The sequence below is a fragment of the Zea mays genome, chromosome 2 (genome assembly GCF_902167145.1).
Source record: "Zea mays cultivar B73 chromosome 2, Zm-B73-REFERENCE-NAM-5.0, whole genome shotgun sequence".
Taxonomy (NCBI): domain Eukaryota; kingdom Viridiplantae; phylum Streptophyta; class Magnoliopsida; order Poales; family Poaceae; genus Zea; species Zea mays.
The window spans coordinates 146,239,556-146,311,644 of NC_050097.1; the positions used below are offsets into that span (position 1 = coordinate 146,239,556).

Sequence of the window (72,089 nt, forward strand, 5' to 3'; positions counted from 1 at the left end):
CTCGGCAGATCACAGTTCTTGAAGAAAAACACTCTCAAGATCAAGCTGAAATGGCTCGACGATGCGCTGACTTCGAGGAGAAGTATTCTCAAAGTCAGATCGAGTTGAGTCAGGTCTCTGCGGCTTTGGATGATGCCAACGCTCTGAGTTCTTCTCTTCATGCTCAGCTTGACTCTGAGAAGGTAGCTTACGAACCTGTGCTTCGCCTTATCATGCTCTTGGATTCTGAATGAGTTTGATTTTTGCTTGTAGGAAGAAAAACGCATCCTTGCTGCTTCTCGCGACAACTTGGACAGATTGTACCGAGATTCCAGTAACTCGCTGACCATCTTGGAGAGGAGCCACCGTTTTACGATGGAGGAGCTTGACAATCAGCGCCGTCAACTGCAAGAATCCTCGGACGAAGTGGCCCGCCTTACACAGTTGCTATCGGCAAAGGACGCCACCATCAAGGGACTCCGAGCTTCTAAGAAATCCATTGCTCAGGAGTTAGAAACTTCTCAGCAGGCTGTTAAAGTTGCTGAAGAGGCTGCTGTCACTTTCAAAGCTCAGCGCGATAAGGCCCTGGACAAGGCCATTCGGGCGGGACGAATCTTGATGAGAAGACCCGGCGTGGTTGTCCCCGAAGATATAAGAGCCGATGTGATTGCTGCCCCTGATTCCTCGAATCGCCCTTCTTCGTCAGTCGTTCCTGAGAGAGACATTGGAAAATAAAGAAACAGTTCGCGTGCTCTGAGCGCGCAGTTAGCATGATCAAGTATTCGTTAGAGGTTATCGGCTTATCATTCGAATGACGTGATTACTCCCTTATTGTATCAGAATTTATTAGTTTGCAAGTTTGTGGTAACGCTGCATGATGATTATGAAGTTTGTTTGTGGGATATGGAGATCATCCCTTGAACTGCATAAGCGCGAGTATGCTATACTGGTTTAAGCCGTCAATGACTTTTAGCCGGTAACTTCCGTTAGTAGGGTTTAGTGGTCACCCTAGGTAAAGTAAGCGTAAGCATGTTGCACCGCCTTAAGTCGTTGCCGACTTAAGTCGATTGCTCCGTTTGTAGGGCATAGTGGTCACCCCGAGTTAAGTAAGCGTGAGCATGTTGCACCGCCTTAAGTCGTTGCCGACTTAAGTCGATTGCTCCGTTTGTAGGGCATAGTGGTCACCCCGAGTTAAGTAAGCGTGAGCATGTTGCACCGCCTTAAGTCGTTGCCGACTTAAGTCGATTGCTCCGTTTGTAGGGCATAGTGGTCACCCCGAGTTAAGTAAGCGTGAGCATGTTGCACCGCCTTAAGTCGTTGCCGACTTAAGCCGATTGCTCCGTTTGTAGGGCATAGTGGTCACCCCGAGTTAAGTAAGCGTGAGCATGTTGCACCGCCTTAAGTCGTTGCCGACTTAAGTCGATTGCTCCGTTTGTAGGGCATAGTGGTCACCCCGAGTTAAGTAAGCGTGAGCATGTTGCACCGCCTTAAGTCGGTGCCGACTTAAGTCGATTGCTCCGTTCGTAGGGCATAGTGGTCACCCCGAGTTAAGTAAGAATGCAAGTCAATCATAAATGAGCCAAGTATCTTTGAAATCTCTCTTTATTGATGACGTATTTCCATTATACAGAATACATGGTCGCTTTGGCTGTTTTGAAATACAGCTAGGGGTAGAACTTTCGGAGGTGCTCTATGTTCCAGGAGTTCCCAACTTCCGTGCCATCCATTTGGGTGAGGCGATATGATCCGGGACGAGTGACTTCTGCTACTACGAAAGGTCCTTCCCATAAAGGTGATAACTTGTGCCGTCCCTCCCTCGTTAGAATTCGGCGGAGGACGAGGTCTCCCATCGAAAAGAAACGTTGCCGCACAGCTTTGTCGTGGTAGCGCCTTAGAGTCTGCTGGTATCGTGCTGATTGAATCACTGCATTCAGTCGTTCTTCCTCAAGTACGTCAATATCCTCCAGCCTAGTGGCTTCGGCTTCTGCTATGCTTTCGAAGATCAATCTTGGCGCCCCAAACTTGAGATCAGCAGGTAGCACTGCCTCCGACCCATAGACCATGAAGAAAGGAGTGTTTCCATGCAGGGCCCGGCTAGGTTGGGTTCTCAAGCTCCAAACAACATAAGGCAATTCTCTTATCCATTTTCCTGCGAATTTTTCATTTTTATCAAAGACCCTTTTTCTAAGTGCCTCCAATATCATTCCGTTGGCTCACTCAACCTGCCCGTTGGCTCTTGGATGGGCTACAGATGCGTACTTGATCTGAATGCTTTTTTGCTCGCAGAAGTCAAAGAATTCTGAACTGGTAAAGTTGGATCCCAAGTCAGTGATGATACTGTTCGGTATCCCAAATCTGAATATTATGCTTTGTATGAATTCCACGGCTTTAGCAGAGGTCAAAGAGGCAATGGGCTGGAACTCTATCCACTTAGTGAATTTGTCAATTGCCACCAATACATGGGTGTACCCTCCTTGAGCTTTCTTGAAAGGTCCAATCATATCCAATCCCCAGCATGCGAAAGGCCAAGTTATTGGTATGGTTTGTAGCTGCTGCGCTGGCATGTGCTGTTGCTTTGACAGGTATTGGCAAGCTTCGCATCTCCGAACTAACTCGGCTGCATCATTCTTCGCCGTTGGCCAATAGAATCCTGACCTGAAAACTTTTCCGACTAACGTTCTGGATGCTGCGTGTACTCCACACTGCCCTGCATGGACTTCCTCCAGAAGTTGCTTCCCGGTGGACGGGAGAACGCACTTCATGAGGACGCCTGACGCGCCCCTCCTGTATAATACCTCCCCAATGAATGTATAGTGAGCTGATTGTCTGGCAATGCGTTCTGCCGAGTTCTTGTCATCTGGCTCTTCTTCATTCTTTATATACTTGATAATCGGTTGCCTCCAGTCATCAGAGTCTGACTCGGGTTGATCTATGATAATGCACTCTTCTATTTGATCCGTCGAGATGCTGGGCTGGAGAATTTCTTGCACGAAGACCCCGGGCGGGACCTGAGTCCGACCGGATCCAAGCTTGGACAGTACATCAGCCGCCGTGTTCCGATCTCTTTCTATATGATGAAACTCCAGACCTTCGAATTTATCTTCTAGCTTTCGGACGGCGGCGCAGTATTTTCCCATTGAATCACTTGAACAATCCCATTCCTTGTTTATCTGACTGATGACTACCAGAGAATCTCCGTACACCATCAGTCTCTTGACACCCAGTGATATAGCGATGTTTAATCCATGTATCAAAGCTTCATACTCGGCTGCATTGTTAGAGGCCGGGAATAGCAATTGGAGTGTATACTTGAGGTGCTCGCCTCCAGGTGCAGTGAAGAGAATTCCTGCTCCTGCTCCCTGCAGCTTCAGCGAGCCATCAAAATACATTTGCCATACTTCTGCGGTTTCTGGATTATCCGGCACTTGCTGTTCTGTCCACTCTGATACGAAATCGACCAGTGCTTGAGTTTTGATGGCAGTGCGAGGCCGGAACTCGATATCATGGGATCCCAACTCGCAAGCCCACTTGGCTATTCGGCCAATGGCTTCCTTGTTGTGAAGAATGTCCCCTATTGGAAAACCAGTAACTACTATGACTTTGTGGTCGTCAAAGTAGTGGCGCAGCTTGCGGGCAGTTAGAAGTACTGCATATAATAGCTTCTGAACTTGAGGATACTTTTTCTTCGATGGGCCTAGAACTTCACTGATGAAGTAGACAGGATGTTGTACCGGGTAGGCATGCCCCTCTTCCACTCGCTCGACTACCAACGCAGTGCTTACCACGTGAGTCGTGCAAGAGATATATAGCAGCAAATCTTCAGCCGGCTGAGTCGGCGTAGCTCGCCGGGGCGGTTTCAATACTGGCGGTGTTGTCAGGAATTTCTTCAGTGCGTCTAGAGCTTCTTGTGCCTCTGAAGTCCATTGAAACTTATCCACCTTCTTCAGCAGTTTATAAAATGGCAGACCTTTTTCTCCCAGCCTGGATATGAATCTGCTCAGGGCTGCCATACATCCAGTGAGTCGCTGAACCTTCTTTTGCGATCGAGGAGCTTCCATCTTCATGATAGCTTCAATCTTATCTGGATTAGCTTCAATTCCCCGGTGGCTGACAATAAATCCGAGTAACTTTCCTGCTGGTACCCCGAAGATGCATTTCTCAGGATTGAGCTTCCATCTATATCTTCTCAGGCTGTTGAAAACCAGCTGTAAGTCTTCGATGAAGTTTTCCGGATTCTCCGTCTTAATCACCACGTCGTCTACGTAAGCCTCCACACGCTTGCCCCAGTGATCGGCTAAGCATGTTTGAATAGCTCTCTGATAAGTCGCTCCAGCATTTTTGAGGCCGAACGGCATGGAGGTATAACAGAAAGCACCAAACGGGGTGATGAACGCCGTCTTTTCCTCGTCTTCTTTTGCCAAACTAATCTGATGATACCCGGAATAGCAATCTAAGAAAGACAGCATCGAACATCCAGCGGTGGAATCCACCACCTGATCTATCCTTGGGAGCCCGAAGGGATCCTTCGGACAGTGTTTGTTGAGATCAGTATAGTCGACGCACATGCGCCAATCCACTTTATTCTTTTTGAGTACAAGAACAGGGTTGGCTAACCACTCGGGGTGTAATACTTCTCTAATAAATCCGGCCGCGACCAAGCGAGCTAACTCGGCACGAATGGCCTCTCTCTTGTCGGGCGTGAAACGATGCAGCTTTTGCCGGATCGGCCTCGCCTGAGGATAGACTTTCAATTTGTGCTCGGCCAGTTCCCTCGGGACTCTCGGCATATCCGCAGGTTGCCATGCGAATACGTCTCGGTTATCTTGCAGGAACTGGACGAGCGCGCTTTCCTATTTGTCATTTAGATTGGAGCTGATGATGGCTGCCTTGCGCTCATCAGCAAACCCCAGGTTGATCCGCTTGGTGTCTTCAGTCGGCCGCATAGAGGTCACGGCCTGAGCTTCGTTTGCCGGCACGGCGAGGTCTTCTTCAGGCTTAGAGTTCGCCGGTGTAGAAGGAATCGTTGACGGCTTGGTGGTGAGGGCTGCTTGGATGGCCACTCGGAAACATTCTGCGGCGCCTTGGAAGTCGGCGCGCACAGTTATGATTCCTTGTGGCCCTGGCATCTTCAGTATCATGTACGTATAGTGTGGGATGGCCATGAACTTGGCCAGCCCTGGCCTCCCGATGATGGCGTTGTACCCGCAGTCGAAGTTCGCCACCTCGAACCTCAGGAACTCGGTTCTGTAGTTATCCGGAGTCCCGAAGGTGACCGGCATGTAGATGTGGCCCAGCGGGTATTCCCCTTCCGTCGGCACGATGCCGAAGAAAGGAGTGTCTGACTCGTGGAGCTCTTTGAGGTGAACTCCCAAGCCTTGGAGCGTACGGGGGAAGGTGACGTTGATGCTGCTCCCCCCGTCCACTAGCACCTTCTTCACCCGGCTCTCTCGGATCACCGGATCGACGAGGAGCGGATATTTGCCCGGGTGGTCGAAGTTGAGCCATTGATCCTCCCGAGTGAACGTGATTGGGTGCTCCGACCACCGGTACGGGGCGGGAGGGCCGGTGGTCGCCACCAGTATCTGGCGATCGTTGAGCTTTTGTTGTCTCTTGTTCTCCTGCGACCCATGTCCACCGAAGATGACGTTGACCTCCCTGTCAACACGCGGGAATGCTCCTCCTCCCCCCTCCTCCGGCTGATGGGGCTGTCGTGGTTCATCTGGTCCTCCCCTCGGCGGAGGAGGTGGTAGAGGTTGGAAGGGTCGGCCATGTCCGACGGAGTGCTTGAAATCCCGGCAGTTGCGGAGAGTGTGGCGCATATCCTTGTGGTACGGGCACTGGGCGTCGAGGATGTCGTCCAGCGTGCGTTCGCCTCCACGAGGTCCTCCTCGGGCGCGAGAGGCGGGTGGTCCGGCGGCGTGTACTTCTTCGCGAGGCCTCTTCTCCCAGCGCTTGTCGGGCGGCTGGTTCGCGTCGCGTCGTGGTGCTGCTGGTGCGGGCTTTGCTCCTCCGATGAGGTCCTGGGCCCGCTCGTCAGCGGTGATGTAGAGGTCGGCTTCCCGGAACAGCTCCTCGGAGGTAGTCGGCGCCTTTTGCAGTATGGCTCGGACGAAAACCGAGTCGTTAGATCCTCTGTAGAAGTCCTCGATCACGGCCGCCTCCGTGACCTCGGGGATGCGGTTTCTCATGGTCTGGAACCTTTTAAGGTATGACCGGAGAGTCTCATCCCCCCGGCGCTTGATGGATTTGAGGTCCCATGGTTGCGCTGGCTTGTCGGAGAGAGATTGGAAGTTGGCGGTGAAACGTCGACTGAAGTCTCCCCAGTCGTCGATGCAGTGTCGGGGTAGATGTCGTAGCCACTGCAGCGCGTCTTGCCCGAGGACGATGGGCAGATACGCAGTCATGACGTCTTCGGATGCCCCGGCAGCCCGAGCAGCGGTGGTGTAGACGGCTAACCAGCCCCCTGGATCCTGCTTAGGTTCATATTTGTCGACATTGGATACCTTGAAGTTGGGAGGCCATTGGATGGCCCTAAGGCGCGGAGTAAGGGCAGATACTCCGCACGTGTCCTCCTGTCGTCGAGGATGTCGTCTGTCCCGGGGAGGGGAGTGGCGGTGGTGGTTCCTCGACCGTCCCCGGGTGGTTCCACCAGTTGAAGCTGTTGCCGACTCAGTTCGGGTGGCCTGGCTTTGAGTCGGGAAGCCATGATCTCGATCATACTCCTCCCGACGGCGAATTTTGTTCTCGTGCCGCCGTTCGCGCGAAGCATTGATAGAGCTTCGCGCGTCTCGGCGACTGTTGATGGCGTGTCGCAGATCGTTCGGCGGGTGAGCGAGCGGTAGAAGATGGTTGGCTGCCTGAGTGAACAGGCGCCGGTATCCCTCGGCGTTGGGGGTCCGAGGAAGTCCGTCAGCTATCCGGGCTAGAACGCCTCCGACTTCGCTCGGCGTATTCATAGCTCGGGCGAAGTCGGGGTTCAGGTTGCGCCCGAAGAGCGGATTCTCGCGTCGTTGCCTTGCATCTTGCTCGGCTTGCTCCTGAGTCCGACGGCGATCTCGTCGTCGGGAGTTCCTTCGTTCCCTGAAGACGCGTTCTTCCGGAGTTTCTCCTATCTCTGAGACCTCGTCTCGCGAGACAGGCTGCTCCGGATCCCGTTCTCCAGCTGCGTGATGTCGTCGAACGTTCCTGCGTCGATTCCTTCGTCGGCGGGATTCTCGCTGAGGCGGTTCTTCTCCAGGCGCGGTCGGTTCATCGTCGGAGACGGCGGGCGACTCTGCTCTCCCTATGAAGAGGACGTCGGGGTAGAACGGTATTGCTGTCGCGGCGACTTTCTTTCCGTTCTCCTTTGAGGTCGGAGGAACGGGAAGAACGACTGGCCTCTCCCTGGTCTCCTTCTTTCTCACGACCCGTGTCCATTCTTTCGTCGGAGAAGTAGACGGCGGAGTCTTCCGGGTCAGCGAGCTTCTCGCTCCAGCCTCCCCGGAGACGATCTTTTTCCGAAGAGCCGGAGGTAGCATCTTTCCAGCATTTTCGGAGTTTGTTGGAGGAGACTTCTGTTCCGGCAGATCCGCGAGGTGGTGTAGAATTCCTTCTTCGTCCGCCACGGACGAGATTGTCCCGAAGCAGAATGTGGATCCGGGACGCATGGTGATCTTGTTGTGGAAGGTGACGGCCATTGAGCTAGCTTGGATCGTCGACACACCCCCTACCTGGCGCGCCAGCTGTCGGTGTTTTGGGTCCGACCGCACACCCGGGGTTGCCCCTCAAGGTGTTTTTAGGAGTAGGACGGTGTCGACAACTGTAGCAAAATGGTTCGTGCCGATCGCACGAGGGACAACGGACAAGATTTACAGGTTCGGGCCGCTTAGAAGTGCGTAACACCCTACGTCCTGGTGAGTATATGAGCGTGGTTACAAGAGGATTCTCTGGATAGAGGGCGCAGAGAGTTTTTGTGGGTGGCTAAGTAGAACAGGGTCGATCGATCTGAAGGGGTGCCCCCTAGGCCTTATATACTCGGCCGTGGAGCAATACATGTAATATGATAACAACAAGTAGCTAAAAGATAGTGAACCTCTTGAGTTTATCCCTACGTAACCTTCGCCGACTTATCCTCGCATGGCTCTTGTTGCATGGGGGCTTCAGCGCGGGAAAGTCGGGTCTTTGTTGTGATTCATTCGTTCGTTGTTGTGGGCCGCCTGTGTTTGCACTAATCAGTCTTACGTCTTCTTTGTTGGTTGCCTTTCCCTAGGCCCACGAAAGAATGACCTTACGAATTATTGGGCCCTTGGGCCTTTCGTGAGGCCTTTTACTTCTTTAGTGGACCCAGGGGATATCTATCCCCCACAGGTCCCGCATGTCATGCAAGCCGGCTCAGGGCAAAAGAAGCCGAACCGCCGCGCGTGGTGCGCCCGACCGTCCAGCGGTTACAAGCGACCCCCCATTTCCGCCCAGACCAACGGGCAGAAGGGGCGGGCAGCCATGCAGGCGGCATGCAACCGCGCCAGATGGACGCGCTTCTCCAACTTCTGACACGCCAGCTTGGGAACCCAAGCCCACGCGTCGAGCAACCGGCGCGCCAGTTGCTGCATGCAAGCAACCGCACCGCCACTTGTGCCACCATCGCGCCTCTTCGATTGCGGAGCCAATGCCGCGACTCGAGGCGACCCAACAGCGCCAGCCTGGCGCGTCGGTCAAAGCGACCGAAAGAGGGCCGGCAGTAATAGCGGTGGCAGGCGGGCGGGCGCAGCGGTCACGTCGTCAGCCAGGCTCACGTCCCATCCTGGGACAGCAAGAGAGCCTCCTCTCACGGCGTGGAGACGGTGCACCCGTGACCCGTTCCTCGAACGGATCGCACGCGCGCAACGGCCGCCCCGCCAACCACTCGCCCCGTCGCATTAACTCCACGGCGGGACACGCGGCGCCTCTGGCAGGAGGAGCGCGCGACGCTTCACCTTCGCCGTAATAATCGCGTCAGAAAAGGTACGCCACGTCGTCCGATTTCGTATCCTTTTCCGTTTTCCTCTTTCTCTATCTCTTGCAACAGGGACCGGGAAAGGGGGATACCCCGAAAGGGATCCTTCTCCGCGAAGGAACTGGGCTCCGAGCCCCCCACTACTGATCAGGGGTTCGAAGGCTGGCCCTCCGAAGGGTTCAACAGCCGCCTCAGATCGCGTGGGCCCGACACCCACTACTGGTCAGGGGTTCGAAGGCCAGCCCCCCGAAGGGTTCCATGGCCGCCTCAGGCTACTCGGGCTCCGCGCCCATTACTGATCAGGGGTTCGAAGGCTGGCCCCCGAAGGGTTCACAGTCGCCTCAGACACCGAGCGAGGGATGACCAGGGGTACGTTCGATACATAACCAAGGCTCGGGCTGCGCTCCCGAGGTACCCTAGGACATTTCCGAGACCAGCGGGAACGATCTTGTAACGGAATCCCATCGGAGGGAGGCATCGAGCCCTCGGACCCCGTCGCCAGGGGACCGGGTCCGGCAAATCACCCGCAGGTACTTTTGGGTGTGCCTCTGGGCCCCTAGCCGACCCCCAACGAACGGGGCACGGACGTCCACTCGGATTACCCGCTTGCAGCTCACCGGAGACACCATGTTCGGTGCCCATCGAGGGTAACATGGCGCACTCCCCCCCTCCTCCTTGCGGAAAGGCGACGTAGGGGCGTATGTAAAAAGTCGAGTCTATCCCTGATCGCCCTCTCGCCCTGTGCAGAGGCTCGGGGGCTGCTCTCGCAAAAACCGGCTCCGGCCAAATCGTTGACAGCGTCAACATACCAGCCCGAGAGCTTGGACCCCGACCGTGCACCCGGGCTACGGCCAGTTCGCATGAGGGAACGACCAGACCAGCCGAAGCATTGCGCGAGGTATTAAGACCTCGAAGGAGTGTAACCACTCCTCCGAGGCCTCGGGGGCTACACCCGGCGGGTGCGCTCGCGTGCACCCACCGGAACGAAATGCAACCGAGAAAGGCTGGTCCCCTTGCAAAAAAGTGCGACAAAAGCCTCCAAGCAAGTGCTAACACTCCCTTCGAGGCTCGGGGGCTACTGTCGGGGACCATAATTAGGGGTACCCTCAAGACGCCTAATTCTCAGCTGGTAACCCCCATCAGCATAAAGCTGCAAAGGCCTGATGGGTACGATTAAGTCAGGGATCAGTCCACACGAGTGACTCGATCACGCTTCACCCGAGCCTAGCCTCGGCCAAGGGCAGCCGACCTCGAGAGACTTCCGTCTCGCCCGAGGCCCCCTTTTTATGGCGGACACATCACCGGCTCGCCCGAGGCCTTGGCTTCGCTCAGAAGCAACCCTGACTAAATCGCCACACCGACTGACCAAATTGCAGGGGCATTTAACGCAAAGGTGGCCTGACACCTTCATCCTGACACGCGCCCCCGGCAGAACCGAAGTGACCGCCGTCACTCCACCGCTCCACTGGCCAGTCTGACAGAAGGACAGCGCCGCCTGCGCCACTCCGACTGCAGTGCCACTCGACAGAGTGAGTCTGACAGGCAGTCAGGCCTTGCCAAAGGCGCCACGACGAACTCCGCTCCGCCCGACCCCAGGGCTCGGACTCGGGCTAAGACCCGGAAGACGGCGAACTCCGCTCCGCCCGACCCCAGGGCTCGGACTCGGGCTAAGACCCGGAAGACGGCGAACTCCGCTCCGCCCGACCCCAGGGCTCGGACTCGGGCTAAGACCCGGAAGACGGTGAACTCCGCTCCGCCCGACCCCAGGGCTCGGACTCGGGCTAAGACCCGGAAGACGGCGAACTCCGCTCCGCCCGACCCCAGGGCTCGGACTCGGGCTAAGACCCGGAAGACGGCGAACTCCGCTCCGCCTGACCCCAGGGCTCGGACTCGGGCTAAGACCCGGAAGACGGCGAACTCCGCTCCGCCCGACCCCAGGGCTCGGACTCGGGCTAAGACCCGGAAGACGGCGAACTCCGCTCCGCCCGACCCCAGGGCTCGGACTCGGGCTAAGACCCGGAAGACGACGAAACTCCGCTTTGCCCGACCCCAGGGCTCGGACTCGGGCTAAGACCCGGAAGACGACGAAACTCCGCCTCACCCGACCCTAGGGCTCGGACTCCGCCCTGGCCTCGGCCGAACGACTTCCGCCTCGCCCGACCCCATGGCTCGGGCTCGGCCACGGCAACGGAAGGCAGACTCAGCCTCGGCTTCGGAGGAACCCCCACGTCGCCCTGCCTAGGGCACAGACCGCCACGTCAACAGGAAGCGCCATCATCATCCTACCCCGAATCGACTCGGGTCACGGAGAACAAGACCGGCGTCCCATCCGGCCAGCTCCGCCGGAGGGGCAATGATGGCGCTCCACAAGCTCTATGACGACGGCGGCCCCCAGCTCTCTTACGGAAGCAGGACGACGTCAGCAGGGACTCGACCGCTCCAACAGCTGTCCCTCCACCAGGCTCCGCCGCACCTCCGACAGCCACGACATCACGCCAGCAGGGTGCCCAGATCTCTCCGGCTGCCACATTGGCATGTACCTAGGGCGCTAGCTCTCCCTCCGCTAGACACGTAGCACTCTGCTACACCCCCCATTGTACACCTGGATCCTCTCCTTACGACTATAAAAGGGAGGACCAGGGCCTTCTTAGAGAAGGTTGGCCGCGCGGGACCGAGGACGGGACAGGCGCTCTCTTGGGGCCGCTCGCTTCCCTCACCCGCGTGGACGCTTGTAACCCCCCTACTGCAAGCGCACCCGACCTGGGCGCGGGACGAACACGAAGGCCGCGGGACTTCCACCTCTCTCACGCTCGACTCCGGCCACCTCGCCTCTCCCCCCTTCGCGCTCGCCCACGCGCTCGACCCATCTGGGCTGGGGCACGCAACACACTCACTCGTCGGCTTAGGGACCCCCCTGTCTCGAAACGTCGATAATTTTATTTACCTATTTGATGTGATGTTAATTTATGCTATACTATGTATGTATTGTGTTGATGCGAGTAGACGAGCAAGCCACTGTGGATTCTGAGGTTCAGCAAGTAGAGGTAGCTGAGCAGGAGCTCATTGAAGGCAAGTTGTGCCCTTGATCACTTACTTTTTCCTAGCCATGTTCTTATTAATTATAATGATCTGCATAGGTTAATTTTGATGGGACCCAATAGGTTACCCTAGATTTGACTATCTTTATACCTTGTTTCACCACTGATTTTACTACTAAATTTTTGGGTAGTACATGCTATTGCTTTATGTGATTTTGGGTATAGAGATATTTATTACTCATGATTACATTTTTATTATTTGTTTATTATTACCGTTCATGCTAAGATCATTACGTTAATGGGAACATGGAGCGACCACCCGGGAAAACAGTGCTACCACAAGGGTTTAATGGGACGCCCTTGGCTGATTAACTAGGAAAGCTAGTGGAGGTCTTCCTTACCCGAAAGGGGCAAGGGAGTAGGGGAGTGGTCAGTGTAGGGAGGTCCTTGGGTTGATTTTGCTGCGATGGCGGTCAGGCGAGGGATTCCTGCACTGGAGCTTCCCATAAACTGTAGCGGGATTTCAGAAGCTAGTGGAACTTTGTAAAGGCCTCGCAGTGTTACCCTGCCTCGCCTCCTCGTTAGAGGTGTATGGGATTGGCCATCTCTTAGCAGATGGGTAACATGACTTGTGGGTAAAGATGGGCAACCTATGCAGAGTGTAAAACTGGTATACTAGCCGTGCTCACGGTCATGAGCGGCTCGGACCCTCACATGATTAATTTATGGAACTTAAATTTAATTTGACATTTGCATCGCCTTTGGGATTATTTTACTATTACTTTTCTTTATTATTATTAAGGTTTGGTATTTACTTTCACTTAGTAATTGCTAATAAAAGTTTGACCAACTTATAAAAGCAATGCTCAGCTTCAACCTTCATTTCATTGATCAGCCTTACACTTCATGCACTCCCATCTTTGGTGAGTTCATGCATATTATTCCCCATGACTTGTTGAGCTATGAACGTATGTGAGCTCACTCTTGCTGTCTCACAACCCCCCCCCCCCAGGAGAAGAACAGGTGGTCGAAGAGGAGCCGCCTAACACTTAGGCATTCGACTTGATCTAGGTGGCGTCTCCCAGTCAGCTTTGTGGCGCGAGGGAATAATAATTAGTTTGTTTTATTTTATCATTTTTTGTAAGACTTCCGCTATGTAATAAGCACATTTATGATAGTTATGACATTTATCTCTATGCACTCTGTTATTATGTGTGTTGTTCTTCCTTGGCGCACATATGAGATGCACCCGGATTTGTCCCTTAAATCCGGGTGTGCCACAGCTCGATGCAAGTCATCGGCTCTTGCGATCAGATAATATAAATACTTGATAGAAATTTAATGCACAGTGGCCATTTCGGATTGCATCCTCTTCGGCCATGTCTACCTGATCAACCTGTCAATAGGCAAAAACTTGTGGTGCCCCCTAGCCCAAATAAGCAAATGAATTGGGCCAGTAATACGGATTCATCGTCGTACCGCCCCACGCATGAGTAGGACAACACATCGACGATGGATAGACCGGGAAACACCATGCTATCCCTAGAGGAGGATGACAAGGCGATCTTGGTTGTGCTACCTTTTGGGTCCGTTTAGTCGGCTTTTGCTTTCGCACAGATCGCCCTTTTGACTTCGTTTGTTTTATTGGCCGGTTGTGTGGAACGGCCTTCTTCATATATTTGGCAAGCAACAGACCAAAAGTATGGCTGACTCTACTGAGTCGTCTGGACGTCTTGGTAGTGTTTTGTTTCCTAACACTTGTGTTGGAACGTTGTGGTCCGATGGTCTGAGGTTGCTGCTTCTGACCATCTGCGGACCGTCCGGCCATCACAGCCGGACTGTCCGCGCCTGTCTCGGACTGTTCGATCTTAGTACACGGACCGTCCGGCGTACGCAGGATAGGTGACCGTGATCGGGTGTCCGATCGTGCTTGCCCCCCGGCGCCTCCGGTCATTCTTTTGTCCGGAGCCTTCCGAGTAACCATTCTGCGTGACATATTTGGTGTGCGGGGATCACCAATGATGATATTTTTATCTTTGCTTTTATCGGCCGCACAAGGCCGAATTGTGGCCTTTTTGCTCGTCGGCTCTAATGTGGTGACAGGGACAGGTGGCCTGTCAATTTTCATCTCTTTTTAAAACCTCAACCGGCCTTCGTTTATAGCCGATTGTATTTGCCGATGGAAGACGGCACAATCATTGGTGTTATGGAGAAAGGGGTCATGCCATTTGCAATAAACACACCCTTTTAATTGTTCAACCGGAGGAATTACATGTGATAATTTAATATTACCATGTTTAAGCAACTCATCAAATATTTTATCATATTTAGTAATATTAAATGTGAACTTAACATTTTCCTTTTGTGTCGAGTGCGGGTGAGAGCGAACAGAAGGTTTGGCCTTAGTGGGCCAAACAAGCTTATGGATATGTGACTTTTTTGGTTCTTAGGGCTTGGGTGGTCGGTTATATTTATGCTGGCCTTCCACACTAGGCGGATCACATGTGACTCCTGGTGCTCCGGATGGTCCGACCTGCGTAGTCGGATGATCTGCGAGCGGATCGGACGATCTGGTACTATCCCCAGACTGTCCAGTCATGCCAGACAACACCTGTGACCCTTGTGGTGGGCTCTGTGTTACTCCGGACTATCCAGCGTAGGGTGTCAAACGGTCTGATGGAGGGCTGGACGGTCCGAGATCGTTGGCAGACGGTCCGGCCATGCTCAGAGTTGACCTACCATTTAGCGGAGATGGCGGTGAAGGTCGTCCTGGATATGAGTCCATCGGCATACCAGAACATGGCTGGGGAAATCCATTTATTGCTGACGTGTCTGGCACAATTGTTTCAGCGCCTAATTTATGTGATAAAAAATTAGGCATGTGAGTCTTTCCTAATGCATGCACCATCCTTTCTATATCCTCTATGATACTTTTAATCCGATTATCAAAAGAAATTTTAATAGAAGGAATATCATCGACTGACCTGGCATCACCTTTCGTGGGGAGCTATTGCAGCACAGATGACATGTAATCAGAGTCTATTTCCCTCTCCTTTACGACCTTCTGGTGGCGATCTACCTTGAAGTGTGAGAGGTACCACTTTTTCGCCACCTTGAGCATCTGATCTTGTTGTCGTTGGATCTCCTCATCCATCTTCTTCATGTCATCTTTTAAGTTTTCATGCTCTGCGGCCGATAAATTAGTCAGCCTTGTGTCGCTGTTTGGAGAAGCACTGTTGAGATCTTTAGAATTGGCCATGTAAGCCTGATTTTGTAGATCTACAACCCCGTCCCCAGCGGAGTTGCCAAAAAGTATGTTGGTGCCGATCTAGGAAGCGCCAATCACTAGGTGGTGTACCGCCTGGCGGTGCCCTCTGCGGCGGCGCGAACGGTCCGCAGCCTTGGGCCGGACGGTCCGTGACCTGGGCACAGGAGCGGTGTCTTCCCTACGTCACACCGGACGGTCCGCAGCTCTGGGCCAGACGGTCCCCAATCTGGCGACAGGGTCGTCTTCCTCCTTGCTGGAATCTAGATCTCGTCCCCTGGGGGGAAAAGATCTTAAGGTGCTTCGGGTCGACAGGTCACCCGGGGTGTCCCCAGACGATGTGGAGTCGCCTAGGAATTAAGAGATCAATTTGAGGAAGAGGTCTTGGGTGGACAACTAGATCTTGCCCCCGGGAGGGGTGAGATCCTAGGGTCGTCTTGGGATCAGCAGGCCACTCAAGATGAATCTAGACGACGTAGTGTCGAATAGGGGTGGAGGTGGATATGTGGAAGACTACAACTATAACTATGCTATATCTACTCCTAGGGCAGGAAAAGTAAGTAAAGTAATTGATTCGATTGGAATGTGTTCGGGGGTTCTCAATCGGTCGTACCCCTTTATATTTATAAGGGAGGAGGTCTGGACCTTTTCCTAAGAGATAGCAAACAACTCCCACTTGATTAGATGGATAACCATGCACGAGATAAGGATAAACATCCGAGTTAATCTAATCTCGGGACACACGGACCGTCCGGGCCCAAGGGCCGGACCGTCTGCTCATTTTGGTGTCCAACAGTCCAGTTTCGTCACAGTGTAGTGACATCCTACGCTTCGGCATGAATGCGGGACCCAAGGCTCCATATATTTCAATGGAATGTAGAGGGAGCATCACCCTGCGTATCTCCCGTAGAGCTGCAGCCGCCCGCAACTCTACAGAGACACTAGCGGCGCTGGCCACCACAGAAGAAATACCAATCTCTAGGAAACTAAGAACAGGGGCATAGTAGATAACCAGGGTCTTGCCGATGCAACTCCAAAATCCCAAGTTACGTAGCGATAGAGATTCTATGAGCATGGTGGCCTCCTCGTTTCCCGCAACCAGGTTGCACGAGCCCAGTGTGAGACTCCACAAACAACCAACCATGCGGAGTGCAACACTTAGGTCATCAACCGAAAACTTGTAGCCAATCAATGTTAACGTACCAAGGTTGTGGATGCCGTCGCACCAATGGTTGTTATCGGTGAGCACTAGTGGTAGGATATTGAAGAAACCAATCACCATGGTACCAAGCATGTCCGTCTTGAGACGTTGCAACGGCAGCTGCGCGCGGTCAATACGTCCTGGTACAAGTTGAAGATAATCAACTCTGCGATCTAAGAGCAAATCCATCCAGCAGCCTAGCGTGTCCCCATCGGGCGAGAGCGACGAATGGAGGCAGAACGAAGATACTGGGCCCAGATGGTGGCCAAGGATCCTCGTCACAGCTTCCACTAGGTCTCGTGGCTGCTCGGGTTCATGTGGAGGCCAGCCAACCCTGACCGTGATGAGTCGCTCGTCATGGAGGACCAATGGGACACTCTCCCAGGCGGTGTCCCGCGAAGCAACGGCACGCCAGTAGACGAAGAGGTCAAGCATTAAGGGGTCGTACTCCCCGTCAATCTTGGAGCCCGACAGCTAGACATGAAAACCGATATTAATCTTTTATTATTATTATTATTTTTGTTATGAATAAATTAATACCACTACCGTTCGCCGGTAAAAATTAGACAGGCTTAGAGCTTTTCAAACAAAATTTATCATGTAACTCATACCTGCGAGAGGGCTTCCGCACAAAGGCGCTCGCAGTTCTTTTGTCAGATTCTCTGTCTGCGCCTTCCACAGCTACCGCCTGCGTGACGAGGGATTCCTTGCAGCTGCGCTCCGTCGTCTCCTCTATAGCTTCCAGCCAAACGACGCACTTCGCCTCGTCAAACGGTGGAAGGAGGTGCGCTGAGCCCTTCTCGCCAACGCTGCCCTCCGTCGTCTCCTCCGTAACTTCCAGCCAAACGACGCTCTCCGCCTCGTCAAACGGTTGAAGGAGGTGCGCTGCGCCCTTCTCGCCAACGCTGCTCTCTGCCTCATCAAGGAGGTGCGCTGAGCCCTTCTCGCCAACGCTGCCCTCCGTCATCTCCTCCGTAACTTCCAGCCAAACGACGCTCTCCGCCTCGTCAAACGGTGGAAGGAGGTGTGCTGCGCCCTTCTCACCAACGCTGCTCTCCGCCTCGTCAAGGAGGTGCGCTGAGCCCTTCATGCCGACGCCGCTCTCCGCCTCGGCAAACGGTGGAAGGATAGCATGTATTTTTTAAAAACTGTATGTAATAAAAAAATGGAAGAATACACCCCATTGCAACAATAATTTGTATTCTTCATATTATAATATAGTTTGCTCTAAATTCAAAGGTTGATGTTGTCTTAAGTATAATTGTTCTGTATTTATTGTAGTAACTCAATATATTTGTAGTAGTACTCCCTTCATTTTATAAATGCAAGTCTTCTATCTTTCTCTTATTAACATTAACTAAGTCTATATAAATTACGTCAATAATTATAAAATTAAAATAGTTTTTATTAAATCCACCATGGTATAAAATTAAAATAGTTTTTATTGTAGTAACTCAATATATTTGTAGTAGTACTCCCTTCATTTTATAAATGTAAGTCTTCTATCTTTCTCTTATTAACATTAACTAAGTCTATATAAATTACGTCGATAATTATAAAATTAAAATAGTTTTTAGAAAATTGCCTGTAGAAATCATGAATTTCTAGCGGTGGTTTTCTTAAGGAACCGTCTACAGAAATATGATTTATATAGGCAATTTTTTTCAGAAACCGCCACTAGAAATAACACTGGTGCTTGACAACCCAAACTACCTGTAAAAATTAAATTCCACCATAGGCTTAGAGCTTTTTCTACTAGTGGAGGAAAGAGAAAGATAAAGGTGTGGAGGTATGTAGTTTATTAGCCATTAATTTTTAGCTACTAGTGGTGGAGCCACATAAATTAAATATTATTTTTTCGGTCTAGAGGCAATCATCGAAAATAAAGGATTACTTTCGTTGGCCAGGACGGGGCTACCGAAAAAACCTACAATTCCTGTTGTGATAAGACCCGCTTGTACAACAGTCGCTCCCCTGATATGTCTAACACTATAGATTTAATAGTGGCGCTGCATTTGAGGTTCGTTGCTAAGACAATGCTAAGACAAGAACAAAGACTCCCAAGATGCTATTACATTTGGGGATGGGAGTCAAGGTAAGCTAAAAGGTGTAGGTAAAATCTTAATCACCACCAAACATTCCATTCCAAATGTATTTTGGTGGATTCCCTAGACTACAATTTGTGTTTCATATCACAATTATGTTTCATTGGTTACAATTGTTTATTTACCAATGTTGGTTCTATCATCTATAGAAGGAGTGATGATTTCGTTGCTTTTAAGGGTGTGTTAAAGTGAAAACTTTGTCTAGTAGGATTTTCGAATGACGATAAAGCGATAGTTGACACATGCTTCATATCTAAAACTAATATGGGTTGACTATGGCATCAACGACTTGCCCATGTTGGGATGAAGAATCCTCATAAGGTTATAAAGGGGAACAGGTTTTAGGACAACCGAATGTGTGTTTTGAGAAAGACATGCCATATGACATATGCCGAGCATAGAAGCAAGTTGGATCATCAAATCATCCATTACAAAATATCATGACAACATCAAGATCATTGGAACTCCTACACATGGATCAATTCGGCTCCGTTGCTTACATAAGCATCGGCGGGAGTAAGTATTGTTTAGTGATTGTGGATGATTATGCACGCTTCACTAGCTAGGGTGTTCTTTTTATAAGATAAAAGTGAAACCAAAGGAACCTCAAAGAGATTCTTAATAAGAGCTCAAAATGAGTTCAACTTGAAAATCAAAAGAATTAGAAGCGACAATAGACAGAGTTCAATTATACACAAGTGGCAGAATTTCTTGAAGAGGAGGGAATTAAGCATTGATGTTGGAAAAATGGGCGACAAAAGCGTCATCTCCATGTCAATAGGGACAAGTTTTAATTTAGATTAATTTAAATATAACAGAGTAAAGAATACAAGTATATATTGTAGGCTCATGCTTCCATAATTCTTAAATTTACATAGAAATTATGTTAATTATATCTTCGTAGAGTTCCAGCATGAGCACATAGAAAATAAAATTACACCGTATGGCCAGCCTATTACTTTACTAAAAAAATCTCGATCCTTTGACTCAGCAGATGGGCGCTTGCCATAGACAAGAACTTGGTGAACTGAAATATATGATATGCACTCATGCCAACATGCTAATAAGATACTAAAGAAATACTAAAACACATGCTAATAAGATACTAAATCACTAAAAAAATACTGCTATAACACACTTCCCAAACTAAAATATATAATTAAATTAAAATACCTTAGACCACTAAATACAAAAAATGTGCTATTAATGAAATAAAAAAAAACAAAAAAACTTGTTAATAAGAAATTAAAGTTAAACATTATATTAATTAATGGAATGAAACTATTATTTCGACCTGAGACGAGACACTAGTTACTTAATTCCGCTGCAGATTTTTGGCGATTTTGTTTTTGTAAATATGCTAGACAACATTTCACATTTCGAATGAATCAACTAATTAATTAGGGAAATTTGGATCCATACCATTAAAAGATCACCACTTTGGATTCATACCATTACTATCTCACTTACATGTGGGTCCACATGAGTCAATGACATGTGGGGTCCATGGTATATATCTAAAGTTTGGATCTTTTAATGGTATAGATCCAATTGTTCCAATTAATTAATATATTAGGTCTCTCATGCATATGCAAGACGGTTCATGGCAGTCTATATATAGCAATAATGGCATACGATAGCAAATCTCTCGTGCATGCAAGACGTTCGCACGACAGGAAGTGGACGAGCGATCGAGGTCCGTCGAACGCGGCACGCAGCGCAGGGGATCGGAGATAAGATAAGCCTCGCGCGACAGCCTGAACCTGACGAAGCGACCTAGCTAGCGCTGTTGCTTAACAACCTAGACAGATTGCGGGATACACGGAACAACCGGCCGGGCATCGTTATCAGCCGTCCTCCACGTCTATATATGCGACTAGTCGAATTAGGGAATCGTTATCAGGCCTCCTGCGTTTGCTTTTTGAAACCTCGCTCCTAAATATCCCATCGTCGTCGCCGCCACCACTGCACCGCCCACTAGCTATAGACGACCGGCCGGCCGGAGATGGATCCGGTGTGGTTAGAGTGGTTCCACAGGGAAGGGGCGGAGCTCGCCAACCGCCGCCGTAGGCTGGATCTTATTCTTGATGATGATGAGGAGGAGGAGGATCGCGTAGCCTTGGCCTTGGCTCCCTACGTTGATCGCCATTACAATGATCCTGTCTATTACCGGCTGATCTCGCCTCGAACCCGTCCCCGATCCCCATCCCCGTCCTCACACGCCGGGGACGACGACAACAAGCGTGCTTGCATCCTGGGGCTCAAGGAGGTGGTGCCAACCGCTAAGAACGACGACAACTGTGCCATCTGCCTCAACCCATTGGCCGATATCGCTGGTCCTGATCCTGATCACAAGAAGGACGACGCCGCAGCTACGTCGATGCTTCGGGCCATGCCCTGCTCCCACATCTTCCACCAGCACTGTATCTTACAGTGGCTCCATCGCAACGCCGTCTGTCCTCTCTGTCGCTACCAACTACCCACCACTTTCAAGGATGAGGACACCGAAGAGGAGGATGAGGATGAGGATGAGGATGAGGAGGAGGAGGAGGAGGAGGAGACGAACAACTCAAATTCTCGATTGAATCAGATCAGACGACGACTGCAGATCTTGTATAACTAAAAAATTCAGCTCACACAGCCTGATCAGGCCGCCATTGCTTGCTCTCGCTGCTGTCTATACGGTCTCTCAGATCAGTTTGTGCGATTATATTCATGCATTCAACTAACCTTATGATGTGTAAGAAACTAAAAATGCATGCATGCATGGTGTCATATATGTGGTTATATACTCCTTATTTCTTTAACACGTGTGCACTTATGGACACGTACCAAGGATGAGCTCCTCTCAATAGGAAGGATAATGATGTGCAAGAGCAAAGACAAATCAAACCAAACGGCGCTTTATTATTAGTATCATATCACACTATTGGAAACCGGCTCTTTGACAAATGCCAAATTATTTACCGAGTGTTTTTAGGCACACCGGTACAAAGAAATACGGTAGCAAATTGATTTATATTGGCAAATCAGTTAAGACAACCACCGGTATAATCGATTTCCCCTAGTGGTTGACCTAAGAAAACCACTAGCACAAATCCTTTGTATCAAACATAAACTGGGGTTTAAAAACAGCAAAGTCTTATTTCATTTGTGTCTAGATTACAATTTTGTTGCCCACATATTAGAACGTATAAACCGAGTATAAATTATTTGTTTGAAGTTGTAAATCAATTAAATGAAATAGTTGTCAACTACAAAGTTAAATAACTTTATAAGTTCTACACCTATTATTTTGGTACATTTTTCACCCGAGGACGTTCGCAAATTTTGCATTATAAAGTTTGTCATATTCGTATGCAATTTTCATGGCCTAAATGATTTCAAATAGAAAAGTTGTCAACTACAAATTTTCACAACTTTTAGAGATCTACAAATTTTATTTTGGTGGTTTTTTCTTACGAGGTCATTTGAAAATGTCAAAAAAATTGATTTCAAATGATTTTTACATGCAGTTTTCTTATGAAGCGTGAGTAGAAATCGTATTTGTACTAGTTGTTCCTTAAAAATCATCAGTAGAAACAGCATGATTTGTACTAGCGGTTTTCTTAAGGAATCGCTAGTACAAATATGATTTCTACGCGCAGTTTCTTAAGTAAATCACTAGTGAAAAGTGTTTCCACTGTATGTTCTCGTGTCGGGATGGCCAATTTATTTTCATTGATGCTCCATAACCAAAACTACTTGTAAAAATTATACCTCAGCGCAGGCATAGAGCTTTTTTTACTAGTGGTAGTCGCAAAGAAGCTCTTTGACGAGTCCAGACAAAAAATGCTTGGCAAAAAAAATTACTCGGCAAATAGCTTCTTTGTCGAGTATCTTTTTTTACACTAGGCAAAGAGTTTATTTGCCGAGTGTCTTTTTTTACACTAGACAAAGAAAATTTTCAAATCACATTTTGACGTAGTAAATGAATTCAAATGAAAAGTTACCAACTACACCGTTGTATAACTCATCAAGATGTACAATTTTTATTTTGGTCAATTCTTCATATGACAAAATAATAGTAAATTTGTTCACAAACCGTAAATATCTCTCTTGTGGTTTATGAAACTACAAGGGGATGTATAGAATTTATGAAAAATGTTAGAACCACCATGTCGGATGAATAAATGACCAAACAACCAGAATAAACTTTAAATTTTGTAGTTGGTAACTTCTTGATTTGAAGTCATCCACTACAACAGCTACAGCCATTTTCGGCGGCCAGAAGCCGCCGAAAATAAGCCAGTTGCCGCCGAAAATAAGCTATTTTCGGCGGCAATTGACTTATTTTCGGCGGCTTCTGGCCGCCAAAAAAAACTGGCCGAAAATAAGGCTTTATTTTCGGCGGCCAGGGTCTGGCCGCCGAAAATAGCTTATTTCCGGCGGCTGGCTCCCTGGCCGCCAAAAATAACAGATTATTTTCGGCGGCCAGCCAGTCAGCCGCCAGAAATAACAACTGCCGAAAATAAAATCCCTATTTTCGGCGGCCAGAGGGGGCCGCCGAAAATTACTAATTTCAGAGCAAAAAAATTGAAAAAAATGCGAAAAATAACAGAATTTCATACAAAATTCATACAATAACAGAAATTCCATACAATCACAGAAAATTCATACTTGAGTTCACAACATAAAACTTGAGTCCATACAAATATAAAGTCTACAAATAGTCCATACAAACATAAAGTCCACAAATAGTTCATTACAACACAGTGCGACACAAAGCTAACTTAATCACACATTGGGGTCGTTGGAGTTGTGTCCACTACCTCCAGAAGCCAATAACTGGTCGACGAAGTCGTGTAACGGGGTTGGATCCTAAAAAAAAGATGACATTAATAACGGCATTGGTTACATGTATAACGACTATTCAAACAAATTGTTTCTCAAACTAACCTCTCCTGCATAAGCTCCCTCCCCTGCATAAGCTCCTCCTGGTGCTGGTATGACCGGTGGTGGCGTGTTGTGGCCCATGACCCCGGATCCCTACAAAATCAAGTTTAGTAAAGATTTGACAATTAGGTTGATACAAACGACAAGTCTTAACTAAATTGAATAACCTGAGGTGGAGGTGGAGGTGGCGGAGCATGTAATCCCCACTGAGGCATCGGCGGCTGAAATTGAGGGAAAACAAATGGTTGCTGCTGTGCCTGCTGTGGAAACCAAGAATGTTGCAAATATAATATATTAGTTATAGAACCAATATCGAGCGTGTTGAGAATAAATAAGACACTCACGTTTATTGCTTGTTGCGCCTGTGCGTTATAAGCAGCCATGTACTCTGATTGCTGTTGGAGAAATGCCATTTGTTGTTGCCGCATCTCTTCACAAAACTTTTCTTGCTGCTCCCTCATAGCTTCCTCCATGCTAGATACAGAGTGGCGACTACGGCTGCTACTACCACAGCCCGCCTGCGACGAAGAGCCGCCACGAGAACGCAACTCCGTCGAATCGATAACACCGGTAAACATAGAATATCTTGAAGAACAAGAAAATTAGCTATTCGGTCGTAGTTTCAATATTATTGAAAACAATTCACAAGTTCATACCGTCCATGCGCCTTGCCGCCAAGTGAATGCACAACCTCAGCGTCGATGGTAGGCGCTCCTCGCCAATCGTAGTCTTCTCCATACTTCTTAACCATCTCCTGCCCGTATGTCTCCTGCAATACAATATGAAGGTTCAGCACACATGTAATTTATAGCTATATGGGAAGAAAACATTAATCATAACAACAACTAACCATACGCTCAACGGCCGCTTGACTACACAGCTCATCGGAGATTTCACTGTTTTTCGCTCGATGCCCTCTCCTATAAACATCGATTGGGCTCGGGACAACTCCAGTTTGAGCCTCCTGCAAATATATGAGTTCAATCCTGTTTCATTTCTGAGTAAAACAGAATACTACATACTCACCATTCGCTTAGCCAACCGAATGTGTCCATCAGCCCCATAGGTATGGTTGACTACGACCTCATCATCGTCCTCGTCCTGCTGATGGCGCTGTCTATGTCGATTTATGTTTGACTTCTCAATCCACTCGGGCGAAGCCCATATCTCACACAAAGCCTTGTAAGCCTGCGGCCGGTGTTCCATCCATGGAAGAGTTACCTGCATATAAAGCGTTAGCTCAAAATTACATTCACATCTGAATGAGCTGTTAAATTAGATTTTTACCTCCATGTACTGGTCTACAGTCAAGTAGACATCTGAATATTGTCGAAAGTTGTTGATAGAATGACCTCGGCGCTTCATGTACGCGTTCACAACCTGTAGACGAGCATTGGAAAATGCATCCCTGCACACCTTTTTCGCATTTTTCTCTAATACTCGGTCTGCATGCTCTTGAGCCTCAGGTTTCACACGATAGCGTCTCTGTCCAACATCGAAAATAAAATTAGTTCAAAAACAACTAATAAATGTTAGGTTGAAACAACTAATAAATGTTAGTTTGAAAAAATTACCCAAAAGTCGTGCTTGACGGCGCCTTGAGCTGTTCCATATGTAGCATGTGGAGCCAGTGCGAAGTGCGACCAGCTAGTGCAAGGAACCACCACACCTTTCGGGTCGGTGACAATTCCTGGGTTATGTAGACGACAGAGGTTACCTAAGACTTGATTAACCTGTCTATGGTGACCTCGACCGTCAAATGACGTGTCTTCCCATTGGCTGCATGACAAAAAACAAGAAAGTCATGTCATATATATAGTGTAAAATAAACAAATAAGTAAGAACAAAGTGGCCAAACGTGAGTACCTATCACCAACCGGAATGATCAGTACTCGAGCTTCAGATTGTGCAGGCGCCGACGGAGGTAGGACAAAGTGGCCCTTCCGAGTGCCCCTTCGTCGAACGACAGGAGCCTCGGTGGTATCGTCATCCGCCTCAGCATCTAAGCCCTCATGGGCCTGCTCGTCCTCCTCGTCATCCTCCTCATGGGCCTGCTCGTCCTCGTCCTCCTCCTCATGGTGTTGCACCTCCTCCTCGTCGTCCTCCTCTTCCTATGCACATGAAATAGAGACACGTAAAAATTTACATAAACATTTACATAAGATCATTTATATAAGTGACTGACAAATAAGATCAATTACATAAACATTTACATCGGTAGTCCGTTGTAGAGCGATAGGTGTATCACGTAGTTCTGGTCGAGCGTGTCTCAGCAACGCCTCCTGTCTGCTCTGGCTAGAAGAACTCCCTTGGAAAAGGGAACGTGCACTAGGGAGTATCCTGCTAGCCACATTAAGAAACCCCCTAGCAGTGCGCTTTGGTTTATTCCTACCACTCATCCTGTTCAATAGAAAAACATTAAATGTATTAGCTCCATAAAATTAAGTGAACTAATAAAAAATCAAATAATACATCACATAATATGAAATTTTGCATTACACATCAAAATTCATTAGAATCACGATCAAGGAGTCTTCTTCGATCCAAAGCTCGCAATGTGGCTTTTTTGTTCCTTGGATTTCGTTTTCGTTTCGGTGCAACACACTCATCAGTAGTGACATCGTTACGGTCTCCGACTAGTGAGTTCAGTGCAACACCCTCATCGATAGTAAAAGTAGTTGGCAATTCTTCTTCTTGATAAACATCATCGGCCTGTTCGTCTTCGAATTGATAACCAGCAGTGCAAGGAGTATGTAAACGTTCCCTAGGGTTCACCTTATGAACTACCCACCATGCTTCAAACTTCGGATTTGGGTACGACATATAGTAGACCTGCTCGCACTGGTGTGCAAGGATAAAATTATCATGGCCTCGAAGTCGTTCCTTGTGCTTTACTTCAGTTATACCATATTGACTTTGTCTAATCCCATTAGTGCTGTCAAACCAATCACATAGAAAGAATACTAATTTCAAAGGTTTGTTCCCTGCAAAATTAAACTCTAGGATGTTTTGAATGATGCCATAATAATTAGTTTCTCTACCGAGTGCATCGAGTGCCCTAGTCAGAACTCCAGTGTTACGTGTGGCTGCACGAGGACGAGACTTTTCAAATTGGTCTGAACGAAAACGAAAGCCATTCACATCGTATCGACCAAATGTTCTGCAAGTGACCGTCCCATAAGATAGTTGTCTCAAGTCCTCGTGTATGTTAGGAGTCTTTGTGCACTGCAAATAATATACAGTTAAAATGACTACCTCGCGTAAAAGGCTAAATGACATGAAAGTAAGGAATATAGAGAGTTTACATGCTCGCGAAACCAGTCAACAAAATTAGGTCTTCCTTGCCTCCCATGTCGTCGCATAGTATCTAGTTGTTTGCTTGTAGGCTGATGGGAATAAGTCCAATTTTCCTCGTCGAACTTACTGTACGACAAATAAGTAATTAAATATGGCTCCTTTGGTACAGAAATTAAGGGGTAAAATAAAGACTTACATGAAATATGGCTCCATCTCTTCCATATTAGAGTACATGTATAGCAATGTGGACATTCTTTCATCCATGCTAAGGTGGTAGAACGTGCCCTTACTAGTACTTGTGCCTCTCCATTGGAAAATGTTGAGATCACTGACAGGAGGTTCCTCATCGACATTGTATCGCATGGTAGCAGCATAGACATTATGTTCCTCTGCGAAATACACACTCGTGAAGTATGAAACCTCCTTTAGCAAAAAAGCTTCAGCGATGCATCCTTCTACTCTAGCCTTATTTCGAACCATGCCTCGCAGGTTTTTGAGTGCACATTCAATGTGATACATCCACCTATATTGTACAGGTCCACCAACCTTTGCCTCATATGGAATGTGAATAAGTAGATGCTCCATCGGATTGAAGAATCCAGGTGGGAATATTTTTTCTAGCTTGCATAACAACACTGGTATTTGTTTCTCCAACTTCTCCATCATATTTTTACTTATTTCTTTGGCACAGATTTGCCTGTAGAAATAACTTAGCTCAGCTATTGCTTGCCACATGGTGTCGGGCATATAACCACGAAACATGACAGGGATAATCCTCTCCATTAATATATGGAAGTCATGGCTCTTTAACCCAGTTAGTTTTCCCGTTTTCAAATTCACAGCTCTTTTCAAGCCCGCAGCATAACCATCAGGAAATTTAATTTTTTTCATCCATCTCATTACCTCGATCTTGTCTTTAGAGGTAAGACAGAACAAGGCACGGGGCGGCCTACCGTTGTCATTGAGCACTTGGGTTGGTCGGTCACAAAACATTGCTAGATCTCTTCGAGCTTTCAGATTGTCCTTTGTTTTGTCAAAATGCATGCAGGTGTGTATGAGGGCTTCAGCAACATTACTTTCTTGGTGCATGACATCAATGTTGTGCACAAGAATCAATGACGACATATAAGGGAGCTCCCAGAGACCACATATATGTGTCCAGTTGTGGTCCACTCCGAATCCTTCGTACTTGTCCCCCTTTTCATTTAGGACAAGGTTGTTCAGCTGAGCATATATTTCTGCCGCGTTAAGACGTTTAGGCGGACCTTTGGTGACCACAGTGTTCTTTATAAAGTTTTTCTTATCGCTCCTAAAGGGGTGTTTCCTGGGCAACCAGCGTCGATGACAATCGAAGTAAGTGATCTTTCCACCATGAGCAAGACGGAAGCAATCTGTATCTGAACCGCAATATGGACATGTCAATCTACCATGTGTACTCCAACCGGTAAAAATAGCATATGCCATGAAGTCATGCACCGACCACAAATACGCAACTCGAAGTTTGAATATCTGTTTTGTAAAAACATTGTATGCTTCAACACCTTTCCAAAGCTCCTTCAACTCTTCAATCAAGGGTTTTAACATGACATTGAGGTTCTTTCCGGGATAGTCTGAGCCAGGAATGATTAAGCAAAGAAATATAAATTCATATTTCATACAAAGAGAAGGTGGAAGGTTGTATGGAATAACAAAGACGGGCCAACATGAGTATGATGATGCCATTTGACCAAAAGGTGTGAAGCCATCGGTCGCGAGGCCAATTCGAACATTCCTCGGATTAGCTGCAAACTCGGGATCAAACGTGTCGAGAGCCTTCCATGCATCCCCATCTGAAGGGTGCACGATTAGGTCATCGTTACCACGGACACCTTCTTTGTGCCATCGCATGTGCATAGCGGTTTTTTTAGATAGAAACATCCGTTTCACTCGAGGAGTTAGTGGCAAGTAGCGGAGCTGCTTATGTGCAACATCTGTCATCACCTTCTCAACCTCATCATTAACAACTTCCACAAATCTAGATTGTCCACATTTCAGACATTTTTTCTCTTCCGCATGCTCCTTCATGAAAATCATACAATTATTTTTGCACGCATCAATCTTCTCATAATCCATACCGAGACCTTTGATAATTGTCTTTGATTGGTACATGTCTTTAGGCAACTTATTGGGCTTTGGGAGCACATCTCCTAATAACTTTAAAATCTCATTGTAACAATTGTTCGAGAAAAAGTACTTGGACTTAATGGACATGAGCCGAGTCACAAAAGCGAGTATACTCACATCTGTGTGTTCATGCAACGGCTCTTCAGAGTCTTTTAGTAGTTTAAAAAATCTGGAAACCTCTGGTGTGGCAGGATCCTCGGAGCTTAGGTTGAATTCTGGACGAAGCGAATCTAGCATCTCATGCATCGCATCATCGCTAGCCCAATCATTGTTCTCCTCCTCTTCTACATTCCTGTTGGGTACTACCTCACCATGATGTTCCCACACCTCATATCCGGGCATAAATCCAAACTGACAAAGATCTAGGCTAACTCTTTCCTTATTAAGAAATATACTGTTTTCGTGATGCCTACAAGGGCATCTGACAGTGCCGGTTAAGGACAAGGCGAATACGTGGTCCACAAAATCTTTGGTCTTGGCTATCCATTCATCAGAATGACGTCCATTTCTACTCCAGCCATTGTACATCCATGCACGATCTTCAGCCATGCCTGAGACTATTAAACGGAACAATATCGTGAAAAAAAAATTCAACTTCGTCAAGGGTATCGGTCCTACATGTATGTACGACATGGATAGCTTCTAAACCCACATGAACCTAGCAGGACCCAAAATAATTTGGCAGCATAACTTCGCTACCACTAAATAATATTACTTCTATACAAAACAATCAAATCAAACTAAGTACCACATACAATAATTATGCAACTATTATACGTACCAATATAATATACTATTAAAGCTAATAATATAATAGTAATCAAACAATAATACGAAAATAAAAAACAAAATACTTGCATGCTAATAATATACTATTAAAGCTAATAATATAATAGTAATCAAATTAAACAATATAATATACTATAACATACTTGCATTCTAATAATATAATTGCATACTAATAATATAATAGTAATCAAATTAAACAATATAATATACTATAACATACTTGCATTCTAATAATATAATTGCATACTAATAATATAATAGTAATCAAATTAAACAAAATTACAAACAGTAATCAAACAAACACAATTACAAATATATAATAATTTCGGTGGCATCTAAATAACAGCCGTCGAAAATAAGAAATAAAATACTTAAAAAAATTACCTCTCCGACGGTGGTCGACGATGATGCCTCGGGGCGGTGGCGGCTCGAAGCGCGGCGGCGAAGGCGGCGGCGGCTCTGCTCGGGGCGCGGCGGCGGCGGCCGAGGCCGGGCTTCCCGGCGGCGGGTGGCCGGCGACCGGCGGCAGGGGCGGGGGGTGGCCGGCCGGGGCCGCAGGGACGGCAGGGAGCGACGGTGGCGGCTCTGCTCGGGGCGCGGCGGCGGCTGCCGAGGCCGGGCTTCCCGGCGGCGGGTGGCCGGCGACCGGCGGCAGGGGCGGGGGGTGGCCGGCCGGGGGCGCAGGGACGGCAGGGAGCGACGGCGCGGGCGGACAGGGAGCGGCGACGCGGGAGAGGCCAGGGGAAGAGAGAAAGAAAGAGAAGAAGAAGGGGGCTGACCGTTTTTTAACGTTTAGTTTTCGGCGGCTAACCCTGGCCGCCGAAAATAAGCCCTAATTTTCGGCGGCCTTGTCAGAAGCCGCCGAAAATAGCCTAGTTTTCGGCGGTCGTGTCAGACCGCCGAAAATAGTCCGCAATTTTCGGCGGCTACCCTCTGGCCGCCGAAAATTACGGTGGCCGCCGAAAGTGTTGCGTACTGCTGTTGTGATCTTGTCAACGACTATGTCTGAATTAGAAAAAATTGAATTTTTAAAACGATACCGGATGGAAAAACTACCAAAATGAAAGTTGTGGATCCTCAAAAGTTATGAAACTTTATGTAAAACTATGTTAAAAAATTCGAATTTTTCAAACGACCTCGAATGAAAAAAACTAAAATGAAAGTTATAGGTCCCGTAAAGTTATTTAACTTTGTAGTTGATAAATTTTTAATTTGAAATTATCTCATCATAGAAAAAATAAGTTTGAAATTTTCAAATTTGAAATCCAAATTTTGTAAACGACCTTGAATGAAGAAACTATCAAAATGAAAGTTGTGGATCTGGAAAAGTTATGGAACTTTGTAGTTAACAACTTCTTCATTTGAATTTATTTAGTGCTTCAAACAATCAATTTATTTAGTGCCTCAAATAATCAATTTAGAATCAATTTATAAATACATGTGAAATAGGGGAAGAAAAAGTAATATAAATACAATCAATTTGTTTAGTGCCTCAAACAATCAATGTACACTCGGAAGTCTGCCCTCACAGCGAGGACGCCTCACAACCTTGGCATTTTGAGGACTAGGTACGAGTAATGTGTAATGGCCAATAACTTGGCTGGCCCGAGTCACCCGACGATGGCGTTGTAGGCACATTCGAGGTTGGCCACCTCGAAGCGGAGGTACTTGGTGCGGAAGTGATCAGGCGTGTCGAAGGTCATGGGTAGGTACATGTGCCCTAGTGGGTACTCCCCTGAATCCTGATCCATCATGATGCCAAATAAGGGATTGTTTGACTCTTGAAGTTATACAATGGAGATCCCATGTTCCTAAGTGTCTTTAGGAAAGTGACGGTGACACTGCTTCCATTGTTGACCTGCACCCTATTAACTCGGCTCCTGCAGATCTCTGGGCTAACAAGTAATGAATACTTGCCTGGGTGATCGAACATGAGCCATTGGTCAGCTCGGCTGAAGGAGATCAGAATCTCAGACCACCGGTATGGCGTTCGTGGGTCAGTCATAGCTGCTAGGACTTAACAGTCAAACAACTTATGCTCCCTTTTGTTCTCTCTAGAGTCGTGCCCTCTGAACTGAAGTTGACCACCCTGTCAATCTTAGGGAACAGTTAGCTATTGTCTTCCCATAGTGGTGGTTGTGGTGGTGGGTTATGGTTCTGCCTTGCAGGTGGTGTTGGTAGCTCTGGGAATGGTCGGCCATGGCTGATTGAGTTCTTGAACTCCCTACAGTTACATAGGTAATGGCACATCTCCTTGTGATACAAGTCATCGAGGATCTCGTCTAGTGATCTCATGTTGTTGTTGTTGTTGCCACGAGGGGGACCATGCTACCATGTGGGTGGTAGTCCCATGGCATTGATTTCTTTCCTCGGCTTCTTGTCCCAGTGTCGGTCTTACCGCAGGACATCTTCTTTATTCATGGACATGTATTTTTCGCTGGTCGATGAGGTCGTGGGCTCGTTTGTAGCGGTGATGTATCTGTCGATGTCACGTACGAGTTTCTCAGAGGTCGCTAGATCCCATTGGAGGATGGCATGTACGAAAGCCTCATCATGAGATCCCCGGTAGAAGTCCTCATTCATTGCTACCTCAGTGATGTTGGGGATGCGGTTCCTCATCGATTGAAAACACTTTAGGGACGAGCAAAAAGAATCATCCTCCTTGCACTTTTTGGATTTGAGGTACCATGGTTGCGTCAGCTTGTCAGAGAGTGACTGAAAGTGGGCAATGAGCCTGACACAAAAGTCGGCCCCGTCGTTGATGTAGTGATGACAAAGGTGAGGAAGCCACTAGGGCACATCTTGCACCAGCACGATTAGGCGGTAGGATGTCATCACATCCTTCATTGCCTCTGTAGCTCGGGTAGCCGTGAAATAAACGGCCAGCTAGTCGCTCGGGCCCTATTTTGCATCATACATGTCAACATTAGAGACCTTGAAGTTTGGTAGCCACTGCACCACATGTAGTAGGCCGGTGAAGGAGAAAACCCCAAACATGGCCCTGACGTCTGGCTTGCCACCCTCTACATCGTCATGGTGTCGATGTCGAGGCAACAACTAGGAACGACAGCTGGCTAACCATTCATGAAGTGAGTGATAAGGCACATGACTATTTGTTGATGCCGTTGTAGAAGTTATTCGAGCCCTGACTCCTCGCTATGGGTACTGTGGTCTTGGTCATACTCTTCTTGGCATCTCAGTTCTTCTTCATGTCGTCAAGCGCGTGGTGCTTCAATGCTGCTCCGCACGTCACGACAACTATTAGGTCGGTGGTGTATGTCCCCCTCTAGATGAGCCGGAGGAAGAAGATGATTTGCCTCTTGCATAAGGATTTGCTAGTAGGCGTTTCGATCCAATGAGTTAGGGAGATCATTCTCATTTTAGGCCAGCACACCTCTGACTTGACTTGGAGTTTGCATGAATCAAGCGAAGTCGGGTAGCAGGTTACACGGAAGGAATAATTGGCCATGTGGTTGAAGTTCGTCGCGCTCGGCAAGCTCATGCTCGTGCTCATGCTCATGCATGCAATCTTGAACATCATGCTGACTCTTCCATCGAGCATTCCTTTGCTCCTAGAATCCTCACTCGTTTGGAGTCGGATCACGTTCGCTGGCATTATGATGACACTGGATGTTACATCGCCGGTTCTGGTGACAACACATGTTGCGCTACTACGAGTCTTCCCCTGCCATGGTGAGTTTGTCATCAGAGGCAACGTCGTCTTCCACTCCCCCATTGATAACGAGGTCGTCGGGGAAGTAGAAGGGTGATTCTGGAACCGTGGCCTTGGTGACAACATCAGTAGACTTGGTGATCACGATAGCTTCAGGACGCTTGGAGATCTTAGGTAGGCATGATTTGCATGAGCGTGAATCCATGAGCACTACTACAAATCGTGTTATATGAGACAGTTAATTTTTAGTTATTAAGACGCTTATGATGTGTCCAAATTTGATGGAGTCGCAAAAGATGTTCCGTTTTTAAGATGGTTATAAACCGTCATAAAAGATATTAAATAAGACAATTTTTAATTAGTAACCGTCTAAAAAAGGAATTTGTTACGTCATTTATCCAATAAACCGTCTTACATTAGGTTTTGTTTAAGACACTTCTTCGAAAGAACTGTCGAAAATACGAATATTATAAGTCACAAAGTATTTATCAAACTGACCAGAATAGCCTATAATAATAGACACTCGCAACAGAAAAACCATCTTATTTATGAGACTAATATTGGACGTTTTAAAAACCGTCTTATTTAGGAGACTGATATGATACGTTTTGAGAAATGTCATATTAAGATTTGAAACGACTTACTTGGCAGTATATTCTTCAATTACCACATTATAATAATTTAAAAGAGAAAAATACATACACATATATTTAATAACACTATAATTAATATAATATAGATAAATAACATTCAATATCTCATAAATAAGCATTGTCAAATAACTCATACATAAGTGTACTCTAAATTTAAACTTGCTCATCAACTGTTTGTGCTAACATTGAGCCTAACTAAGTATATAACTTGATGAAGTCCATGAAAGGGCAAATACAACTTGATGAAGTCCATGATCTTGTTGGTCTCCAGATCGATCTTGATGGTGTCGTTGACCTTGATGAGAGGGTCGGGGTAGCGGATGGTGCGGCCGTCGTAGGTGTTCAGGTAGGGGATGCCTTTCTAGCCAAACTGAACAGACCTCACCTTGCAGAGCATGAACTGCACACAAACCAATAGAAAAGCAGTGAGCATTTCACAGGCGTACTATGAAAGGGCATGGGAATTTCCAGCGATGTAAATGGATAGATAGAAAGAGCAACATCTATTAATAGTCCTAACGATTGTAGCACATGACATTTAATAGAGATCTGTCCAAACAGATAAAAAAAGATAAACATAAATTCAAGAAAAATATAATATAACTATTTTCAATGCCAAGTACAAGGCAATATAGGCAGTAAGTGTTATTTGTGGGGAAAAGAGGAAAGGGAAATTAGTCAACTAGATCCTGTTTACAGTAAACCTATGAAATGTTGTGTACACACCCTGTTAATGGACTGAATCAATCCAAATATTGCGGGGAAAAAGAGTTCATTACAAATATGCATATCTGATAACCTCTTGTAAGCTAAAAGACTGAACCTGAGATACCAAAGAATACGATAGCTTAGTAAAGAGTGAGAAAACAAGAAAATTGTGATGCAAAGATGAATACATCAATCATAACAAGATAGTACCAAATCTGAAAGATGGAAAAAGAAGGCACTAAGTTAGTGATGCAATGGTAGTTAATCATTTCTAAGTTTAATGATCAAAATCATCAATATTTAGTCAAGACCTTAGAAGAATTTCCAAACAAACAGCAAAACCCCATCAGTGTTAGGTTTGTAAGAATTCTAGATATAGTTGAAACCTACCGATCTGAAGTATTCAACAAAGCGTGGTTCTTGAAACACAATTGATCCTTGAAAGGCAATTGACAGATATTATTTTATTGATACAACAGCCATTTCATCCATCAGATCATGCCATTCTCGCTTGTGGGAAATTGGAGGATGCATGCTTTATAGAATACTTGGATCCACTGTACAAATTGATACTTTTCTCCTATGCTCAGGGGATAGATCCAATTGAGCACTATGAAAAGCCATGTCGCGCAAACCTGCGCCATTTCAAAATTAAGCAAGGTAGAAGCAAGCATACGAAAAACTGAAAATTGGAGCATTGCTACTATTTGCACATAGTAATAAGTCAAGAGAAGAACATAGGTAAATATTCGTCTGCAGTTCGTGTAGTAAGCAAGAATATTTTCTTGAGACCAAGGGATAATGTCATCTTTTCGATGTAATCTGAAGAATGACAACCACCAAGAGTAACCAAAAAAGGGATGATTGAACCATCTCTTTCAACAACATAGAATGATTCTAACGCTTCAAGAAACTGAATTATTGCAGTCATGAAACCTTCCATTACAACCTTGTTTCTACACAAACATGACATCAACTTTTATCTATTCTTTGGCAGCAAAGAGATGGAACATTGTATTCATCTATTTATACCTTTATGTGTCTTTGAGCTTACTGCAAAAAGTGTCAATTAGAAAGATAAGCAGAAAGAACATAAAAATATTTGTAGATGTACATTGTATTCATCTATTTATACCTTTATCTCCCTTTAGCAGATCCTGAGAATTTGTGTTGGAAACTTAACCACAGTCTACAATTTTCACTTGATAAGAAGGATTTCCAGTTTCACTACCAACTGCTTCAAGCTTTTTAAGCAAAGCAATTCCACTGACCACCTTCCCAAAGATCACATGTTTGCTACAAATATTATAGTTTGAAATTCATTAAAGGTTGCTGGACCATGGAGAATAGGCAGGAAATATAAGATAAGACATCACAGATAACTAGAAACTAACAACATTAAATACTATACTATAGTATCAAAGAAAGTGCAATACAATATATAGGGGTGTGACATGTTGTAGCTCTCACAGGAGAACTACTGTAGAGATGACCAGAATGTACTTACCACCTGGTGTGCAAGAGTTCAGTGTTTGGACTTTCTGGAGTAACCATAAACGTTACAGCGCCATCAGGCAAGAATCTACAATGCGGCTACATTGTTCAAAATAATAGATTGCTAGCTTTGCCTGGCTTTCATAACCAGCTCTTCCGTGGTTGCGCCGATGATCTCATTGGCACGCTTTAGAGGGACACAGCAAATCCTTCCAATAGAGTCCTGGATGCAAAACGGCCTTAAGTATTGGGCAGAAAGAAAAAAAAAGAAGAAACAGAGAACAACAAGTGACAACATGATGGTCAGTAGATGCAAAAAAAACTTCTGGCCATGTAAACGTGTCTGCAAAAATCGTTATTCTGTGCACTGTATCTGTAAGAAAACGTCCCTATGCTCTGATCAGGTGGCACCATGAGAAGAAAAAGAAACAAGTGAGAACTCACTCTTGTAATGACACCAAACCTTTCCAGCTTCTGAACGGCATCCATCACCTCAAAATTGCATTGCAAGCCAAACTCTTCCTGGATTAACTCCTCGCATTGCAAGTCAAGATCCTAGCACAGTGGGAGCACATGAATAATTAGTCATAACATTTCTCCCATATAGATTTCAAAACAGAAGAACAATATATGTATTTTACATCACTAGTAGCCTTTCCATTCTCCATCAAAATGTAGTAGGCAATTATGACCTCCTTGACCTGAATGTTGAAACCACAAGGATGGAAATTAAATGTTAGCTAAGCTTCAAGTTCCAATGTTTGAACTAACACTTACTCCCTCCGTCCCAATTCATAATTCGTTTGACTTTTTTGTACCAAGTTTGACCGGCTCGTCTTATTCAACTTTTTGCAAAAAAATAAAATAAAATAAAATAAATCAAAGCCATGCTTAAAGTATATTATATGCTAAACGATATCACAGTAAAATTAATAATAGTTTTGAATTTTTGTAATAAGATGAGATGGTCAAACTTAGAATAAAAAAGTCAAACAAATTATAAATCGGAACGGAGGGAGTATTTATTTTATTGGTCCTCAAGAAAGCACTGAGTGTAGAGTGTGGACCTACCTCCTGTTGAATCACATCATCACAGAGGTGGAGGAGTGTGCCTTTCCCACTAACTAGTTGTTTGTCATACATTGATTGAGTGATTAAGTTTTGGTAGGTTGCCATATTCTGTTGAAACCTGCATAAAACATAATTCAACAGACTGCCTAACACGATGACTGTTTACACAATGCCCGACATAACCATATAAGGAATGTCATTCTAATGAAGAAAAGTTGTGCAGCTTGCAAAAGTGTCATGGAATATGTCTACAAGGCGACGAACAAAACTTTCCCCTTTTTCTAGTCCTCGTAATGAAAATTACTGATTTAAAACAAATGAACCCAGATACTCACGAGAAATAGATCTTCGCGCAATATCCTGCCAGAGCAGAGAGGATTGCAATTACAACCCAGAAATCAGCTTTAGGCATTTCCAGTGAACTGACAAGTGTAACCTATGTGATGTGACACAAGTAAATCAGAAGGTGAAATGTCACAATAGAACCAAATGAAACCGGTTACAGTCCACTTACAAGTCCAATGACAACAGAAACAATAAATTGAACCCAGTCCATACGTGTGAGGCTCGGGTTTTTCTTCTCAGGCTGCAATAATTACAGTTTTTCTTTAGCATACCTCCAGTTAAAGAAATAAATATGAATGCAAAAAAATCTTCAGAAAAAGCAACTCCTAGTACTAACCAGAACCAACTCCATGTCTGCCATTGGGATATTTTTGAAGTGCTTTACATGAATTGCTCTATCATCCTGGCCCTTTGGACATTTTCTCCTGAAGGAATATATTACAAATCAGTGCACTCTGTAATTCAAACAAATCACACATTCATCTATTTCAGAACCAGGACCAGAAAATTTTGTCTCCAACCTCAAATCATTTTAGAACCTTTACCTATACAAGACAATCACCTCTTCAAATGTAGGCTCTTGAATTGTGACCTTGCCAAATAAATTCCCAAAGCTGCAACAAGAAAACTGTGAGACCATAAGAGAAAGTGATTGAGATTGTGATGGCTTAACAGGTTAAAGAAGAGAGCAACCTTAAATCCATTGTTTCAAGACGTATGTGTTCAACATAAAGCTCCTTGTCTTCTATTTCACTAGCTAAATCATCATTCTTCTTGGAATCTATCTTTGGCTTACTAGTTTTCTTTCTTGAGAACAGCTTTTGCAGTCTGAAATCGCAGCGTGGAAACAGGGAACCTTTTGGGTGAGAAAAATCAACTGCATAGGGCATTAAATGTGCTGCAGATAACATACCTTGTCTTCTCAAGGAACCTTCGCCATGCACGAGCTATGATCATGTCCACTTTCTCCATGAAGAAAAAGTTGCTAGTGCGGTCCAATCCAATGCCCCTACGAAATATAACATATTGGCAAATAAAAGATGATGTCAGCTAAATAAGTAGTTAATCAAAACATCTGAGGGGTACTAAGTAACGGCGCAATGCCACTAGAAAAGAAGATGTCTGGACTCTGAAGGAGCAATAGTAAACAAAAAATATACTGATACAATTCACAAGATATGAAAGTCTACAAGAAGGATTAGCACACAGATTAATTAGAGTCCGACCAATATGAACGTTAGCCTGCTTGGCTGCTCATACAAAACTAAAATTTATTGTTTACAATAGATACTAACATGATGCAGAGAGGGTAGAGCTTACCGCGAGTTGGAATGGATCACCGCCTGGCGCCGTTGCAGGTGGCGTCAGGAGGATGGACTGCTGAGCCGCGCCGACGGCCACTGGAGGGGAACGAGGTGGGTAGATCGCTTCGGCGCCGCGTGTGCTGCAGTGCAGATGCGGGTGAAGAGGGAGGAGACCAGGGTTCCACCGTCGTTCTGTTGGGTCGATCATGCCTAGGGGGCCGTAGCCGTACACAACTCCAGCCTGCTCTATTATCTAGCTTTCTAATTCTTTTGTTATTTTATTCCTCCTTAATTTTCTATGTTAGAATTCTCTTCTATATTTTACTCCTGTAAAACACACGGGTAACATCCTAGAGGCGGCCGTAGGAAGTTAGCGGCTCGTTTGACCACACCCGCGGATCAGCAACTGAAAGCTAACTTCCTAGAGAAGGTTGTAGGAAGTTAGCTGCCCATGCTAACTTCCTAGAGGCGGCCGTAGAAAGTTAGCTGCCCATGCTAGCTTCCTAGAGGCAGCCGTAGGAAGTTAGCGACTCGCTTGACCTCACACACGGGTCAGCATGTGAAAGCTAACTTCCTACATCTTTTATAAAATACCGTAGGAAGTTATGTTTATTTCCTAGAGCTACCAGTTGCCTCTCGGAAGTTATTTATTTCCTACGGTGTGTTATAAAAACTGTAGGAAGTTAAAAAACCGTAGGAAGTGTATGATTTTGGTGTAGTGTATATTTTCTTATAACATGTCTTATTAGAAATATCATACAAAGACGTTTCATACCTTGAAGTGTCTAGTATACTCACTAACATCTAAGACAGTTTTATAGTCTAGACGACTCTAACAATATTTTTATTTGAGATGGTTTCATATACATAAGTGTCTAATATACTAACTAGAATTAAGGCAATTCTTGCAATCTTAATGACTCAAAAGGTATATTTATTTGAGACGATTTTCAATAACTATCCGTCTTAACTCAATGTAAGACAATTTTTACGATGTAACCGTCTCAAATCACTTTTTTATTAAAGACGTATCTCCACAAAACTGTCTTATCTTACTCATCACCATATTATACTAGACGCTTTTATAAAATGCACCGATATCCATCTTAAAATGTGCGTCTAAAATAAGCATATCTGTAGTAGTGGAGGGATGCGACATTCTGGGCTCCGACGGAATGTCACCAGCTCACCAAATGTCCTTCGAGGGTAATGATGATGATGGGCCCTGATTGGAGTCCGGCAGGGAGGTCTTCCCTTTGTCAACTTCTAGTGGTTGTCGTGGTGGTGGTGCTGGTGTATGAGACCGTGGCCCCCCGACGTATTTTGGGGTGACTATTGGGGGCCCTCTTTGGTCGAATGTCCTCAAAACAATAGTTTATCAGTTATTTCTAAGTCTATTTCAACTGTAATAGGGTGAATGTCGAAGCGCTACTTCGTCTAGAGATGATGTGCATTTATCACGATTTCAAAGATAAAGATACAGACTTCGAAACAGCAATATACACACGCGATGAAAGTGCCGGCTGGAGCAAGGCGGAGTCCTCAAGACTTGTTCAGTAAGACTACGAAGGAAAAGACAACAGTGCCCTTAGTCAGCCTTGTAACTCATATGTATAGGTCTGAGACATTATTGTAATTTCAACAAAGCTATACCGCTCAACTATAAATAGAGGAACAATGCCATGCATTTGGTACGCTTTTTTATTAGAGACCACCGACTCGTTCTACCTGCGAAGTTGTTCACGTTTTCTACCTTCATATTGTTGCTTGTAAAAGCCAAAGGTACAATTGTAATCATTGATGATATGACGGAATGAAGTAAAGTAATGTATGATCGAGATGAGTTACTCATTTTATATTTATATTTTACATATTCTATTCATGTCGTCTTTTATGACCCATACTCCTTACATTCTCCCTTTAATTAATCTCTTCAAGAAGAGTTAATTAAAGGGTAAAGTGAAAGATTAATTCATTTGTGTTGCCTTGTTTTTGATATCCCTTAGGAGTTAAAAATGAGTGACCAATAGTGAGGCTTTGCATGTCTTGAACCAAGGCATACCTAGTGAAAGGTGGTCGTGGATGCAGAAGTCCGAGGCACTTAGAGTTGTGCGGTGTACACGTTCCGGTGAGCCCTCAAGAGAGGGTGAACATCTTCTTTGCCTCTGTCACACCCGGTTTTGAAGGTAAACCGAATGTGAACCATGTACGTGCCAGGACCAGAAATTCACGTACACAACGATTACATAATAGACTCATCATAGCACAATGCTTCGAATAATCATAAAGAGTAAGTAATAATAGTAGAGACTAGAGTCATTTACATAATATAAATCAAAGTTCACATAATAGAAATGTAGCCAAAGGAAACAAACCCACCACAGGCAGCTGACCAAGGGAGGTCGCTAGCCTAATCCTCAAACTTGTCGAAGTCCTGGAACTCCTGGTGATCCGCCTCGGCGCTTTCTTCTCCTTCTTTACCTGAGCATAGGTTGCACCAAAGGCAACCTGGTGTTTTGTGAAAGCAAGGGTGAGTACACATCAACATACTTAACAAATGTCTCGTTTGGCTGAGGTGGACTAGCTTTATGTGGGCTTAGGATCAAGCAGTTGCTTTCAGTTCATCAAGTATTTATTATTAGTAGCAGCCAAGTTTTAGCAATAACCAACCCGTGAATCCTTTCCTCATCGAGGAACATCATTGTAATCATCGAACCAAAACCATTAATAGAACCATTGTATCTCAGATCATGTGTATCTCTAATCAAAGGAGCTCTCAAGGCCGCTCATAGCTGTGAGCACGTCTGATATATCAGTTTCATTCCTCTGCAGAAGTCGCACACTTTACCCATGAGTCATGATCCCTTTCCAGCCTAGGTTTGCAATACCCGATGTTCACTACCGAGGTGAATGGCCAGGAATACACTACTTAGCCTTTACAAAGATTCCGCTGGTGTGTAGTCTCCAGTTAGATTTATCCAGTCATACAAACACAGTACTCCTACCTAAGGTGGGTGACTAATAAAACCAAATCAAGGAACCTCGACACCCACCCTTAGCAGAGCAAGCACTATGTCCTGGTCCCCATTGACGGCCCTACGAAGAAGCCAACTACACCCCAAGTTCCTCCAATTAATCAGCTAAGGGCGTCCTATACCACCCTCATGGTTGCACTGTTTTCTCGGGTGGTCATCCAACGAATAGGTCCTTACGGAGAGGTATTCAGAAAACACCCGAGTCCCCTAAAGTATCACGAGCTCATCATCATAATCAAGATATCATCGTATCATAAATATTTTCATCATGTTCATTGACTAAAGTAAAGCAATAGCATGAATAGTAACCCAAAAGGTAATCAAGGATAGGGTAAATAGAAAGCTAGTCAATCCTTAGGTTGATCATGGTATGCGGGACAATGAATTATAAAGTAAATAGGACATAATGGGTCAGATGACACTCGCCTTCACCAAACAGATGCCCAGAGTCTTCAACCTTGTAGAACTCGAGGAGCTTGTTCACTTGGTCATTAGAGCTTGACCGTCGATTCCTCGAATCTCGGAAACAGATTGCGATCTATTCGCGACGCGCAATGAATACAAACAGGCACAAGCAAACATATACTTGCATAAGAACATTACACCATACAAGAGAAACATTCTAAAAACATGCAATACAAAATATAGCTTGCTACTATGGCCACACGAGGAAAGGAGACGCGATAGTCGGAGCTACGGTCGAGAAGTTAGCGCGTTTACAGTAAGCAAGTATTAATTATAATATTTAGTTTGACATGATTATATTAATCGATATTTATTAAATGTAAATAGAGCTATCGTCCAGTTTTAATTAGCTGACCATGCTAACAATTTTTAGTTAAATAAGTAATTTAAATAACATCAATGACTCTAAGCGAGACGAATTAGCGGAGAGCGTGAAACAACACAGCCACACGTGCATGGTACGCACACAACACGCGTACGACATTCTAGTATAAATGCGCAAATCGAATTCCTAAATTAGATTTTAAATTGAAACGACGTTCTAGTAGCCATTGGTCAAACAAATGTTGAAATAAATTAAATAAAATATGCAACAGCAGGTAAAACTACTTCTAACATGTATATAATTTTAATAAAAATCTAACGCAACTTGAATGGATGGAATCGGGTTTTAAACGCAAAAGTTATCACTGTTTTAAACGGACTAAATTCTTGCGTACGGTTTCGAAATCTGCTAGGTGTGTTTTTGCAAAACAGCCATCTTCTTCCTCCCTCCATATTCTTCCTCCATCCATGGAAGAGAGAGGGCGAGGGGGGAAGGGGAGGGCCGGCTGGCTGGGCACGGCCATGGGCGGGCGCGGCACAGGGGGCACGGGCGGGCGTGCGCAGGCGCTGGGCGCGCGGGCCAGCGTCGGCCGCCACCGCCGCGGAGGGGGAGGGGCTGCGCGCGGGAGGGACAGAACGGGGGGAAGGGCGCCACCGCCCGGGGGAGAAAGAGGGGGGAGGGGGAGAGAGAGGGGCTGCGCGGGGAGGAGAAAAAATGAAGAACCATGTGACAACAATGGAGGTTTCTCACAGGGGGGAAACTACCTTACCGAAGCCGAGAAGGAAACCATCGATTGACAGAGCTTCGGAGGTCCGATCGATGAACTGAATGCACCAAGACAAAGCTCTTGACGAGACGAACGCAGCGGTACTCTCGGATTCCGCAGACGACACACGGATTGGAAGTAATTGCTCGCCGGAGTTGTCGCCGGAGTTGCAACCGTTCCGAACTTCGGTGAGCAATTCCGGGAGCTGGGAATTGAATCTGAGGAAACCGTTTCGTGCTTTGGAACGTGCTCGGCGAGAAGCCAGGCTTATATATATAGTTGTGGTTCAGACAAGATGAAAATTCGGGTCAAATTCGGATTTTACTATTTATAAAATTCGGAAAAGCCTAGAAATCCATATTTTGTGCTCAAAATATTATAGATGCTTCCACAAATTTCAGAAAAAATCCTAGAAATGTTTTGGCACCTAATGAATTCAAAAAACATACTTAGATTTTCTAAAAACATTTTTAAGTACCTTAAATAAATAGATTTTGGTTTCTGAAAAATGAAAAAATATTCCGAAAAATATGAAAATCTACCAAGAGCTTCTATAGGATATACTAACATGTTTCAAACACATTTTGCACATAGAAACATCATGCAACGGCATGAATGCAACAACCAAAGCCCCTCTAGGGCTCATTCCACTAGGTTTACGCCAATATAAAACAAAATAATTCTCCATTTTAGGAAAAAGCGTGTGACTCTATGTTTATCTTCGCCTCTGCAGGTGCAGAAATTGGTTACGAAGCCTTCATGCCCACGTCTTCGAGTTCCATATCATCCTCTAGTTGGGGCTGGCTGATTAGCCAATGAAGCCCATTTGTTTGACGCATTGAGGTCCTTTAATCAGCCCATAGTCCGAATCTGTGTCACGGTGACCTAGGGGATATCTATCCCCCACACTTGGTGTATGCTATAGTTTTTCCTTCTCAAGCTTCTTCACCATGTTTTCATGGTTATCTTGAGGAGGTTTGACATGACACTTTATCCTCAAATTCCTCATGTTCCTTCTTAGTTTTCCAACTTCGTCCTTGAGATTTTCTTCTTTTGAAATTGAAACATTTATGTTTCCTGAAATTTCTAGCTCAATGGAACATTGGCTTTCTTGAAAGCAACAAGGATTAGCACATGGTAATATATTTTCAAATTGAACACATGTACATCTGTGAGGTTGGTAATAAAGAATTTAAACTAGTAATCACAACCTCATGAGCAATATCTAACATTATATGATTATTCATTAATTTTTCATGAGGGCAAAGCAACATATCATGTTTGTCTAGTAAAGTTATATTTTCAAATTTTAGCTTTTCTACTAGGTCCTTGAGCATGACGTTCTCATTCTCAACCTGAGCAGAACATGATAAAGCATTTAATTATTAGTTTGCTCAATTGAATAGCTTAATAACTTTGGACCAAATCATCATGAGAGCACTTTAACTCCTCATGTTCTTTAGTCACCTTCTCTAAGCTTTCGTCTCTTTTGATGAGGGTCTCTTTTAGCTTGAGAAGAGTTTCACTTTGTTCTCCCACTCTTATCAATAGATTCATTAGTATTGTCTTATATTCCTTGTTAAGATGAACATCGAGTCAACGAATATCATCTTTATCCACATACTCAATCTCACTTTACCTAACATTCTCATTAGTGGCAAGATATGCATGATAAGCGGAATGACAAGACAAACCTTTTGGAGAGGTGGATTCATCGTTTGGTCTCCATCGCTTTTCTTCTTCTTCATTCAAAGGGTTAGTACTAAAAAGTTTGCAATGTCGGTTCTCTTAGCTTAACCACCAGTGGAAATTACTAGCAGTTGGCTTAACTGAACCAGCAATAGATAATGATTTTCATTAGCGGTTAACTGCTTGTAGGAAGAAATATTTCTACTGGCCCTTTCCACTGGCCATTCTAAAAAATGCTAGTGAAAATAGTTTAAGAACCGCTTCTATAGAGCTTCTTTGCACTAGTGCTTGCCATAGTTATAGTTGCTCATCTTAGATGCTAGTGGAATTTATAAGAAGATAAGGTGAAAGAATACCATTGATTACTTGAGATCATGATCCAAATGGAGATGTTGTAATCGAAGTTTGTTAGAGTGTTTTTTGATAAAGCTATGTAAACTGGTGGTGAGGGGTTTAAGTGCTACATATGACATATATATGATTGGATCACGATCTATAGGTCTAGAAGACTCACTTGCAGATACACTACATGATTCTTATTCATTTTCGGTGGCCCAAAATCATGAAAAATAGGACTTAATTTTTGGTGGCCCCACCCTGGCCACCGAAAATAGCAAGTTTTCTACGACCGCATGCAGGGCACCGAAAATAAGGATTTAATTTTTTACGGACGATCCTCTAGCCGCCAAAAATAAGGATTGTTAATTTTTGGTGGCCACACTTCTGGCCGCCTTAGCAACTAGAATGTTAAGTTCACCACTATTCAAATGAATTATTTGTCAAACTAACCACATGTCTAGAAGCTCCCTCCTGTCAAGAAGCTCCAAGTGCTAGTATCACTGGTGGTGGAGTACCATAATTGTTGTGGTCCATAACCCCCGATTCCTACAAAAAGCAAGGTAAACTAAATTATAAGGTTTCAACAATATTTTTGAAAGATTACAATAAAAGAGACATAACGAGCTTATTTACCTAGAAACATCTACTTTTAGCAAGTTAAGCCAAGATTCAAAAGGTTTGATAGAAAAGCCATGTCTGAACTAAATTGAACTAGAATGACTCACTGGAGCTAATTCATACTAAGTTCTAGTTCATAATAAATTCAAGTATTGATACTTATCAATGCACCTAAGTTGCAGGTTCCTCATGGACATTGTATCGTATTGTAGGAGCATAGACATTGTGTTCCTTTGTGAAATACACACTAATGAAGTATGAAACCTCTTATAGCAAAACAGCTTCAACGAAGCATCCTTCTACTCTTGCCTTATTTCCATCCATGGCTCGCAAGTATTTGAGTGCTCTTTCAATGTGATACATCCACCTATATTTTATAGGGCCTCCAACATTTGGCTCATATGGAATGTGAATAAGTAGATGTTGCATCGGGTTGAAGAATCTTGGTGGAAATATTTTTTCTAGCTTGTATAGTAACACCAGTATTTCTTATCCAACTTCTCCATCATATTTTTACTAATTTCTTTATCACAAATGTGCCTATATAAATAGCTTAGATTATCTATTTCTTATCACATGGCGTCGGGCTTGTTGTAACACCCCTGGTGTTTATATTCTGCTCGATAACGAGTATGGATTTAAGCACGTAATATCAGTGGGTAAAACGGATGCTAAATTTTAATCATCTTCGTCTATCGTGATTTTAATATCGCATCTGTTCCGTCTGTCGCGAGTTCGACATCATTTCAGTCTTTATCCATCCGGGCTCTTCCTAAATTTTCGTGTTGTTCGGAATATAGTTGTTCCGAAAATCGGTGCGTCTGGTGATTATTTAAAATTCATCCCTCGCACATATATGAATTTGGAAATTTAGTCCAGTCCTTTGATTTCCTCTCAAACAGATTAAGTAGAACTCGATGACTAAAATGTTTGGGGCAAAATAATCTGAATCGTGCATTGTCCGAGAATAATCGTGTGCGAGGTTATAATCCAATTTATTCTTCGGCACACTCTGTAAAATAATAAAATCAATTGTGTTTAGTTAGCGGATAAATTTTATCTGATTTCGACTAAACCAGTGTTGTCTTAAAAATTGTATCTGATATCTAGTCCAATTAGGCTCTCGACCACGTAAACGATGCGTGTCGTCGCTTCCCAAAAGGATCACAATTTCAATGTTGTATCGATCTCGCGTATTTATTTCGCGAAATGTCGAGCCTTGTGTCTGATTAAAAGTTTATTAATTAAACGAATAAGAATTTGGAATCTCGACCCACTTTTCTGAATTTTGACCCGAGTACATTTTATTAGAGGCTCGGCGACAAGAGTGTTGATGCGAGATTAAAATTGGACCGCGATAATTAGAACTGAACTGAGTATTCAAAATTAATGTGTTTCACTGTTCAGACTGCGGATGAATTATCAGGTTTCAAATTAAATCGAATCAAATCGGGTGCAAATATTGTTGTCGGTTTTGTTTGATTCGACTTGTTTATACCTCTTTTAGATCCAGATTTTAGAACCCAAAATATTTATATGTTTATTTTGGTTAATGGTTTGGAGAAAATAAAAATATCCCACGGAGACATATCCTTCCACCGTCATGCATAGGTCTTATCCATTGTTGATTTTTTTCCTAGGGGCACTCTCTCTCTCTCCTTATCTCTTCACACGCACAGATTTTTCTTCTGGCTTTGGCTTATCTCCTGGCCGCACGCGCAAGCACAGGTAGAAAAATCTGTAGCCATCGGCCCGGGTCTTCTTCCCCCACGCAACAGCCGTACTCAGGGTCTCAGGCTCATTCTTCCGTTGATTTTTCTTCCTGCGCGCACGCCATCGTTACCTCCAGCAGCTCCTTCCAGCCGAGCTCTCCCTTTCCCATGGCGGCAGTGCTCCCTCTGCCTGGCTGCCTGGTCTTCCTCAAGCTCATCTCCCTGCACATCTGGCTTTCTCCAGCTCCTGCGCCGCCGTTCTCTCTGCGCTCAGACTTGCCGCGCGCCAGGAAGCTCCTACGCGCAGGCTGTCTGCCGGTCGAGCTCCCTCGCAGTGGCCTTCCCCTGCCGGTGCCCAACCCCAACGCCCAGCCGTGTTTCTCTCCACGCCGCTCTCAGGTCTCCGGCTGCCTGCGCGCGAAGCTCCCCTTGGCCACGCCCCCTCTCTGCTCGTCGCGCCCTGCCCCGGCATTGGCCCCAGCTCGGTTGTCGGTTCTGTCCTCAGCTCGCCTTCCTTCGCCGCCAGCCAGCCTACGTCTCCTTCGGTCAGACGACCCCTGCTCTCCCTCGCACGTCGTGCTCTCTCTCATGGCTCATGGAGCCCTAGCTCACGCCCAGCTCATCTCCATGGCCGCTGCGTCGCGTTCCCTGCTCGCGCTCCTCTGTCTAGCCCCATGTTGCCGTGTCTCTGCTCCAGCTTCCCGTGCTGCGCCATCATCGCTTTCTGTCGTGAGCTCGATCCCCGTTGTCATCGCTTTGCCATGCTCGCTGGTCGTGCATCCCTGCTGTTCTCTGCTTGTGATCGCAAGCGCTTGATGTGGAAGAACGGATTCGATAGAGAAGAAAGCGAAGCCCGTGTGGTTCTTGCATTCGTCTGGTGTGAAATTGGAGTTGTGTATGTTAGGGTAGAAATTCCAAGAAATAGTAGACGGTGATGGTGATGTTCGTGCGACACTCGTCAGACGCTCGACAAAAAGCCTAAATCAGAAGTGGCTGCTCCGTCTTATTCGTCGAATAGGAATCGTCATGCTGACACGCCGATGTCGTCGATCGTCATTCTCGTCTACGCCAAGTCCTAAGCCGTGAAGATGCTCTTGTGCTGACCACGCATCACCAGCTCGACAGAATGAATCCCATGGGTATCTGGTCAAGAATAAAAATTGTGTGCATCGCTCGCCAGACGTGTGTGCTTAAAGACGTCAACCGGAAACCGCCGTCGTGCTTCCGACTATCGCGTCAAATTGGTCAGGGTAAGCCAATTTGTTATTCGTGTTAGTGGAATGATGGATGGTTTGACTAGGTATAATATTTATTAGATTGCCTGAGTCGTTTATAGTGATTTGATCGGTAGTCGTACCTATTGCTGATCCCTTACTTTATAGTAGTTATTACGTTCTATGTGGTTTGCTTGGGTTATTAGTTTTATGTGAATTTAATATTAGTGCGGTATTTAACGTATAATCGACGAAAAACCCGGATTCGTATTCGTTAATCGATGTAGTGCATCTGAGCTAAATTTATTATTGGCGCGCAAGTTTGTTAGCCGAATTGTTAGATAATGAGTTTAGCATTTAATTAATTAGCTAATGAGTTGGGTTTAGACTAATTGTGTTAAATATGTATAGTTTGTTGTTCGTGATGTTTGCGTTAGGTTCGTTTAACTTAGAGAAGCGTGATTATTGCGCTTAGTCGTATGTCAATAACCAGTGTTCTCGTATAAGTGATGTACTGTGCCTCTCCGTTAAGTGTTTGATTCTCTACACTGTAGCATTGTTTATTATCGTTCTAGGCCTTATGCATTCATGTGCATAATGCATCTCATTTAGGTACGATAATTAATCACGTGATACGAAGGAAAAGAACCAAGTTGGTCTCAAGATGGTGCAAGGAGTGGTTTTCTTCGCACGACGATGTCGTCAGTCGGGCCAACCTAAAGATGGATAATCTGAACGAGTGCCAACACAAAAGGCTGGTCGCCAAGTGGATGTCGTCTAACAACACTAACGTAGTGTTTATTCCAGGCAAGCCCCGGTGCATTTACCCCTTTCCTTGTGTTTTTAAATAATTTTTACACACTTTAAGTCTAGTGAAATGTGCATTAGGTTTATAGGAGTTGCTTGGAAACCCTTCGATGCATTGCCTACCTTGATATCCATACCTTTATAGATACTTCTAATGAAGTATCAAAATATGATTTACAAAAATGCTTATCCCTGCTTAGATCTTGTGGATAGAGGTTGTCCTTTGCGTTAATGCCTAACTCAGGGGTTGTCCTGAGCAAGGATGGCTTCTGTCTGCAAGAATATTATCATTAGGAGCAATGGTGGGATCTTACTACAAAGTTCCCTGTGATGCTATTTTCATCCTAAGGAACACAAACAATCGTAAGGATGGAAGTACTTAAATCGGGACTTGGGCTAGGAACAGGTGATGTTCTACCCAAGTTGATTAAGGATTATACTGAATGGAGGCTTGCTGATCAAGGACCTTTTAACTGGTCACATGCCTCGTCATGGGTAAGCTTTGCCTCGGGCAGACTAATACCAGAATAAGATAACACACAATGGGAGTGGAGAGATGGCGAGAGTAGCGTGTACCCTCTGTGGCAAGAGGATGGACGGTGGAGTATCTGTGCTCTCGGTTGGCGTGAACCTGATCTGGTCTTAAGAACCCCGGTGGCGAGTTGACATATGCAAGGGTTAAGTGCTACATATGTCGTGTGATTGGAGATCCTCAGCTGAGTATAATCGATTCAGATCGCCGTAACTTCATGGACATGAAGACTTGGTCACTGCCCTGCAATCTAAGTCATGGATGGAATCTTAATGAGCAAAAATCATGTTGGATTGATTAATGTGATGGTAAAATTAGATTAGATGCAAACAAGGTCTATTAATACTTAATCTAGCATTAAAATGTTGAAAGTAAGGACTCACTATAGTAAGTTATTTCTGCAAAAGTATCTAAGTTGATTCTTGCTAAAGCCTCTCCTTGATTCCTAAATCCAGCATATCCTTGGGAGTCTTTTCTTTAGTCGGGTAAGTCTTGCTGAGTAATTCCGTACTCAGGGTTTTATTCCCTGTTGTTTTTCAGGTTATAGTTTTGTGCTGCTGATGATGATGTTAAGTGCCGGTGGGCTCGGCCTTCTTATAAGTCTAAGTAACCCTTCTATACTTTTATTGAGGATGGTCACTTAAGCTAGCATATATTTCAAACTTATAAACAATTTATAACAATTCAAAGTTATTTCTTTGAATCACTCTTGTAATCACTCCGATCATGTACATTGTAAAACTTGATGTAACATGTAAAATTTGGTAATAAGTTTTCCGCTGCAAAATTGTTGGTGTGTGATTTGTGTTTACTTAATCCTGCGGTTCTGGTTGTAAGTGGTTTATCCGATGTCCTTGGGGCAATCGGACGGATCCTGTTAAGTTATCTGGTGCACATGCATGGCCGTCTGAAGTCTTTGAGACAAGGACAGGTGCATGTGGGCCCAATAACTTGGGAGGTTCTGCCACACTTGTAACCATGAAACATTACAGGGACAGGCCACTCCATTAGTATATGGTAGTCATGACTCTTCAACCCAGTTATTTTTCTCATTTTCCAATTCACAGCTCACTTCAAGCTCGAAGCATAACCATCTGGAAATTTTAGTTATTTTTCTCATTTTAAAATTCATAGCTCACTTCAAGCCCACACCATAACCATCTAGAAATTTTAGTTTTTCATCCATCTCATCACCTCGATTTGTCCTTAGGGGTAAGACAAAACAAGGTATCTGGTGGTTTGCCGTTGTCATTGAGCACTAGGGTTGGTGCATGAGGATCTTTGGGCATTCACATTTTCCTTTATTTTTTCAAAATTCATGCAATTGTTTATGAGGATTTTGGCAACATTACTTTCTTGGTGCATGACATCAATGTTGTGCATAAGACACTACAAGAATGTTGACCTTCTATGACGTTCTGACGCTTTCATAAGTGTCACATAAGGTGCATAATTAAAGGTCTTCTGTGACATTCTTATTTAGAAACATCATAAATAATGACATTCCTAAGAATATTCCTCCTTAGAAACGCCATAAATTATGATGTTTCGTCATAGAAGACCTTTAATTATGCATCCTCTGTGACTCTCATGATACGATCAGAATGTCATAGAAGGTCAATAATCTTGTAGTTAATCAATGACACTATATAAGGGAGCTCCCACAGACCGCATTTTTGTGTCCAATTGTGCTCCACTCCGAATCCTTCGTACCACTTCTCTCACACCCGGATTTAAGGGCAAACCCGTGCGCATCTCAAATGTATGCAATGATCAAGTCTCACGCATATGATGACTCGTGGTACAGAAATCAATATCACATCTTTATTAAATAATAACACTTCTATACAAAATAGCTAAATAATTACATCATATGATGACAATGATCCTCCGCAACCATAGTTGACTAGGAGACGACAGCCTAAACCTGTCTGAACTCATTGTAGCATCATTAATGCTCCTCATCTTACAGTACCTATTCTTGACCTAGTGTGAGTACAACAAGGGTGAGCTCACATACATTCATCACTCAGCAAGTTGTGGGGAATAATGTGCATGAGCTCACTTATGGTGGGAGCTCATGTGAAGTGTAAGGCTTACCAAGGAGAATGGTTGAGGCTGAGTGTCGGTACCTTGAAACAGGGGTACCCCTGTTACAAGGAAAAGACACTGTGCCGGCGGTGAAATCTCTGGTTGCGCGGAAAACGGCTCACCGTCGCGCAACATCAACCGCCTTGGGGGTCGCCATGTGGCCAAGGGAAAGGATATGCTCCAGATATACATAGCAGGTCTGGACCCGCAACGTGGAAGGCACCGGACCCCGTGCATGACGAGCGGACCTCCGGGACAGATCCCGGACCCTCCGGAATGAGGTCCGGACGGTTCACCACCAGGTCCCGGTCTTGGGGCAGGAAATACCCGGGCCCTGCCCTAGAAGGGGTCCGGTGCTGGCACGTGTCCGGGGCTTGCACCACACTCCCCCTCCCCAAGGCGGAGACCCGCTACTGCCGCATGGCTTGTGGCCCATGACGTGAGCCAAAGGGAGGAGTCTGACATCAGGCCACTGGAGCCACACGGCCACTGCATTTATTGCAGAAAGAACGTGCAGCCTGCCACAAAGCCAACGAAGGATGTGCCCTCTCAGCATTTAATGCGTCCAGTCCTCTCCACTGGCAGACGGTGTCAGACGGCGTGCCGGTCCAATCTATCTTAAAATAGCGCGCCCGTGCCATGTGGCGGACTGTGCTCATTACCCCTTCTACAAGAAGCTTCCCTTGCACGCAAGGATACGCAGATCTCGGATGTCGGGGCCTAAGAAGAGTGCCCTAGCGGCACACATTTGTGGCTCCAAGTGCTATATTCGTTATGTCCCTAGGCCCACATGTCGCGGCTCAGTTCCCTTGTGCATGCCCCCCTTCGGCTATAAAAGGGGAGGCATGCGGCGTTACAAGACAGACCCAATCTTAGGCAGACACTCACAAGTTCATACAAGCTCCAGAGCAATACATCACACAGTGGAGTAGGGTATTATGCTCCGGCGGCTCGAACACTCTAAACCCTTGTGTGCTCTCGTGTGTTGATCCACCAGTCTCGTAACAAGCAAAACGCTTAGGCCCCTCCTCTTTTTAGGACTTAGGGCGGGTGCAATCCGCCACCCGGCCGGGGAGATTTCCTCTCCGACATTTGGCACGCCAGGTAGGGGGCTAGGCTTTTAGATTTTTGCTTGTTACCTGTTTGACATCATGGTCCAAATCGCCGAGCACCAAGATGAGGCCTCCAAAGATTTCCTCTTGGAGGAGGGGGCCGCATCCGCAACGCCATAGGATTCCGGCTGCCCGGCGCTCGGTGCCACAACTATGCGCTCCGCACGGCAACACACACCGGCGCAGGCGACCCGAGCCCCATCGGGGCTTGCTCCCACCGGGGCACTCTCCGTGGCCAGGGAATTGCTGCGCCACCCACCAAGTTCCACAGCCTCGCCAGGGGCTGTGGGACAATGGAGCGACGACGTGGATCGCCTCCTTGACATAGCACACGTTGGCTCGATTAGGCCCAGGCCTCAATCGTCCCAACGCCATTATGAGGCGTCGACTTCGGTGCACTCACCCTTGGGGAGGGCCGCACCGACCAAAGATCTACGAGTAGAACTCAATCGTTGACGTGTGACAGAAGATATGCAAGTCATCCCAGAGAGACCAGAAGACCTACGGGACGAGCTCAACCGTAGGCGAGCGGGTAAGAATGCCCGTCTCTCCTTAAGGAAGGCGCGAGGATGCCGCCGGAGCCTCGAGAGTCAAAACCTCGAGCAAGGTCCCGCAGCCGCCGTGTCGCGGGGCCGGGGAGATACCCGATTCCAGACGGGCATCCCATTGGTTGGAGTAGGCTGCGCCGCCCTAGCGGACCACCTCCGCGCGGCGACATGGCCAGCCAAGTTTCGACCGCACCTGCCGAAAAAATACGACGGTACGACAGACCCGTCAGAATTCTTGCAGGTCTATATCACCACCATTACCGCGGCAGGTGGAGACACCGCCGTAATGGCGACCTACTTCCATATAGCTCTGTCTGGACCAGCCCGGACTTGGCTCATGAACCAGGCCGCAAGGTCCATATACTCCTGGGAAGAGCTCTGCGTGCGGTTCATGGCGAACTTCGCCAGCGCCTGTCAACAGCATGGTGTAGAAGCACACCTCCATGCAGTAAGGCAGGGGCCCAGGGAAACCCTCCGGGCGTTCATTTCCCGCTTCACCAAGGTATGTGGGACAATCCCTCGTATCTTAGATGCTTCCATCATCACTGCCTTCCGCCAGGGGGTGCGTGACGAAAAGATGCTGGAAAAACTAGCCACGCGTGATGTGGACAACGTCACCACACTCTTCGCTCTGGCTGATAAATGTGCCAGGGCCGCCGAGGGCCGTGCTTGGCACTCGGCGCCGCAAGCTGGGGTCACCGAGATGGATGGTTTGGGTGCCATTGCCCAGGATGGTGGCAAGAAGAAGAAGAGAAACAAGGGTCGCGGTCGCGAGAAGTAGTGGGTTGCTGCCCCAGTCGTTGCTACCGCAGCTGGGGGCCAAGGTGAGAGCAACAAGCGCTCACGACCCCAGGAAGGCAGCAGCAACACATGCCCGGTGCATCCCAACAGTTGCCACATTGCTGCCGACTGCTGGGAGATTATTAAACTAGCAAAGCGCGTCAGCAAGCGGTGCAAGCCATCCCCTAGGGACGACTCGTCGCGTCGTCGCTGGCTTCACAAGGAAGGGGCCAATGAAGAGGCTGCGGATGTGGGGGGACAGGACCTCACCTACCAGCAGCCCGAGAGAAACCTTAGGGACATTTTCACCGAAGAGACCGACTCCGGTAATGGCAACGACCGCCGCAAGAAGCTATATGTCATGTACGGCGGAAGCTAGGAGCTCGTCTCCCGCAGGAGTGTCCAGTCCCTGCGACGGGAGGTCCTATCGGCATTCCCGGGAGTCCCCAAAGCTGCCCCGCACCAACGGTGGAGGAACACCACCATCTCTTTCGAGGCACTCGACTGCCCCGACAACATGGCGGGGGCCGGCGTACTACCGCTCATCACCGCCCCCATTGTCGCCAACATGCGGCTGCATCACGTGCTGATCGATGGGGGGGTTGGCCTCAATGTCATCAGCCATGCAGCGTTCAAGTAGCTGCAGATCCCGGGGTCCCGGCTGGGGGCCTCCCGCCCATTTTCTGGGGTAGGCCCGCAGCCCGTGTACCCCCTCGGGAGTATTGCGCTCCCGGTTACATTTGGGACGGAGGAAAACTTCCGCACGGAGAACGTCCAGTTCGACGTCGCGGAAGTTAACCTCCCCTTTAACGCCATCATTTGGAGGCCGGCCCTATACCGGTTCATGGCCATCGCCCATTACGGCTACTTGGTCCTCAAGAAGCCATCCCCCGTAGGTGTCCTCACCGTGCAGGGTGACCGCACCGCCGCACTAGCGGCCGTCGAAAAGCTACACGCCCTAGCGGCCAAGACCGCTCGGCCGGACGGCGGAGGGAGAAGCTCCTCAGCCTCCGGTGCCAAAACACCAAAGGTGCAGCCAACCGAAGCAGACGGTGGGCCCGCGAAGACCATTCAGGTCGGCACAGACCCATCCCAGACCACCCGCATCGAGGAAAATCTGGGAGAAAAATAGGAACTCGCGCTTGTCACCTTCCTCCGAGCAAATGCCGACGTATTCGCTTGGGAGCCGTCGTAGATGCCTGGGATCCCTAGGGAAGTGATTGAGCACCATCTGAAGATCTATCCGGACGCCAAGCCAGTAAGCCAGAAGCCTCGGAGGCAGTCCGTGGAGTGGCAGGACTTCATCCGTGAGGAGGTTCAGAAGCTGTTGCACGCTGGCTTCATAGAAGAGGTTCATCACCCCGTGTGGCTGGCCAACCCAGTCATCGTGCCAAAAGCAAACGGGAATCTCCGGATGTGCATCGACTACACCTGCCTGAATAAGGCATGCCCCAAGGACCCGTACCCACTTCCACGTATAGATCAGATCGTGGACTCTACCTCGGGGTGCGACTTTTTGTCTTTCCTAGATGCCTACTCTAGTTTTCATCAAATTCGGATGTCTAGGGAGGATAGGAAACACACTGCTTTTGTAACGGTAGATGGGTTGTACTGTTATATTGTGATGCCTTACGGTCTGAAGAACACCCTGCCAACCTTTGTTCAGGCGATGAGTAAGACCTTTGGGGACCTGATCCGGGACAAGGTGGAGGTTTACGTCGATGACATCGTGGTCAAGACTAGAAAGGGATCAACTGTAGTAGAAGATCTGACCCTGGTCTTCGACAAGCTGCGGGCGACCCGCACCAAACTGAACCCAGAGAAATGCATCTTCGGCGTCTCCGCAGGAAAGCTGCTAGGTTTCCTGGTTTCATACCGGGGCATTGAAGCTAACCCAGAAAAAATCAAGGCTATCTAGATAATGAGGCCCCCCGCCCGTGTCAAGGACATCCAGAAACTTGCGGGATCTTTGGCTGCACTTAGCCGCTTCATTTCAAGGTTGGCTGAGAGGGCTCTACCCTTCTTCAAGCTCCTACGGAAATCTAGCCCCTTTACCTGGACCGAAGAGGCAGAGCAAGCCTTCCGGGAATTGAAGCAGCACCTAACTTCCCTGCCCATCCTGGTCGCCCCAGAGCCAGGAGAAACGCTATACCTGTACATTGCGGTGGCTGCGGAAGCAGTGAGCATGGTATTAGTCGCCGAAAGGGCGACACCAGAAGGACAGGGACCTGAGGACTTAGAACCAGCATTGGGTGCCCAGACCGTCTAGAAGCCGGTTTATTACGTCAGCGAGGTCCTCCATGAAGTGAAGGCCAGGTACCTCGAGACACACAAGCTCCTCTATGCTGTCCTGGTTGTGTCCAGGAAGTTACGTCACTACTTCCAGGTGCATAGAGTTGTGGTGGTGACCTCCTTTCCATTCAGGGCCATCCTTCACAACTCAAACGCCACTAGCAACATTGCCAAATGGGCAGCGGAGCTCGCTGAATTCCAACTGGAATTCCAGCCCTTCCACACAATCAAAAGTTAGGTCCTAGCAGACTTCATCATGGAGTGGACTCCACCCCCGTGCACCCCAAGGGGCTCGGACCCCAATCCGGACCCCACCCCTGCGGGGCGAGGGAGCCCGGTCTTCACCGAACCCCACTGGACACTCTTCTTCGACGGGTCCGCCAGCCAAAAAGTGCTGGCGCAGGAGTGGTCCTCGTCGGCCCAGACGGGGACCAGTTGAAGTAATTGGTGCGCCTCGAGTTCAAAGCCACCAACAACATGGCAGAATATGAGGCGCTGATCTTTGGCCTATCTGCAGCCCTATCCCTAGGGGTCCGCCAGCTCCTTGTGAAGGGGGACTCTCAGCTAGTCATCAAACAGGCCCGTGGGGAATGTAGCTGCAATGAGCCCAGGCTCGCGACTTACCTCCTTCATGTAAAGAAGCTGGAGAAGGACTTCGCAGCCCTGGAACTACAGCATGTTCCCCAGGCCGACAACTCGGTGGCAGATGACCTCTCCCAGAGAGCATCAACTCGAGCACCCGTGCCCGAGGGCGCCTTCGAAAGGCGATTGCTGAGACCCACCGCCCAGCCTGCCGAACTGAGCGAGGGGGGCGAGACCAGCACCTCAAAGCCGGCGGTCCCGGTGGCGTCCCAGGACCCACCAAAGGTGGTGTGTGCTCTGGGAGGATTCACCGACCCCCTAGCACTGCAACCGACAACTCAGAGTGGTCCCGATGCATGGATCTCCGAGATCCGGGACTACCTGAAGGAAAATATCCTTCCTAAAGACCATGTCTCCATAGAACGCATAGTACGGTTGGCTAAACGGTACACGACGGTAGAAGGGGATCTCTACCGCCATGGCGCCAATGGTATTCTTATGCAGTGCATCACCCAGGAGGAGGGCCGTGAGTTACTCACGGAGATCCATGGAGGGGAGTGCGGAAGTCATTCTTCATCCCGCACACTGGTCGGTAAGGCCTTTCGGCATGGTATTTACTGGCCAACTGCCCTCCAGGATGTGGCCGAGCTAGTAAAATCCTGCGAAGCGTGCCAGTACCACGCAAAGCAGATACACACACCGGCTCAAGCTCTGCAAATGATTCCGCCCTCCTGGCCATTCGCTGTATGGGGGGTGGATATCTTGGGACCATTTCCTAGGGCCGTCGGTGGCTACCGGTACCTCTTTGTCGCCATCAACAAGTTCACTAAATGGCCAGAGGCCACCCCTGTGGTCAGCATCACCCAGGGTGCTGCTGTCGCCTTCCTCAAGTCGATCGTTTGTAGATTCGGGATCCCAAGTCGTATCATTACGGACAATGGGACCCAGTTTACAAGTCGGATCTTTCAGCAATATTGCGAGGACATCGGCACCCAGCTCTGCTTCGCATCCGTGGCTCACCCCAGAATTAATGGGCAGGCGGAGAGGGCAAATGCAGAAATTCTCAGGGGACTCAAGACATGCACCTATGACTTCTTAAAAAAGCATGGCGCAAATTGGGTTAGTGAGCTCCCATCCGTGTTGTGGGGGAACCGGACCACGCCCAGCCGAGCCACCGGGGAGACCCCATTCTTCCTGGTGTACGGGGCTGAAGCTTGTCTTCCTCCAGAAATCATTATGGGCTCCCCACGAGTCCAGTATTTTGATGAGTCTACGCAGGAGCAGCTGCGACGTGAAGATGTGGACTTCATCGATGAGCACAGGTGGCAAGCATCAATCCGAAATGCACGATATAACCAGGCGCTCAGGCGCTACCACCAACGGTTCGTGCATAGTAGGAAGCTTGGGGTCGGGGACCTGGTCCTAAGGTGAATACTGAACCGAGAAGGGCTCCATAAGATCTCTCCCAGCTGGGAAGGACCCTTCAAAGTGACAGAAATATGCAGCCCCGGATGCGTCTGCCTTGCCACAGCCAGTAGAGTACCTCTTCCCAACCCTTGGAACATAGAGCATCTCCGTAAGTTTTTCCCATAAAAACAGAATTGGGGGTTCGGTTTCTTTCCCTGTAACCAAGAAGCACACTTCTATGCGCCAGCCCAGGGAGGTCTGCCCTCAATATACCCGGTCTGTTGCCCTACACTCGTGTATATCCAGTTATAAGGAAGGGGTTCGACCCTCAGAACTGTTCTTATGTGGACCTTATTCATAAAGTTTGCGATCATTATTACTATCTCACCGCCCATGCAGTTTTATTCCCTGGCTGGTATAGCGACGTCCAAGCTGAGTGGTCAGACCCGGCAACTAGACGATGGGGTGGTTTGAGGCCATGAAGTCGCTTGGTATGGCCAAGTACCATAAGCCTACATGCCCAACCGCCCTGCGGCCGACCCTGTTGCGTAAATTAAAGGATAAGGAATACCAGCTGGTGGACCCTATGGGTGCACTACTAAAAATTCCTAGCCAAGAATGTGTGCAGGTCGAGTCCCAGTTGGGAGCGCCCCTTGGGGGTCACGACACCAGTTACTACTTAAGAATCCTGGCATCCAGCCCCGACACGTCGAGGCCATATCCTAGGGGGGCCAAGTACCAAGGAAGAAGTTAGTAACAGTGCACACAACAAAGAAAAAGTGGCGTACAAATAAGTTGTAATATCACCCGGTAAGTAGTACCTAAAGAGTATCTTACAAAATCAAAGGTATATTACAACCCGCTCCCCAGCGGAACCCTCGTTTTCTCCACGCAGGCCTAGCTACTCATCGTCAGTAGGATCCCGCTGAAAGCGCCTAGCCACCACATCCACAACATCCTACACGCCCTCCCGAGCAGCATCTTCAGCATCAGCCACCGGACCCGCGATGACTGGCCCCAAGGAGACAGTCGGGTCGTGGCTCCGGAAGCATGTCAAGACGTATTCTATTGCCAACCGGCAAAGTCTGCTACCCTCGGCCTCCAAGTGGGCGCCAAGAATCTGATCCAGACGTCGAAGGCGGTCAGCAGCAGAATCCAGTACCGGGAGCGCGTTGGAGATGGACGCCGGTCGCACCAGTGCCGGGATGGGGCTCACCCCAATGGCACTAACATCGTGCTTGCCTCGCCGGCCCAGGCGGCGATGCGCTGGGCCCCGGCACGTTGCTCAGCCCGGAGGTCGTCGAGTGTCTTCTGCATCACCTCCACTGCCTAGGGGCCCAAGGTCGTCTGCGTCGCCTGAGCAACTTGCGCTGCCCGAAACTGGCGGACCTGCTCCTCCATAGCCTGCACTTTCTCCTCCAAACGCTTTCTCCTCTCCTCTGCCTCGAGCTCAAGCTCATCTAGCAGTTTGTTCCGCCTTGCCCACATCTCCTCCCTGAAGGCGAGGTCCTCCTCCTGCCGGGTAAGATCAGTTGCCCATTTCGCAAGGGAAGCTTCCCTCGGCGCGAGCAATGTCGCTAGCCCTATCGGCGAGCTCCTGCTGCAGCTTCTACAACTTCACCTTAGCCGCAGCCTGCTTATCCCGCTGTTTCTCCAGCACCGTATTATAAGCTTTCAGCTTATCATGGAGCGCTGTGACGGCCTCCTCCCTTTGCTCTAAACATATCTCCTTCCTAGCCAGGCTTTTTTCCTTCTGGATCAACTCTTCCTCTCGGTCAGACACCTTCTGGATGTCCTCCTTGAAGTCCTCGTGCTCCTGCTCAAACTCGGCCCGCTCCAAGGCGAAATGGCAGGACACCGCCTTAGTGCGCTCCTCCAGTTGGGTGCACCAGTCGCCAAGGTCCTGATGCTCGGTCTCGAGCGCCTCCCACTCCCGCCGGATAGCCACCTCGGTTTCCCGAAGAGCCTAGTGAGCGCGGGACAACACCTATGGGAGGGGAGTCAGCATTGCTTCAGGTTCGACACCAGACTAGAGCGGTCACCTAAGGATAACCTCCGGAGACCCCGGAGTTGGTGGCAGAATAGAGCTAGACGCGCCTCCCACGCCTACCACTAATGGTGCATCCAACGGTATCCCCGCCGCTAGGCCTTCAGCAGCTGTTGGCAACATACGATGGAGGCAAACGCAATGCGAACCTCTTCGGCCACTGCCCATGGAGGATTTGGCACCGAAACTGATGCTGAATATGCGGTAGCCGCTGACAGATCACCGGCTACGTCCTTAGCGGGTGTACGCTGCTAGGAACCAGACCCACCAGCGGACAGCGACCGAAGGGGTACAAGCGCCTGCGGAAGCCGAAGAAGGAGGGGCCCTGACAGGCAAAGGATGGTTCAAGACCTGTCAACGTAGAAACTATGTTCGAAATGTGGCATTTGGAAGAGTTTAAGCTTACTTGGGGCCATGAACCTCCCAGTGGCCTTGGAAGCGAGGCATCCGTTGTCGCTGCTGTCGCTGCCCCTGCGGTGACGACGACCGGTCTGTCAAGAGCGGCGGTGGTGGTGGTGTCAAATCCGGAGGAGGTGGCGGTGGAGGGCTCGTGCCCCTCTGCCCATCCTGGGCCTGAGGTTCGGCCTCCTTAGCCCCACCAGCTGTTTTCTAAAGCTTCTGGGAGGAGCCAGAATCAAGGAGTGGGTCCGAGACAAAGGACCCATCGGCGCGACGCAGTCGATGTCGCCTTTCTTCCCCCGATCTCCTGTCGGCTGAATCAAGGGGTGGGTCCAGGACAAAGGACCCTTCGGCGCGTCGTAGTCGATGTCGCCTTTCTTCCCCCGACCTCCCAGCAGCGTCCGGAGTAGAGGAGCTGCATGCAGGCTCCTTGCCCTTGTCCGAAGAACTAGGGCCCACAGGAGGGACCTAAGGGCCACATCAGCAAGCTGGGGGCCTCCGGCTGGTGCACCAGGAATATGGATCCCCTGATGGGGGTCCCGGCCGCCGATCTGGCGGACCGCCACACCACTCTCATCAAGGGTCGGCAGTCGGGCCAGCACCGCTGACAGCAACGCTGGGTTGTCGCAGAGTGGCGAAATGCCCTAGGGAGGCATCAAGGATTCGGGGATAAAAGCCTCACCAGTAATCCCCCTCACGAAAATTTCTAGCTCCTCCCAGGTCAGGTCAGTCCCAGGCCCGCGCAGGATCCTGCCAATGTCGTTGGAGCCTGTAAACCAACAAGACAAATACGGCCTCCCCTGTAGTGGCATGACTCAGAGCTTCAGGAAATCACCAAGTACGTGCATTGAGGTCAGGCCGACAACCGCCAGTTCCTTAATCCTATCCAGGATGGGCTCGAACTCTGGCATGAGGCATGGTCTTTCCCTCCACTGCTTCTGGCCGAGTCTGGGCCCGTCATTCGGAAGGGCAAGACGGTCGCTGACCTCGGTACGAGCAATCACCCAGTTGTGCCGCCAGTTCTCCCACCTCGCGCCGCTAAGAGAAGCGATGTAGGTCACTGTCGGATCTGGCCTTTTCTGGAAGTAGTAGGCCCCATTGTGGTCTTTGCCTTTCCCAGACCGCACTAGCATAAAAACTAGCGAAAGAGGGAAGTGCAAGCAGCCACTCCCACGAATGCCTCACAGAAATGAACAAAGATGGCCACCTAGAGAATGGAGTGGGGCGTGACGTGCTGGAGTTGGAGCCCGAACTCCTCCAGTAGCAGCAGGAAGAACGGTGAAATCGGTAGTGCCAACCCACAGAAGAGATAGGAGACGAAGAGCACAAACTCCCCGGCGGCAAGATCGCCGAGGGGAACAGTGCCGGCCCGGATCCTCCCGGCGAGTGCAAGCGAGCCCCATCCAAGCATACTGCGCACCGAGTCGAGTGCCTCCTCGGTCTGGTAGTGATCAGGGGGAACCAGCGTGGCCATGGCAACCGCGATGGCAGAAAACTGAGGAGCACGAACACGGAGAGGCGTGGAAGGCTCGGAGACGAAAGGGCAGAGTAGTTAAGAAAGAATGCGAAAGCAAAACAACTGCGCGCGGAAAACCCTACTTCAAGAGATGGCTCCTTGCACACTCCGGAAAAATCCGCCTGGCGCGTACCCAGCGCCCGGGCAACTCAGTCGCTGACAGAGGGACCCGGACCCGCAGGCCCCGTGGCTGAGGCACTGGTCTCCATGCGCAGGAGGAGCAAACCGCCGCACACGCTCCTACGTCGCCTCAGGGCCGCCGCTGGAAGATATTCTTAACATAAGCGGAGCCGGCAGGGCGCCCCACACATGCGGGGCACGACAGAACCGCCATGCGTGGGGGGCCATGTGCCAGATGCCACCAAGACAGGCACGACGGTTGGAGTGGCCAGCAGCAAACTAACAGCATGCGTGCACTGAGTTAGTACGGCGCACGCTAAAAAGATGCTCCGATTCCGGATCATGCAGAGCTTACGTAGGGAGTGGGTTATGGCCCCACTTGCAGGCTCGCGCCCTCCCCAGAGGTGGGCCCGGGGGCCACTATCGGTACCTTGAAACAGGGGTACCCCCTGTTACAAGGAAAAGACGCTGTGCCGGCGGTGAAATCTCTGGTTGCGCAGAAAACGGCTCACAGTCGCGCAACATCAACCGCCTTGGGGGTCGCCATGTGGCCAAGGGAAAGGATATGCTCCAGATATACGTAGCAGGTCTAGACCCGCTACGTGGAAGGCACCAGACCCGGTGCATGACGAGCGAACCTCCGGGACAGATCCCGGACCCTTCGGAATGAGGTCCGGACGGTTCACCACCGGGTCCTGGGTCTTGGGGCAGGAAATACCCGGGCCCTGCCCTGGAAGGGGTCCGGTGCTGGCACGTGTCTGGGGCTTGCACCACGCTCCCCCTCCCCAAGGCGGAGACCCGCTACTGCCGCATGGCTTGTGGCCCATGACATGAGCCAACGGGAGGAGTCTGACGTCGAGCCACTGGAGCCGCGCGGCCACTGCATTTATTGCAGAAAGAATGCGCCGCCTGCCACAAAGCCAACGAAGGATGTGCCCTCTCGGCATTTAATGCGTCTAGACCTCTCCACTGGTAGACGGTGTCAGACGGCGCGCCGGTCCAATCTATCATCAAATAGCACGCCCGTGCCATGCGGCGGACTATGCTCGTTACCCCTTCTACAAGAAGCTTCCCTTGCACGCCAAGGATATGCATATCTCGGATGTCGGGGCCCAAGAAGAGTGCCCCAGCGACACACATTTGTGGCTCCAAGTGCTATATTCGTTATGTCCCTGGGCCCACATGTCGGGGCACAGTACCCTTGTGCATGCCCCCCTTCGGCTATAAAAGGGGAGGCATGCGGCGTTACAAGACAGACCCAATCTTAGGCAGACACTCACAAGTTCATACAAGCTCCAGAGCAATACATCACACAGTGGAGTAGGGTATTACGCTCCGGCGGCCTGAACCACTCTAAACCCTTACGTGCTCCTGTGTGTTGATCTACCAGTCTCGTAACAAGCAAAACGCTTAGGCCCCTCCTCTTTTTAGGACTTAGGGTGGGTGCAATCCGCCACCCGGCCGGGGAGATTTCCTCTCTGACACTGAGCATTGCTTTTCAATAGTTGGTCAAAATTTTATTAACAATTACAAAATATAAGTGTATACCAACCCAATTAAATAATTGATCACAATTATAATAAATCCCATAATGCAAAGCAAATGGCAGATTAAGTTTAATTCCTTAAGTTACTCAGTGAGGGTTCGATCCGCTCTTGACTGTGTGCACGGCTGATATACTAGTTTTACACTCTGCAGAGGTTGCACATTTTTGCCCACAAACCGTGTTACCCATTTGCCAAGGGGTCTAGAATTCCAATTCTTCTCTAATGAGGAGACGAGGCAGGGTAGCTCTATGAGGTCTTTCCAAAGTTCCACTAGCAAGAGAGAACTTGCTACGGATTCAGACAGGAGGGGCGATATAGGAATCTGTAACACCCTAATTTTTTTGGTATAAAAATTTCTTTGATCTATACTCAAAATTTAGGTGTTACTCTCACTTTTCATTGCTTTTCTTTTCTTTTTTCTAAAATAATGGAGAGTTATTTTGTTGGCGTGAGCCCTAGTTGTGATTTGGTTGTTGCATCCATGCTGTTGCATTGTGTTTCTAAGTGCAAAAGGTATTTGAAACATGTTAATATACCTTGTAGAATTTTCTGTTAAATTTTCATATTTTTCTGAATATTTTTTTTTATTTTTTGAGTTTATTGGGTGCCAAATCATGTCTAGGAATTTTCCTAGAATATTTGCAGCCTTCGAGATATTTTTTAGACACTAAATACGATTTCAGCCTTTTTCTGGAATTATTTTAATTTTAAAATGGATTTATTATGAAAAATAAAATATCTTAAAATCTTAGCAATATATATATGGCTGCAACCCTCTCGTCGAGCCCTTTCCAAATATCAGAATTATTTCCCAGATTAGATCCACAATTCCTGGAATTGCTCACCGAAGTTCGGGGCGGTTCCAAGACAAATCCGGCGAGCAATTACATTCCATCCATGCGTCGTTGGCGAAATCCGAGAGAACCTCTGCATTTGTCTCCTCGAGGGCTTCGTCTTAGTGCTTTCAATTCGTTGAACGGACCTCCGGTTCGCCGTTCATGGCGGTTCTTCGTTTTTCTTATTGGCTCCGGCGAACTTCATCCCCTCCAGTGAGCTTTCTCCATTACCGTTCATGGCGGTTCTTTGTTTTTCTCCTTTTTCATAGACCAACCCCTCTCCTATCTCCCCACTCTCTCTCCACCCGTGCGCCCCTCTCCCCTCTCCTCCATTCCCCTTCCCCGCTCCACGGCGGCCGGCTGGACTCGGTAGCCTGGGCGGCACGCCTACCCCATAGCGTTGCCCCTGTCCGCCCCCCCACCGGCGGCAGGCGGCATGGCGGTGACCCCCGTGCGGCCGATCACTCCCCCACCCCCTTGCCATGGCGGCTATGGAAGGAAGAAGGACTTTTTGCAAAACAGAACTTAAAATTTCATTTAACTGCGTGCAGAAGTTTGATTCATTTAAATATTTGATATCTCTTGCGTTATAAATCTGATTTGCTCCGTTCAAGTCGTGTTAGATTCGTATTAAAGTTGTCTACATGTTAAAAATATTACTCCATGCTGTCACATATTTTAAATAATTTATTAAATGTTTGTTGGGACAACAGTTATTAGATTAGCATTCTAATTAAATCTAATTTATAGTTTTCAACTTTCGATTTTATAAATAAATATCAACATGGTAAATATTAACTTAAATACTCTTTTATTAATAACTATTTAGTATAAACGCGTCATCTATCTAGTAGTTCTCTCGTGTCGGGTTTGTCCGCGCGTTGTTCGCATGTGCTGTGCACCTGCTTTTCGCATGTGCTGTGCACCTGCTTTTCGCATGCTGTCGTTCTGTTTAGCATGTCACGCATCTTGTCGTGCGCCGTTAATTCACCTCGCTTAGAATCACTCATATTAATTAAATTACTTATTTAACCGATAGCTATTAGTGTAGCAGATTAATCGAAACTAGGTAATAGCTCTAGTTTACATTTGATAAATGTCGAATTAAATGTTCTAGTTCATATTTGTATAACGTAAACGCGATAACTTCTCAATCGTAGCTTAGATCTCGACGTTTCTTTTTCTCGTGTGACCGTAGAAGCGAGCTCTATTTTGTACTGTGCGTTTTTGTAATATTTTCCCTTGTATGTTGTATTGTTCCTTTTTGTTTCAAGAATGTTGAATATATGTTCGCACTCGCCTAGATAATGTTCCGCCTGTGGAGTCCGAGGAAGTTGCAGGAGAAGCCCCTGAGCAGCAGTTGTTTGATGAAGACAAGTGTCCTCTGACCTATTATGTCCTATTTACTTTATAATTCATTTTCCCGCATACTATGAGTAAACTAAGGATTGACTAGCTTTCTATTTATCTATCACACCCGTTTTTAGGGGCAAAACCGAATGCATAGCATATGTGTGCCAGGATCTATTTTCCACACATATGTTGACGTCACAAGTGTAATATATCAAAAGACAATGTAATAAAGGCGTAAAAGAGCGTATAATAACTTTATTACATCATCCAAATTTAAGAGTCTTAATGGTATCATAATCAAAGTACAACAGAAATATCTTGGGTAATTTCCCATATAGGAAGATGACCGGAGAGTCGCTAGACTCAGTACTCATGGTCACCATCGTCAAAGTATTCCTCATGAGCTTCTGATAAAAAAAATAACAATGGCTGAGATCACTTAAGGTGGGGGCTCAGCAAATGGGAGGAATTATGCAAGGTTAACAAGGTAGGCTAAGGTTAAATAGTAAGCATTTTAGTTGGTCAATATTTTATTAACATCACCTAACTTACTAATTGTAAGTGTATCCCAAAATCCCAATTAATCATAAGCATATGATTATATCTCAAAAGCACTTAAGTGAAACCACTTAAGCAAACCATTTAAAAATCATGGATCATGATTTATTTCTTCATCTTTAAGTTTAGTTATTGTCGGGGACTTGTTCTCAAATGCTATGAATTAAGAACAAGGCAACACAGAAAGAAGTTAATGGTTAATGCCCTTCGTCCTTCGAAACATTATTTCCCTTAGGATATAACGATCTTCAGACGAAGGTCATGAAGGACATACCTTCATTGTCACAGTTTACATCAATGAAAGGAAAAGCATATGAAACATGAGAAATAACATGAATAATCATATAACATTATTTACATGTCATTATTATATAATCATGGATGAATAAGAACAATATTGGATTACATATGTACCTTCATCTTGACAGAAGGCAAAAGTACAAGCGTGACACACGAGCGAGTATAAGTCAGCGGAACAGTACGGGGGTACTGTTCATCTATTTATAAGCACAAGGTGCAGCCTGTGTACAATTACATTCATGCCCTTTATGTTTACTATTGGCTTAAGAACAATCTATCGAGGACTAAATAGCCTTTTCCTCCTTATGTCGGTTCCTTTTTCTGCTGCTGAGCCAAAGCTCCCCTATGCGTAGCTTCAGCGCTGGTTCAACCTTCGTCCTGACCCTGCTTTCCATATTATGTCCAACTTCATCCCGAGTCCGAAGGTCCCTGTATATATATTACACTTGGGAAACATTGTTAATTATGTTTTTGAGGACCTTCGGAAGATGAAGGCCCCCAACAGTAGCCCCTCGCAATATTAATTTGTTATAACATGAATTCAGACTACGAAATGAACGAAGGCCTTAAGCCGAAGGTCCAAAAAAACACCTTCCCTTTGCTAGAATAGCAACAATCAATGATAGATGGGCCCCTCCAAGTTGCAGCGTGCTAGGCGTATAAATATGAACTCACACCGGCTGCATTTGATACACTGTTTCTGCCATTTGCATTATTTTCTCAAAATTTTAGCTCTTGCTCACTAGCGCTCGTTAGATTTTCAAGCTTTTTGAGCTTCGGTTAAAAGACGCGTTTTACCATGTCTGGGGAAAAATGACTGAGAAGGAGAAGCTGATTGAAAAGACGAAGTTGTTTGTGGAGAAGGCTGCGGATCCTTATATTGCTGGATTTATTGAGTCGATGGCAAAGACAAACACAGAGAGGATTACTAAAGAAATACTGGAAGGTTTATCTGAAGATACTGGTGACAGCGATAGCTATTATGTGGAAAGTGGAGGTGAAGATTCTGAAGACCGGCCCTGGCGACCAAGCCATGCTGTCTTTGGAAAATCGACCATTAAACAGAATCATCTTGAGAACATAAGAGGAAGGTACTTTCGGGACATGTCTATCGTGAGGGCTGGCGGAGACAACAATGTCCCTTCTCCTGAGGAAAACAAAGTTGTTATCTACCGAAGCTTTTTTAAGGCTGGACTTCAGTTTCCTTTAAGCAAGTTTGTAGTTGAAGTGCTGAAGATCTACCAGATCTTCCTTCATCAGATCACCCCAGAAGCTATAATGAGGATGGGGATTTTTGTTCGAGCTGTGAGGAGTCAGGGGCTAGAGCCAAGCGCGAAGTGCTTCTGCAGTATGCACGAACTCTTATTTAAGACGAAGGCTACTGGCAAAGAACAGTACCACAACAACTTCGATTGTTATGGATTTATCGCTCGCCTCAACGCAAGCCACCCGGTGCCAACATTTCGGAAGAGATGGCCCGGAGCCTAGATGGAAGAGTGGTTTTATGTGAAGAATGATTTAAAGGCAAGGGAATACATTAAACAAATCATCATGCGCCCCATTTGGTCCCGCTTCGGCCTTCGAAAGCTGAAGGTAGAAATTGATGACGCTGTCGAAACGTGTCAGAGGGCTTTCAACACTGTTTGCTCCTTCATTGGCACAAGGGATTTGATCCAAGAACATATAACCTTCAAGGTATGGCCGCTTGTGGAAAGCTGGGAAATGCCGAAGGAGACCACCACTGATCCTAGTGATGGTGGTCTGGTCCGACAAAAATATACCTTCAGATTTAGGGAGAAGTTTGATGAGCCAAATGACGATTGGCTGAAGTGTATTGAAGCTACCACTGATGAGCTGCTTGGGGCTTACTCCAAGGCCGAAGATAATGCTCTGTTTGCAGCCTTCGGTGGTGGGGGAAAGAAAATACCAAACAGAGTTTTTGATGCGATCAGCTTCGTGTACCCTGATTACCGCTACCCGTTGCGAGGATAGGAGAAAAAGAGGAAGATTGCTGCTTCGGTCACCCCAGCTGAGCCTGTGCCGAAGAGCAAAAAGGTGAAGGTTCTTACCCACCGGCCACGTTACATTGAACCGGCCATGGTGCCTGACTTTGGCGCAGGGTCCTCTTCAGTAGCCGAAGCAATACAAACTGCTCCAATTGCACAAGGCGCTGAAGAACCATCTGTAATGCCGAAGACGCATATAGTTGAGCCAGTCAAAGATAAGGTTGACAAGTCTGAAGAGCCGATGGTTAAAGAGATAATAAAAATGCCAAAAATTCTGAGTCCTCCGACAGAGGCAAATCTACCGAAGATGCAAAAGGCTTCTACCGCAACTCCTAAGAGGAGAAGGATGGCCAACGTACTAGATGCTGTGCTGGAAACTACAAAGGTGCTGAGCCCTGCTCCTGTAAAGAAAATTGCTCAAGTTGAAGCCAAATCACAGTCCGAAGCCGAAACTGGGCAAGCAAAAGCCGAAGCTACGCAAGCTCAAGCTAGAGCCAAAGCTGGGCCTTCAGTGCCCAGCAAGACGGAGCCTGCCGCGCCTGAATAAAAAGTGACAGAGCAAATTGCTCCTAAAAAGATCGAGACTTCTGCTCCCGAAGCCTTGATCGAAAACGATGACTACATCATTCGACATGCTTCGGGGAAGAAATTGTCCGAAGGAGAAATTATGGAAGTCAGGCACTATGCACGAAAACTGAAATATCCGAAGGGAGCCTTGGTTTTTAACGGGAGTAATGAAGATGATTTCTTATACTGTCTCCCGGACAACAAAGAAATATCCGTTTGCCAGGTAGGTAAAAGCATGGGATTCCCGAAGCTGGAAGACGGCCTTTCAATTTTGTCGAAGGATGATCTTGCTGACAGCCTAGCATACAACAGTATAAAGGTATAGAAGTTAACTTTGAACTTGAGAATGAAGTATTTTATTTGTCGTACTCAATTCTTTCCTCCTCTTGCAGGGCTTAATTCTTAGTAATGTCCTTAGGGCGCAGAATAATATTGAAGACGAAAGTTGTACAATGGCTCTGAATAACCTTCGTTCAGAGGTGATTGAGTTGAGGAACGAAGGACTGGAAAAAGGCAAAATCTTAGTTTCCTTGGTAGATAAAGTAAAAGAAGACGAAGCTAATTTCAAAGCTCAGGCCGAAGCTCAGAAGACTGAAATTGAAGACCTTCGGAGACAATTGGCCGAAGCTAAGGAAAAATGCGCAGTCGCACAAACTAACCAAGAAATTAGCGAATATTGGAAAAACCATCTAGAGAAAAATGTTGAAGAACTTCGCACATCCAAGGAAAGGTGCTTTGAAAAATCCTTGGATTGTGTGAAGAAAATAAAAGCTAGTTTCGCCAAAGTGGGTGCCTATTCTACTGAGGAAAACTTCATACGAGGCGACCCCGAAGGCGTTATTGAATAGATAAGTGGAGAGGCCGAAACCTTCAAAGAAATTTTAAGTGATCGTGGTGATGTTTGCGTGTTTTCCGGTGCGCGGGGAATTTCAGCCATCTTGGAGAAGGCGGGATGCGATCATATTAAAACCATGGCCAAGGCCGAAGCTGCCTTCTCCATAGATGATATGAAGGATCCTTCGGCTGAAGCAACCTTGATGGGCGAAAAATTCTATAATGATGTCTGGGTGAATGGTGGCCATGAGATGGCCCATGATATTATAAAGAAAAGTGAAAAAGACACCCATGACGCTCGAATAGAAGCAAGACAAGCTAAAGAAGCTGCAGAGCGCGAAAAGCGTATAGGTGTTATTTTTGGTTTTTAGCTTCGGCATTTGTTTTTGTGGCTTCGGACTGATTAATATTTCCTACTTCAGCTGAACTATCTCCGCCTCCGGAACCGTTCAATCCCCTAGCCGATCCAAAAATGAAGGAAGCGCTAGACATTATAAACATGGCTGAATCCATTGTCGACGAAGTCGTGAACAAATTGCTGAACGAAGTTGCAGAAAAAGTCCTTAAAGAGGAATAGATTTTATTGTAATAAAGATTTTGAAAAACTTGATGTATGTAACAAATAAAGGAAGATTAGGTTCCTACTGTATCAAAACTATGTAATATTTGGAATTTGTAAAGTTGAATTAAATATGTAAACT

At 47.0% G+C, this 72,089-nt stretch overlaps 2 protein-coding genes and 2 pseudogenes across 3 annotated transcripts; 2 read left to right on the plus strand and 2 right to left on the minus strand.

The window, feature by feature from the left end:
- Positions 1-16,528: 16,528 nt before the first annotated feature.
- On the minus strand, positions 16,529-17,544 carry LOC103647066 (uncharacterized; annotated as a pseudogene).
- Positions 17,545-20,564: 3,020 nt separating this feature from the next.
- LOC109944642 (E3 ubiquitin-protein ligase AIP2) lies at positions 20,565-21,182 on the plus strand. Its single transcript, XM_020549409.1, has one exon. The coding sequence runs from the start codon at positions 20,565-20,567 to the stop codon at positions 21,180-21,182; it is 618 nt and encodes a 205-aa protein (XP_020404998.1).
- Positions 21,183-34,156: 12,974 nt separating this feature from the next.
- LOC103648965 (uncharacterized) lies at positions 34,157-38,707 on the minus strand. Of its 2 annotated transcripts, XM_023301656.1 has the most exons (14): positions 38,601-38,707; positions 38,381-38,515; positions 38,233-38,301; positions 38,025-38,112; positions 37,857-37,928; positions 37,678-37,778; positions 37,343-37,460; positions 36,913-36,972; positions 36,716-36,826; positions 36,285-36,494; positions 35,913-36,073; positions 35,810-35,830; positions 35,168-35,412; positions 34,157-34,469 (listed from the first exon to the last, which is right to left on the minus strand). In XM_023301656.1, exons 1-10 carry the CDS (start codon positions 38,657-38,659, stop codon positions 36,396-36,398), a joined length of 912 nt encoding a protein of 303 aa, XP_023157424.1. In that variant the 5' UTR covers positions 38,660-38,707; the 3' UTR covers positions 34,157-34,469; positions 35,168-35,412; positions 35,810-35,830; positions 35,913-36,073; positions 36,285-36,395. The 2 variants fall into 2 exon arrangements, with proteins under 2 accessions (XP_023157424.1, XP_035821250.1); XM_035965357.1 differs by lacking the exon at positions 35,810-35,830 and having other exon boundaries at positions 36,285-36,826.
- Positions 34,260-35,406, plus strand: LOC103647065 (uncharacterized; annotated as a pseudogene).
- Positions 38,708-72,089: the final 33,382 nt, after the last annotated feature.

Excerpts from the sequence above, each read along its gene's own strand:
- LOC109944642 (XM_020549409.1), top strand. The coding sequence starts at position 20,565 with ATGGATCCGGTGTGGTTAGAGTGGTTCCACAGGGAAGGGGCGGAGCTC.
- LOC103648965 (XM_035965357.1), bottom strand. The coding sequence starts at position 38,659 with ATGGAGAAAGTGGACATGATCATAGCTCGTGCATGGCGAAGGTTCCTT. Across the intron at positions 38,302-38,380 it reads CTTGAAACAATGGATTTAAG|CTTTGGGAATTTATTTGGCA; the intron begins GTTGCTCTCTTC and ends TTCTTGTTGCAG. Across the intron at positions 36,973-37,342 it reads ATGATGTGATTCAACAGGAG|GTCAAGGAGGTCATAATTGC; the intron begins GTAGGTCCACAC and ends TTCAACATTCAG.